The 71,398-nt window shown below is 34.5% G+C and overlaps 7 protein-coding genes and 1 pseudogene across 11 annotated transcripts; 4 read left to right on the forward strand and 4 right to left on the reverse strand.

The window, feature by feature from the left end:
* Positions 1-2,238: 2,238 nt before the first annotated feature.
* On the forward strand, positions 2,239-7,939 carry LOC133299023 (WAT1-related protein At1g68170-like). The gene is made up of 7 exons (XM_061498415.1): positions 2,239-2,432; positions 3,211-3,273; positions 5,101-5,217; positions 5,474-5,726; positions 6,282-6,440; positions 7,083-7,234; positions 7,672-7,939. Exons 1-7 carry the CDS (start codon positions 2,239-2,241, stop codon positions 7,937-7,939), a joined length of 1,206 nt encoding a protein of 401 aa, XP_061354399.1.
* A 6,287-nt stretch (positions 7,940-14,226) lies between these two features.
* On the reverse strand, positions 14,227-19,928 carry LOC133299063 (kinetochore protein NDC80 homolog). 5 transcript variants are annotated; one of them, XR_009749897.1, is made up of 6 exons: positions 18,799-19,928; positions 18,393-18,639; positions 17,502-17,648; positions 16,526-16,786; positions 15,013-15,217; positions 14,227-14,418 (listed from the first exon to the last, which is right to left on the reverse strand). XR_009749897.1 is itself a non-coding variant. In XM_061498475.1 (4 exons), the coding sequence occupies exons 1-4, from the start codon at positions 19,887-19,889 to the stop codon at positions 16,538-16,540; spliced, it is 1,734 nt and encodes a 577-aa protein (XP_061354459.1). In that variant the 5' UTR covers positions 19,890-19,928; the 3' UTR covers positions 14,445-16,537. The 5 variants fall into 5 exon arrangements, 1 of the variants encoding a protein (XP_061354459.1); XR_009749896.1 differs by having other exon boundaries at positions 15,013-16,222; XR_009749898.1 differs by having other exon boundaries at positions 16,152-16,786.
* A 5,362-nt stretch (positions 19,929-25,290) lies between these two features.
* On the reverse strand, positions 25,291-29,091 carry LOC133299096 (fluoride export protein 1-like). Its single transcript, XM_061498524.1, has 6 exons — positions 28,771-29,091; positions 28,567-28,644; positions 27,981-28,079; positions 27,207-27,399; positions 26,607-27,025; positions 25,291-26,147 (listed from the first exon to the last, which is right to left on the reverse strand). The coding sequence occupies exons 1-6, from the start codon at positions 29,089-29,091 to the stop codon at positions 25,920-25,922; spliced, it is 1,338 nt and encodes a 445-aa protein (XP_061354508.1). The 3' UTR covers positions 25,291-25,919.
* A 4,021-nt stretch (positions 29,092-33,112) lies between these two features.
* LOC133299030 (protein ALP1-like) lies at positions 33,113-34,209 on the forward strand. Its single transcript, XM_061498426.1, has 3 exons — positions 33,113-33,328; positions 33,433-33,658; positions 33,761-34,209. Exons 1-3 carry the CDS (start codon positions 33,113-33,115, stop codon positions 34,207-34,209), a joined length of 891 nt encoding a protein of 296 aa, XP_061354410.1.
* Positions 34,210-34,512: 303 nt separating this feature from the next.
* LOC133299038 (uncharacterized) lies at positions 34,513-35,594 on the forward strand. The gene is made up of 2 exons (XM_061498439.1): positions 34,513-34,857; positions 34,983-35,594. Exons 1-2 carry the CDS (start codon positions 34,513-34,515, stop codon positions 35,592-35,594), a joined length of 957 nt encoding a protein of 318 aa, XP_061354423.1.
* A 2,110-nt stretch (positions 35,595-37,704) lies between these two features.
* LOC133299045 (protein FLX-like 4) lies at positions 37,705-38,226 on the reverse strand (annotated as a pseudogene).
* A 6,400-nt stretch (positions 38,227-44,626) lies between these two features.
* On the reverse strand, positions 44,627-49,406 carry LOC133299106 (uncharacterized). Its single transcript, XM_061498536.1, has 8 exons — positions 49,392-49,406; positions 49,115-49,235; positions 47,931-48,269; positions 47,714-47,800; positions 46,921-47,019; positions 45,779-45,971; positions 45,188-45,597; positions 44,627-44,836 (listed from the first exon to the last, which is right to left on the reverse strand). Exons 2-8 carry the CDS (start codon positions 49,133-49,135, stop codon positions 44,627-44,629), a joined length of 1,359 nt encoding a protein of 452 aa, XP_061354520.1. The 5' UTR covers positions 49,136-49,235; positions 49,392-49,406.
* Positions 49,407-65,946: 16,540 nt separating this feature from the next.
* LOC133299086 (glycine-rich protein 2-like) lies at positions 65,947-66,987 on the forward strand. The gene has a single exon (XM_061498513.1). The coding sequence runs from the start codon at positions 66,133-66,135 to the stop codon at positions 66,751-66,753; it is 621 nt and encodes a 206-aa protein (XP_061354497.1). The 5' UTR covers positions 65,947-66,132; the 3' UTR covers positions 66,754-66,987.
* Positions 66,988-71,398: the final 4,411 nt, after the last annotated feature.

A 71,398-nucleotide genomic window follows, 5' to 3' on the forward strand; every position in this document is an offset into this window, starting at 1 on the left:
GGCAACAATCAAATCGAAGGCGAAGATTACAATGAAACTTTCGCTCCGGTTGCTAAGATGGTCATCGTCCGTACCTTTCTTTCTGTTGCTGTTGCCAAAGGATGGCATATTTATCAACTAGATGTTCAAAATGCATTCCTCCATGGAGATCTCGAGGAGGAAGTGTATATGCGTTTTCCACCAGGTTTTTCTCAAGGATCTCCAGGAATGGCATGCAAGCTACAAAGGTCTCTCTACGGTCTCAAACAATCCCCACGCAACTGGTTTGCTAAGCTTCGTGCTTCTCTTCTTAGTTTCGGTTTTCAGCAATCCAAGGCTGATTACACGTTGTTCACTTTTCGTCACAATAATGATTTCGTTGCAGTCTTAATTTATGTTGACGATATAATTTTATCTGGCAATAATAGTTCTGTTTGTGATCAAGTTAAGCTGCATCTCCAAACATGGTTCAAAATTAAAGATCTTGGCAAACTCAAATACTTCCTTGGTATCGAATTTGCTCACAGTTCATCCGGTTTGTTCCTTAGCCAACGTAAATTTGCGATGGATATTCTCAATGAATGTGGTTTACTTGGCTGCAAGCCCGCTGTTTTCCCTATGGATCAAAATCATCAATTGGCTCTGGCAAATGGTCTAGCCTTTGAAGATCCTACACGCTATCGACGTATTGTTGGTCGTCTCGTTTATCTCACTATTACTCGACCAGAACTAAGTTATGCAGTTCATACTCTTTCTCAGTTTCTTCAGCATCCCTTGCAAGAACATTATGATGCAGCTTTGCGTGTGTTGCGATATATAAAGGGGAATCCAGGCCAAGGTCTTCTTCTTCGCTCAAACTGTGATCTTTTTCTTCGAGCTTACTGTGATTCTGATTGGGAAAGTTGTCCCATTACGCGTCGTTCCATCACTGGCTACTTTGTTACACTTGGAGACTCACCTATATCATGGAAATCGAAGAAACAACATACCATCTCTCGTTCATCTGCAGAAGCTGAGTATCGTTCTATGGCTGCAGCTACTGCTGAAATTTTATGGCTCAAAGGTTTTCTAAAAGATATTGGTGTTGATCACTCAATGCCTATGGCGTTATACTGTGATAGTAAGTCTGCACTTCATATTGCCTCCAATCCGGTTTTTCATGAGCGTACGAAACATATTGAACTCGATTGTCATTTTGTTCGCGAACATGTCATGAAGAACACCATTTCAACCGAGCATATTTCAACCTCCTCTCAACCTGCTGATATCATGACAAAAGCTCTTGGAAGAAAACAATTTGAATTTTTATTGTCCAAGTTGGGCATCTCCTCCCTCCATGCTCCAACTTGAGGGGGAGTATTACGATAGGTTTCCCTTGTTAGTTTGTTACTTGGTTTGTTAGTTTGTTAATAGGTTTGTTCTATGTTTGTAATTTAGTTTTAGGTTGTTGATAGGTTTGTTCTATGTTTGTAATTTAGTTGCAACTCTTCCTTTATCTTAGGAATAGATTCCTACGTATGTGTATTACAGTTAGTTGCTGATAGATGTATTTAAATGACCAATACATGAATAGAAAGCTAAGCTGTTCACTCACAACTTCCTTTACATAGGGACTAGATAGTTCATCTTAATCATGTAAGGAAACTAATGCACTGATTGGTTGGCTAATTTCTCTTTTCATCACCAGCACGGTGATTCTCTCAATTTTGTCCATTCAGCCCCTCATGATCACTTTACATATTAATTTTAGCTGATATGACTGTTGTGGGTTTCTTAACAAGCAGTGTTTCTTGATTTGTTTGTTTTCTTTCTTTCCTTTGGTTGGAGCTTTCACCCGTTAACCTCACCAAAAAAAAAATAATAATAATAAATAAAAGAGTAGTGGAAAATTTGACAGGGTTGGTGAAGAGGTGGCGAAGATCGAGAACTCAAAAAGTTCATCACTGAGATTCATGCACACAATAACAGTTGGGGAAGATGCCCGAAATTGACCCACGAAGACGCATATCGCACGTGTCAACAAGGAACTGCAAGCGTGTGAATTTATGACAGTACCAAGGTAGAGGGGGTGACGTGGGAAACAAACAAACAAACACTGCCTCTTTCATCTTTAAGCTCTGAAATGTGCATAAATATCCCCTCTGCTTTCATCTCAAGGGCCAACACCCTCTTTTATTTCTCTATCTCTATTTCACACTGTCTTAATCTTAATTAAGTGACAAGTGTGGACCACTAGTACTAACTAATTATTATATAACAATGAAGGATATGTGCAATGCAGTGCAGGGGTTGAAGCCAACGCTGCTAATGGTGGTGGTGCAGATATCATTTGCTGGGATGAATGTGCTCTACAAGCTTGCCGTTAACGATGGCATGAACTTGAGGATTGTTGTTGCGTACCGCTTTATATTCGCAACTGCTTTCATAGCTCCACTTGCTCTCATTGTTGAAAGGTTCATTCTTTAATTAATAATAGATCAAGAGAGTCAACATGCATGCAAAAAGCTCCTTACTTAAATTTTCTTCAATCATCTTTTACATATAATTTGATCATGTGCTATATTTTTTTCATGATTTTAAGATGTTTTTATTATGATTCTAGGGTCCCAACTTCTGGTGTGGCTGCACCACTTTTTTTAGTACAGCAAACACACACAAAATTAGTCCCACCAATTTTTGAAAAAAATAAAAAATCCACCGACGTGCGTGGTTGCAAAAATTTATTTGCAGTGACAGCAGAAATATAACAGCCATGATTCTATATAGCTAAGAAACATAAATAATATGCCAACCGTAACAATTTCCTCCTGAATATTTCTTTCGTATGTGAGATTAATACATGCCATGCAGAAACTAAATTAAGAATGAATTCTTTCTAAGGTTTTTGAAGATAAAGATAATTGAGATCAGTTCATTGTCAATGGAGAATGATTGCTTTAATTTCTATTTGATGTTCCAAAGCTTTTGAAGTGTTAATGGGTACTGCTATTTGAGCAGTTGGAGTTATTGAACCCACTTGTGAGTGTGCATTTATATAGAGGATTATTTGAGAACTCCTTAATTTGAAGAGCATGTCTTTTCACCCCTAGTTGAAAAAACTGGAGAAACAATAGCAATAGCAATAGTAATAGTAAAACGCCCCAATTTGAGTTAAAAAAATAGTATCTAAACACCAAAAAGAAGAGACAGATCAAACTAATATGCTTTTAATTTGTTGTTGATGATTGGCAGAAAGAAGAGGGCAAAGATGACATGGACGATACTGTTTCAGTCATTTCTGAGCGGATTATTTGGGTATGTAATGTCTTGTTAATTTATTGATATGCTCCGTCAAATTATCGTTTGAATGGTGCTCTTCTTTCGGTTTAGCTTAATTAGAGATCACCGAAACAAATGTCAAGTTTGCAAAAAGAGTTACGAAGTGAATACAGAGATCGAGGCCAATTGTGCTGTCCACATGGATTCCTAATTAATTAATCATGCGTGACTCTTTCTCCACCATCAATTTGTATTTGTAACTATATTTACGTGACCTTTCTAGCTAGACAGCACCATTCTAGTTCTGGAGTTCCAAAATCAAACCATATCTGCCTGTGTCTCATAGCTCAGTTCAACAATCTTACATGGATACTTGATAAAAATTAGAGTAAATACCTTTTAAGTCGTAACAAAAAACACAGTTGCATTTTAGTTCCTTATAAAAAAAATTAGTCTTGAGGTCACTACAAAATTCAAAGTGGACCCATTTAGTTGAAATTTTGGTTTCTCACAAATTTAAAAAATACCCATATTAGTCTTTCAAAATGACTAAAATTGGTCCATTTTGAATTTCATAAGGACCAAACGACTACTTTTTTTTTGTAAAGAACTAAAGTGAGGACGTAATTTTTGTTAGGAAACAAAAAATGTATTTACTCTAAAAATTAAATTTAAACAAAATTATTTTTATTTCTATAGTGATGCAGTTTATTATCTCGAGAGGAGTTAAATTTCTAAGTATATTCTTTAAAAATATATTTAATATTTTTTAATTTTCAATTTATATTTAATTTTTACTTTATTTAATTATGCCTTTATTTTATAATTTCAATATTTTAAAAAAACTTAATGGTTATTTTATATTTACCTAAATTGATAAATGACTATTTTTTGTCTCATGCAACACAAAAAAGTGGGTGGAACCCATTAAAGATAAGAGAGAAAGGAAAAAAGTGAGTCACACCCATTTTTTGTGTGTGTGTGAAACAAAATTATGTCATGTAATGTGAGAGACATATTTGATATTTGCCTAAAATGTATTGTCACTTTTTAGTTTATAGATAAACTAATTTTGTTGCCATATATATATAATTTTATTGGAATAAGTTATTCTATCTATTTCTTTTTAATGCATATCTTACCTACCACTCTCTAACGTTGTTAGATCAAAATCTCGGCTAACATTTACCATTTTTTCTCCTCTTGAGATTCTAATCTAACAGTATTGTTGGAGATTGATAATCTAACAGTGTTAGGGAGAGATAGGCACGAACAAAAGTAGGTAAAATAGTCTATCCCAATTTTATTTTTTATTTTTATTTTGTTAACGTGGAGCGCGTGTTCTATTTTTTTTTATATCGTGTTCTAGTTTTTTTATTTTATTTTTTTTATACATCTCGTGTTCTAGTTTTTAATTAGTGACAATCGCATGCTTTCACGTAATAAACAAAATCAGTGCGGTGAACTGTAGAGAATAATCCAAATCCATTCGTTTATTCTGATTTTCGTGGATTTGTTTTCCTTGTTTTATTTTTTTAAAAGTTGATGAGTTTGCTTCTTCTTTTTTTTCTGTGAGGAATATTTACTACCACCAAAAATAACTAAAATTTTGTCTGGATATAAGGGTATTTATTAGATGGAATAAAGTAAAAAAATAAAAAAAAACTCGTAATTCCAAAAGTCAATAACTGGCAAAATAAATTCAGCTGATCTCTAGCACTTTTATTTTGTTTTTAGTAGTGATATTGAATTAACTTTGTCATAATTAACTTGTCTTTAACGACGAGATAGAGATATGTTCCCTATAATTGACCATCACTTAATTTAAAGTGACGAAGAACTAGGCTTTGATTTAATATGCAGAGGAGTATTATCTCAAAACCTCTACTTAGAGGCCTTGCTTTTAACTTCTGCAACGTTTGCATCCGCCATGTCCAATCTTACACCAGCCATTACCTTTATCATGGCCGTTTCCTTTGGGTAAGTAAGCCTCACTTTTACTGAAATTATTTTTCCAGATTCTATTAATTCTATTTCTCTCTATGTTTCTATCAATTAGAAAATTAAATGGACTGCCTGTATTCCAAGTATTAATTAAATGGCTTCCAGAAAATTTCCCTTTTGTTTTTGGGATCCATTTCAACCTTATTTTTAATAACTAATACCCGATAACAAAAATAAATAAATATTGAATGAAAATAATAATGTGTTTTTTATGATTTAACATTGTATTTAGTTTGGAAAGATTAAATTTGAGAACAAAAGCAGGGAAGGCCAAGATACTGGGCACACTAACAGGAATTGGTGGGGCAATGGTACTGACTTTCGTTAAAGGTGTGGAAATCAAGATGGGGTCCTTCCACGTAAACCATTTGCATCACCAAAACGGTGCGTATCATCACACTAGTGTTGGTACAGGTAAGACCGTCTTGGGTGCTCTATTCGTCCTGGCCAGTGGCATCTCTTATTCTTTGTGGCTCATCATTCAGGTCAGTTAATTTGGTTTTGTAACCAACATGTTCGGTGCTACTGAATCGTATAAGGATATGTCAAGAGTATGCACTCAGATATATCTTAGAAATAGATATCTTGATTGGCTTATAGTCAATACTTCAATCACTGCGCACAAGAAATAAGTTTATAGCCAAGACTTGAGTGTGTGCACAGTATTGACAGTAATAGTAAATAGGTCAAAAGTGTGTACCTGGAGTCTTTAGCCTCTTATTTATAAAGATTACCTTCATAGGTTTGAGCATCTTCCACCCAGTTGATATAAAATCTGACTTGATTGATGGAGATAGAGATCTTATCCCTTGATCCTCTCTAGATTATATGTTTGCGATATCTCTATCCAATCTTGCTAGTGATGGGATTTTTAGGATATGGATCTAGTTCATAACACAATGTTTGTTAATTAATCTTGTATTAATTGCTTTATGTTTTTGCTTCCCTAGCTTCTGATATTATTATAACGTTAATATATATTCAATATTATTCACCTATATATTATTGGTTTGAATTGATTTTGGAATATCGTGGCACAGGCAAAGATGAGTAAAACTTACCCGAGTCATTACTCAAGCACCGCGTTGATGTCTCTATGGGGATCACTGTTATCAACTGTGTTTGCTCTTTGCCTTGAGAGGGATTGGAATCAGTGGAGGTTGGGTTGGAATGTTAGGCTTCTAACTGTAGCTTTTTCGGTATGCTATTCGCTTAATAATAATAACACATGCACGGGCTTTGAGCTATCATTAATTATATGACTAAATAATTCTAAACACTATTATAACTTCACACTTCTTTATTTTGCTTTTCCATATATTTAATAATGATAAGAAGAGGGGAGATATTTTTACTACCAACCCACTACCTCCACAATTACCATTGGATCAAAGAGAGAGAATACTAAAAAGTTTTTGAAAAAAGAAAAAATGTTGATCCAATGGTGATTATGAAGGTAGTGAATTGGTAGTGAATTTTTCTAGTAGTAAGAACATCTCCACTCTGATAAGAAATATATATATATATATATATTATATATATATATATATATATTAACTACTCCCCATTAAACTCGACTAGCGAGTGTGGGGTGAAGGAAATCTTTGTACGCAGCCTTACCCTTGCATAATTGCAAATAGGCTGTTTTCTGGATTCGAACTCATGACCTTTCCGATTCGCCCCCTTAAATATAGGTAATATATATGCATTAATTAAAATGTATGCTTTTCCTTTTGTAAATATAATGTAATAGAGATAATGTGAAAATATCAATTCATCATTGATTATATATTATTCTTATGTAGCCAATAAAGAGAAATCACGTGAATTGACTTGTGTAGGGTATAGTGGTTTCTGGAGTGATGGGGGCAGTGATTTCATGGTGTATACTCATGAGAGGCCCATTGTTTGCCTCTGCTTTTAGCCCTTTAGTGCTTGTGATTGTGGCCTTGGCTGGTTCCATGATGTTGAACGAGCAGCTACATCTCGGATGGTATATCTTCCTTTTTTATTATTTTCATAATAGTAATCATCCTAATCATGTTTATGTAGTGCATTACAGCTTACTTACTAGCCTGCAAAATGCAAATGATAAGTACCTAGTCCTGCAACTTCAATCTTTGTTACGTACGTAGGGTTGAAAATTGATTTACTACTGTGGTCTAAACAAAGTGGCAACTTAATACTACATGGAAAAATCTCTTGTTCAAAATAAAATATGAAATAGCTAACCTTCAAATAATGTATGTAATACCATTAAAATTCTTATATAAGAGTCTCTTCAAGTTGTGTTTTTTAAACTATTTTCCACTCAAGTTTAGGAATAGTGTCATTGTTTCAAATTTTCGAAATTAGTTATGTTAATAATATTTTTAGCCATGTTGATGATGGTTTGCTTAAACTATTTATTTATTTTTTTGTTAATTTCAGCATCATTGGAGCAGTGTTGATTGTGTGTGGCTTATACGTGGTTCTATGGGGTAAAAGCAAAGAGATGCAGAAGAAGAATCAATTAGTGCCATCACATAGCCCCCATGAATCTAATACAGTCGAAATATTTATTAGGTCTTCAGTAGAAAATAAAAGCAACCATAATAACAACAATACCCACGATAATGCTGCAAATGTGGTGAGGGATAATGAAGATTTATCAGCAGATAATGGACAAGAAGAGCATTGTGCACATGTACACAATTAGGGAGAAGAAAAAGAAGAATTTTTCGTAATACCTCCCATGCCCAAATATTCAATAGCTTGCCATCCGTTTCCGATCGCCCCAACATGTATTCTCTTAGTCTTTATGTATGATATATATTGCATCTATGTAAAAGCGTGCATTCAACTTTAACCTAAGAATGGATGTTGTATTTACCAAAAATTAAAATAAAGAAAAGAAATGGATGTGGTAACGTTTTGTTCAAAGCATATTTGGTTTTGTTTATTTGGCCGAGGGGGAGGGGGCGGAATTTATATTTATATTCTATTTCTATCAAATATCATTACACGTCAGATATGTAAAACAATAAAAATATATAACTATAAATTTTTTTTAAGAAAATTATATTTACATATTTTTTGTTTACAAACTACACTAAAGTATAATTTGTAAAAATTTATAAAAAAAATTTATAAACGAATTCTCCTTTTTTTGTGGTAAGAAACGTGGAGTGTGCAACTACATACGCAGTGGCGGACCCACTGCGGTCATAAAAGTTTTCAAATCAGTTTTTTTTTTAGTTGTAGGTCTCTTGGTTCAATATATATTACCAGTAAATATTATTTTAAGTCCCTAAGAAAAAACATGGTCCTCATTTTAGTTCCTTACAAAAAAAAAATTAGTCTCGAGGTCCCAAAAAAATTTAAGGTGGATCAATTTAGTTAAAATCGTGGTCCTCACAAATTCAAAAAAAACTTACATTAGTCCCTCAAAAAAATCAAAATGGATCCACTTTGAATTTCATAGGGATCAGATGGCTAATTTTTTTTATAATGGACTAAAGTGGGGACTGAATTTTTTGTTAGGGACCAAAAAAAATATTTCTTCTTATATTAGTTAGCAACGTAGCAATGCACGGAGATGATTAAAACAACGTAGCAACACAAATTGATTAGAAAGAAAACTTATTCTTCCTCTCCTGTCACATACCCATTCTCATGCTCTCTTCATCCTTTGTTTTCGTTTTCATTTTTATAAAAAGAGAGAATTGATTGTAGGTCTGACATTCTCAAATAAGTTAATATTTAGAGACGAGACCGTGATTTTGCTTGCCTTCTGTACAGGTAGTGTTGACTTTTTTATTCACCACTATAAAATAGAAATAGAATGGTGATGTATGGATACTGAAGTATATTCTCATATTTGTTTTGGAGGATTAGCAAGATTTAGGGGGGAAATAATTGGTCAAACTATTGCCTGCAGCTTGTTATGGAAGCAACTAGATTATGAGTGAGTTCAAGCGTTGATTTAAACTTTTTTTACAAAAAAAAAATTTCAAGGGCGCCGTCCCTGAACTCCCGCCACTAAATGTGCGGACATAAACAAATTTTTCTGGGGTCTGCCACTGTACATACGTGGTATTGTCAGTTTGAATGCGTAGATTATTGTATCTGCTTTTTATATAATTTTAATTAGATAAAATTAATGCTCACATTTCCAATCTTGTTCGCCATACATGCAAGCAAAATACTTTGAACAGAAAAAAAAATACTAGTAATTTATAAATTTACAAAAAAAAAAAATACTAGTGATTAGTGATTTATAATGTTTCAGCGAAACATTCCAGTTGAGCATGAATAAAAGAGGAACAGGGCACCAATCACTTTACCTAGAATCCACCAGTTGTTTCCTAGCCACACCGCACCTTCAAGGACAAGGAGACAAATCAGAGCAGCTGGAATCAAGAAAATATATATTTGTATAAAATTTGGAGCACTCCTGACATAAATCCACCAAATTATGACTTAATTATTTCACATCGCATTTGAAAAGTTAAAATAATGTCCTAGATAAGGGTATAAAAGGTCACGCGGCCATCAGGACAGCTCAACCTATATATTAGGTTAGACCTAAATTAATATATTTTGTAGAATATAGGTCATAGATATATTTTTAAAAGGCATAAATTGGACCTTTTAACTGTTACTTAAAATATATAGGTCAAACTCTTATCAAGCGGGTCCACGAGAATCATTATCAATGAATTAAGATTATACCGTCATGGATCTGATATTATGTCTCAACCAAAAATTTTAAAGCATTAATTAGGTTTATGGATTCTCGTATTTATATGCACTTCTTTTAGTCCATTACCAACTAATATATAAGTCATCGCATTTGAATATCCCAACAATTTCTCTCTCAAATGTGAAACTTAACATTGATATGCTTCCTCCCAACCGTCCAACATTGATATGTCCTCCTTCAACTGAGTATCATAGGGCCAAGTACTCAACTTGCCTCCTAACAAAACACCAGGCTAGCTCGAGTCCACCCTGACTGTGATATTAGAGTCAACCAGGCCCAGGAGGAGCCCATGGCGGAGGACCACCACCAATGGGCTAAGGCTATACCACCATATCTAATGGGTCTTACACCATGTCTCAACCCAAAATCATCTTAAGACATTATGGATCCTCGCACTTAGCTTATTATCATCCAATCCAATGTAGGACTTATCACATTAGAATATCCCAAGAGCTCAAACTCAATTCACTTCATTTACACTCAAATAATTTTAATTATTTCTTATTTTACCTTTTTCTTTTAGGTTGGTTTCCCTTCTCTTCCACGTCTCCCCAAAGCCGTCAACACGAGGCTGGTGGTATGACGCATGCTTGTATTATTGGAGTACAACAGCTGAACTTGCTTGTAGGAATATATACCAAAGGAGGAGAAAAAGGGTGCAGAATTAAGCGTGATGTAACCGAAAGGGGAGAGGGTAGTGTAGCATGTAGCAGCAAAAACTATCGCTTTCATTTCCAACACAAAGGCTTACGTGGCAATTGCCTAAGCTCAGCACATAAGTTATTGCTAATAATGGGACTGGCCAATTTTGCTTCTGTGGCTGCATTTGCTAGTGCATCAGCAGTTGATGGAATAGTTCATTTCAATTGGGCTGCCTTTGGAGTGAGTGGATGCTAACCGAAGGCGGAAAGCTACCAATGAAGGTGTTTGAGGTATTAATATAAAGTTATCAATGAAAGTATTTTGATTGAATTGATCTTTTATATGATACAGTTTTTGATTATATTGTTATGAATTTGAATTTTAGTGCTCCTGTTTTTTAACATAAATTTAAAAATAAAAATTAGACTGTCCATTTATTCACACTTCAAATTTATTGTGTTTTTCAAATTTATTTGGTTAATCGATTACTTAATTAGTCTGGTTCAAGTCAAATGGGACCATATGAGTGACAAAGCTCTTTCTATTAAGTTTTAATATAATTGCATGTAGGGACTCGAACTCGAAACCATTGATTATGTTGAAACAAACCCTTATTAGTTGATCGGTTGAGATAATGTGTTGAAGATATTAATATAAAACTTTAAAACCATTTATGTGATTATTATAAAATTAAATCGTTAACGCAATACCATGCATGCGTTGATACTATCAAATCAAGGCTGCTTCACTTGCATAATTTGTAGAAAGGTTAGACAAAGTATCCTTAAATTAATGTTTATTCCATAAAATATTAATTAGGTGCATGTCCATTAGACAGCCTTTCCCATCTCAGTTCTTTGTCCCTAGCTAGAATTTATAATGTATTTCTTAGTGGAATTTACTATAGAATGCATTCACATGCTTATTTAGTTAAAGAAGTTATCTGGCTCGGTTAATTATGTTACATTGTTTTATGCTAAAGGGTCAAGAAAAATATGTTTCATGCCTAATGTCTTACGGGAAAAAATGTTTGGCATCGAATCATTGCAAAAACTACAGTTCATTTAGAATTTTGATTTCCTTTTTTGAGTTCTGAAATTTCTATATTCAGCCACTTTCTATGATTGTGTAAAACACATAGTAACTAAAGTTGGATGCAGTGGTGGGAAATTGATTGCTTATAATATCTTGAGTTTACATGGACTTGCCACATTCTAATTTTTTTTCATCGAAAATTTTAATTTTAGGGACATCAAGTGTGCCAATATATTATATTGGTTGATGCAAATGGGTTCGTCAAGCTTGCAGATTTTGGGTTGGCAAAGGTTCCTTTGTTCAGCAAAATGAACTTTCTAAAATCAGCATTTTATCATTGCAAATCCCAAATGCTAACTGCTTGAAGTTGAAATTATACTGTTGGTTCTTTTCCCTTTACAGGCAACCAAATTGAATGATGTTAAATCAAGCAAAGGCTCCCCATACTGGATGGCCCCTGAGGTTTGTCTATGCTTGTAGCATATGTTTGATATAATTTCTTTAAATGGATGAACTATATGAGATGGATCATACGGGGCTGTCTGATTCAGTTTAGCACATATGCCAAATATTCCTACTTGCTGTATGAACATAAGTCTCAATTATAAGTAAATTATTCTATAGACTCATACGCTTCACTTGAGTTTCTTATACCAGACAGCATATCACCATCTTTAAATTCTTGTTTTTTGGTTCATTTGTAATTTAAGCAAAATAAAAAAATAAAAATTTAATATTACATTAGCTTTCTTAATGTGGCTATATTAACTTTGAATTGTTGGATCATAGGTTGTTAACCTAAGGAATCGTGGTTATGGACTAGCAGCTTATATGTGGAGCTTAGGATGTACAGTTTTAGAGATGTTGACACGGCAACCTCCTTACTTCATTTGGAAGGAGTATGTCTAACATTTCTCAATATCATCTTTTTTTACCTTTATATATTTTCCTTGATCGATTTATTACATAAACTGAATTTTCCTCTGTTGTTTTTGCTTGTCTACTCCTTTAAACTCAATATCATGTTTTTTCGATGCTATTTATCTAATACATTTCAATTCAGGATTTTAATTTACTCAGCTTCTTACTTCTCAGACATCAATAGTTTTGATTATAATCACAAGAGCCCACCATGCTGGTCCCTGCGGAGGGATTTCTTATGACTGCAGATGTGAAGTGAAGAGTAACAAGACTCTGCATTATCAACAGAGGTTCTTATGCTGTCAAGGAATAATATAAAATAATATAAATTGTCTTCCGCCCATTTAAGTTTTTGAGGAGAATACATTTCTTGACTTACGCAAGTGTACACCCACCAGGAAAGGCCTATGGTCATATAGTTGGCCATTTGGAGCTGAGTTGTTCGTTCTTCTGGTAACATTGCTTTTATTGCAGCCTTTCGATGTTCTTCTTGTCAAGCAATGTGGTTAATGCATTATCTACCTTTATGCTCAGTCACTGGATCCTATAGCAGCTCATGTTTTTGTAATTGTTTTTATGGGGACATTGTGTAGTCTCGGGTGTGGCCGGGCCAGTAGTTGCTAGTACTTATAGGCATGCCTCCTTTGATGTAAATACTAATAGCCATCCAAGAAAGGGAAGTAGGAATTTGACAAAGCAGCAGTTTTTAAGGTATTGATTTTTTGGGACTTTCTCTTCGATTAGTGCAACAGTGAACGTTCACGTTTTGATTAATTGCAGCACTTTCGTTGTAGGAAGCTACGATAGTGGATTTCTCAAGCTCAAATGACGTTTCCACCCGAAAATATGGACCTGTTGGGTCCTGAAAATTGCATACTGGTGTAATCCTACTTTCACTCATGATATTGATGACCTTTAAATCTGTTAGGACCCATTTGCAAGGTATGGGACTTGGAGTCCCACATTGGTTGTATGGGCAACTAATGTGGGGTTTATAAGGCCTTGGGCACTCTCACCCTTTGAGCTAGCTTTTGGGGTGGTGCACCTCAAGGTTCTTATCAAATGGTATCAGAGCCTTCCACTATGTCTCTCAGTTGCAATCGAGCGGCGCGGGTGGTGACGCCGGCATTGCAGTGTTCGCCCGGGGCTAGTAAAAGACTAGCGCAAAGCTAGCCCGCGTGGGCGCCGGGACTGCGGAGCGTGGTGAAATGTTAGGACCCATTTGCAAGGTATGGGACTTGGAGTCCCACATTGGTTGTATGGGCAACTAATGTGGGGTTTATAAGGCCTTGGCACTCTCACCCTTTGAGCTAGCTTTTGGGGTGGTGCACCTCAAGGTTCTTATCAAAATCATTCAAATTGCAGCCACGATTTTTAAGTTTATCTCATAATGTATTATGGATCTCATGTGTAATCCTACTTTCTTCTAGTCAATCTTACATGAATCAAAACCATTTTACTCGGTCTAAAACAAGTATTTAACATACTAAAATGCTATCTACGCAACACCTAACTGTCGTAGCCAAAATTTCGACTCATGGCAAGTGCACGTATTAAGGTATTCAAAACATGCTTTAACCTGCAAGCCTATATTCAACAATAATTATATTAAACAAAACAAAATCCAAACAATTCCCCCCACATTTCGGCAGAATTACGCCTATATTTCTAACATCCCAAAATATCACAAACATTTCTAATATAATATACACAGAAACACTAAATATGTTTCAAACATTAGAAGTTAATACAACCCAAAATGAAGGAGGACTTGCAAACAAAGCTACGGGATGAACGGCAAGTTCTAGCAACCTTCTACTCAGCTGCCCAGTGATCTAGATAGAAAAATAATAGAGATCATAATAACTACAATGAATGAGAGGGGAACAATAGTGTGAGCGATTTACTCTTTTCACAACAGAGCTATGAACATACAAAGACCATGAAAGTAAATAATATAACAAAATAAATAAAATAGGTGTGCGGGCAAGAAATTAAGAAAAATAAAATGGTTTGTCTATTTCTTACATATCAGACTTCTGCTTGTCGAGGCTAAATGGTAAGTAACACTGTATATTGCAGAATTTTATTTTACTTTGGCTGAAGTCAAGGTATATTAATACAACAATTATTGTTGTCGTCTAAACTCATGCTTTAGAAAAAATAGAAAAATCCTTAATCCTTACTACCCAATTTTACTTACACATCACTCGTATTTTTTATAATCGCAGAATTAGAGTATCAAGAAAACGAGATCAGTTGAGCAGTAATCATGCAGTGAAAATTATATAAATGTAAGGAGAGGTGAGGAGATGTGTTTGTGTGTGGCTATCAGTGAAGTATGAAAAAGAAAAAGACGCTATAGAGATAGTACATACACAATGCTGCACTTAATTGTTTTCTCGAATTGGTTGCATTGAATATATTACCAAATTGAGATGGGAGTGAACCCCGGTATGCATCTGAGATAGCAGATGCAGTTTTCGATAGATCCCTCTTCATCTCTGAAATTTTGGACGCCACATGTACTTTGTACTTCAAGATTGAATCGACCACCTTCAGGAGTTCGTGAGCATGCATTTGAATTTCTTCTTCACTTTGTTTAATCGTTTCCTGCAACTTCAATTCCGAGGCCTTGACAAAAACAAAGAAGTTCATTGGATACAAAATGATCCAGTAAATAAGGTTAATTTTAACCAAAAGGGATCATCCCAGTTATTGAAAAAAAGGAAAAACTCATTTATGTCTTCATTCAAAACATATTTACTTTATAATTATGCTGATTAAGCAAAGAAAAGGGTGGTATATGTTCCGTGTTGAATTATTCCCCGTTACTAAGCTTGGCAATAAAAAGGGGGCGAACCGGAGCAGTGGTAAAAATGTTCCTTCATGACTGAAAGGTCATGGGTTCGAATCCAGGAAACAGCCTCTTTGCAATTATGCAAGGGTAAGGCTGCGTACAAAGATTTCCTCCACCCCACACTCGCTAGTCGGGTTTAACGCGCAGTGGTTTACTAAGCTTGGCGATAGTTAGTTTGGCTTATGAAATTGATATAATTAGCCTTTTGTGTGCTTTATTCTTCCCTTTCCCTGTTTGATTACAAGATATGCCAAAGCTTATGCTGAAAAGGAATGGACTCAGCACGGTATGCAAGTTAAGAACATATTGGCCATTTTCCTCACAAGCACTTGCCCAAAGACATGAACACGAACTAGGTAGAGGACAACACCTAAGCAGCGAAAATAAAGGACTATAGCAACTACTTTTGTGCTTAAAATGCTCAAAAACAATTGCTCATCCGTGCACTGCATGCAATATGAACCCCAAAATATAAAAAAACGATTGAAACACGAGAAACTAGCATGTTAGATAAGATTTAACTCAAAAACTTAACTTGCAGAAAATAGGCCAATCAATATGGAGTTTGCAGTGAATATTGCTTGCCTCTCCAAATTGATTCAAACACAACAGAGAGGACAGCAACAGACAGATTCCACATCTTCATGAATTCTTAGCATATCAAATTCAATTGATTATTGAAGAAATGTATAACATCCAAGGAATTACCTTAAGAACCTCAGCTTTCTCTCTTTCCCTAATGCCCAGGTCATATTGTCGAGGCTAAATGTTAAGTAACACTGTATATTGCAGAATTTTATTTTACTTTGGTTGAAGTCAAGGTATATTAATACAACAATTATTGTTGTCGTCTAAACTCATGCTTTAAGAAAAAATAGAAAAATCCTTACTACCCAATTTTACTCACACATCACTCGTATTTTTTATAATCACAGAATTAGAGTATCAAGAAAATGAGATCGGTTGAGCAGTAATCATGCAGTGAAAGTTATATAAATGTAAGGAGAGGTGAGGTGATGTGTTTGTGTGTGGCGATCAGTGAAGTATGAAAAAGAAAAAGATGCTATAGAGATAGTACATACACAATGCTGCACTTAATTTGTTTTCTCCAATTGGCGGGTTGCATTGAATATATTACCAAATTGAGATGGGAGTGAACCCCGGTATGCCTCTGAGATAGCAGATGCAGTTTCCGATAGATCCCTCTTCATCTCTGAAATTTTGGACGCCACATGTACTTTGTACTTCGAGATTGAATCAACCGCCTTCAGGAGTTCGTGAGCGTGCATTTGAATTTCTTCTTCACTTTGTTTAATTGTTTCCTGCAACTTCAATTCCGAGGCCTTGAAAAAAACAAAGAAGTCCATTGGATACAAAATGATCCAGTAAATAAGGTTAGTTTTAACCAAAAGGGATCATCCCAGTTACTGAAAAAAAGGAAAAACTCATTTATGTCTTCATTCAAAACATACTTACTTTATAATTATGCTGATTAAGCAGAGAAAAGGGAGGTATATGTTTCATGTTGAATTAAATTGATATAATTAGCCTTTTGTGTGCTTTATTCTTCCCAGTTTCCCTGTTTGATTACCAGATATGCTAAAGCTTATGCTGAAAAGGAATGAACTCAGCACGGTATGCAAGTTAAGAACATATTGGCCATTTTCCTCACAAGCACTTGCACAAAGACATGAACACAAACTAGGTAGAGGACAACACATAAGCAGCAAAAATAAAGGACTATAGCAACTACTTTTGTGCTTAAAATGGTCAAAAACAATTGCTCATCCGTGCACTGCATGCAATATGAACCCCAAAATATAAAAAATGACTGAAACACGAGAAACTAGCATGTTAGATAAGATTTAACTCAAAAACTTAATGTGCAGAAAATAGGCCGATCAATATGGAGTTTGCAGTGAATATTGCTTGCCTCTCCAAATTGATTCAAACACAACAGAGAGGACAGCAACAGACACAGATTCCACATCTTCAAGAATTCTTAGCATATCAAATTCAATTGATTATTGAAGAAATGTATAACATCCAAGGAATTACCTTAAGAACCTCAGCTTTCTCTCTTTCCCTAATGCCCAGGTCATGATCTGCCTGCTGGACATCCTCCAGCATTTTCTCAGCTTCAGCAAAACATCTGCCTGTGTACTCGTCTGTTTCCTTCTTTATCATGTTCCTTTGAGCTTCAATCTGGTGGATAAATCAGCAAGCAGCAGAAAAGAAAATCAAATAACAGTCTTCACAATGCAATGGTTTCTGTTTCCAATACCCATCTAACTCCAACAAAGAGTGTAACATAAATGCCAGAAAAAAGCAAGAAAGTAGAAATGTGTTTTTTTTTTCTTTTTTTTGTCACATACTATAATATTCTCCACAAGTGTAAAGATGGCAACTAAAAGATGTTTGTCATTTAAACCTATATTTTGGACTTGACCATTGTCCTGTTAAATAGCAGCAGACATGGAGTCATACTCAAGTCAGAATGCAAGTTTGATGAGTGAATTCAATAAAAAAACATAAATAAGAATTAAGTATGCCTAAAAGAAAGTAAAATATATTGGTTTGTACAAGTTACAACTTAGAAAACACAGTCATCAATGCAACAACATTGCCCCTGCACCAGCTTCCACATTCCAATTCTTGCATGCCAGCACCAACTCTGGCCCCACTCATAGGCCTATTTGCAAATATTTTTAACTTTCTAGTAGAAGAACAATTCTCTCTCTCTCTCTCTCTCTCTCGCTCTCCCTCTTTCTGTACATCAAGTTCATTATTATCATGGCCTGGCCATTCATCAATCCAAACTAAAATTTTAATTGCTATTCCACTTATACAACAAAAAGTTGAAATCAAAACTTGCACACTGTACAGTAGGCATTGCTATGGACAAAGTATTAACATCAGTGTATAAAGCACTAAACATGATGCACTTACTTCATCAATGCGTGAATGCACTGCTGCAAGTTGATTTCTTTTCCCCTCAAGCCTAACAGCATTTTCGCTGAACTTTTGCTGATGGGAAATCAACTCTTCCAATTTTTCCGTAGAACTTTTCTTGATGTCATCAGTAAAGGAGTTAAGTGAAGGCTTCAGTGTCAATTTGTGATCAATACCCATTATCTCAGCAGGCGTATTTCCCTTGGGATTCAACTGATGCTCAATACCATTACCAATCTTCAACCTAGAAGCACAGGGAATGAAGGGTGTGTTGGTGAGATATACAGTACAATTAAATACTAATATTAGTAGAGTTGATTCAAGAGACGCCAACATCTTAACAGAAACAACATTAACAACACTGTATAGTTGTTGCATATGACATTGAGAAGAAGAAAAGAACCTCTTAAGGGCCTGGTTGCAATCCATTGCGAATGCCTGAAGGTCCTTGAATTTGTGATCAAGACTAGTGTCAAGTTCCCAACACTTGTCCTCCCAAGCATTCCTAGCAAGCTCAGCTTCCCCAACATCTCTCTCCGCAGTCTGCAACTCCCTCTTCATCCTCTCCACATCCCTTGCATTGAAAGTCTGAAGCACCACCCTCCTCTTCAGCTCCTCATTCTCCTCGCAAATCCTCCCATTCTCCTCCATCTTAACCTCCAACTGCTTCTCCTTCTCCGCCAAAACCTTCTCCCCTTGCTGAATCCTTGACGCTAACTCCTCAATAATCATATGGAACTTGTTCACATCATCTTCTAGCAAACCATTTTCCTTCTCGAGCACCTCCTTCTGAGAAGGAGCAGACCTGAGCCTCTCGAGTTCCGCCTCCAAATTCGAAGCGGTTTCCTTAGCAGCCTTAAGTTTCTCCTCAGCAAGAGCCTTCTCGTGTTGGATCTTCTCCCTGATCTTGCGGTCGAGTTCCTCGACGGCGTCATCGTCGCCTCTGATATAATGCATGTAGCTACTGAGTTGGTACTGATGGAGGACGTTGGAGTGAACGAGAGAGTTGGTGGAAGAAGAAGAAGAAGAAGAGAGGTGGTGATGGAACTTTGCAATCTGGACCATCCAGTGGATAAGGGCAAGGAATGTGGGCCATTGATGAGGAGGGGCTGCGGGGGATTTGAGGATCGATTTGTTGATTTTGAAAGGGTAACCTAAGCGCTTAAGGAGGAGGGGGAGATCGTCTTCGAGCTTTGGCATGTCGATGAGTGAGAGAAGGAATTTCAGGGTTTCGTGGATGTCCTTAGCGGAAGGGAACGTCGACTTGAAGGAGATTGGGAAGTTGTGAGAGGAAAGGAACGAGTTGATGCTTGCCACCGCCGATTGCTGGAACGAACGATCTTTGTAGAGGTCTAAGGTGGGGCGGCCGCCGCCGATTCCGACGGAGGAAGGGCGGCTGCTGGCGTCTGAGTCGCGGGGGCGGTGCTGGAAGTCCAGAGGCGACGGCAAGATGAACGACTCTTTCGGTTGCCGACGGCCGGTGTTGGGTCTCATCTCCACAGGGCCCTCCTCGCCGGTAATCTTAAATTCTCTTGTTTTTTAAACGGGGAGAAGTATTTCTTGACATAAATTTCATTTTAAGAGAGAGATAAATATATAATTTTATTTTTTATTTAAAAATTAAATTAAAAAAAATCACTCACTTACTCTCTCCCATAATTTTCATTCTTATCTATTTCTCTCTTAAAATGATATAACTTATGTCATTTAAAATGACAAACATGAAATCCTTCTTAAATAACTATTTTCAATTTTAATTTCGTCTTGATTATTCTTTTAATTTTTTAATTTTTTTGGTAAAATTATTCTTTTAAATTTTTTTTTTTTTATATTACATGGGAATTGAACACACACCTAACACACACCCCACCACTAGGCTAATCCTAGTGGATTCTTTTAATTTTATCTATTATTATAGTATGTGTTTTTTTTTTGTTAACTTTAGGATTGTTTTTTTTTTTTGGTAGATTGTTAACTTAGAATCAATTTATTAACGATGACCATTAATTCATGTTTTTGAATGAAATTTTTTAATATTTTTATTTTATCTAGGAAAAGAAGATAATATTTTAAATTTTCTGTTTTCTGTCTTTTTTAATTTAAGAAATTTATAAAATATGATAATATTTTGTATTAAAAATATAATTAATTATGTAGATTTAATACACGGTTAAGATTTATTCATTATTAGTAAATTAATCTAAGTTAACAGAAGAGGTTAGTATAGCGGGAGTTAGAATTTAAAAGCTAATTAAAATAAAGTTAGAATTTCACGATTTTCAGTTTCCCGCTCGCGCTGGTTCGGTTTATCAGAATCATAATTATTGTCATTTCTCACTTTTGCCCCTGTTGAAGTCCCTGAAATCTCACTTTTGCAAATCATCACCACCTCACGAAAATGAGTAACTAATTTAACGTTGTGTAAAAATTATAATTAAAAAAAAAAAGACGATTGGGAGATAATTTTGTAGACAGAGATCTAGTGACGTTATTGGTTGTATAGTAAATGAGGGAACAATGAGTCAAATATGATCAATTTGTATTGTAATTGAGAGTATAGTAAGTCAAATAAAATCAACAAATCCAGAATATGGAATATTCAGAAAGGGAGAAATTCTTAAGTAAATATCCCTTACTATATTTAAAAATTGATATGTAAATATGCCCCTTACTACCATAATATAGACAATCTTAAGCGTTTTTAATGTTGAATTCCAAATCAATACCAGTTGGTCCTCCCTAAGAATTTCTATGAAGAATAAGCACTAACATGAGCACAAAAAATGTTCTGTCTGATTTAATTTTTAAAAAAAATTCATTGACAGATTGTAGTGAGCAAGTAATAATTCTAGCTATGAGCTTTTCAAATGATCAAATATTAGCACATAACCTTCATGCATGCAATGAGAGTGTTCACGTTTGGGTGATTGGGATTCTAAGGAGACATATCTCATGTGTTAGAGCATCTAGCCATAGTAATATGATTCATGCATGCAATGAGAGTGTTCACGTTTGGGTGATTGGTGTACAATTACTTTTGAGTTGTTAGTTGTTGTTGCGAATTTCTTGCGAAGAAGGCGTAGCGGAAGACTTGAGTGGAAAAGAAATGGATTAGGCCTAGAAGAAGAGAGCTCTGATACCATATCAGAGGTTGAAAAGAGAGAGAGAGAGAAAAAGAGAAAGTGAGAGAATGTCATTTCTGTTATTATATTTCTGAGATGAGTAAACTGATGCATTGAAGCTTTATTTATAGAGCTGAAGCCTGACTCAAATCTGAGTTAGCAACTAACTCACCCACTAACAACTAACAGACTAGATAGTGACAGAAAAAGATATACTCTTTGTCATAGATATATAAAATTATTAATGTAATCTCACCCATTAGTTTTTTACATGGTATCGAGCCTCGATGTCCTGGGTTCAATTCTCGTTACCTCCCATTTTCTTTGTGAAATTTCTTAGCACAGATAACCCGAGCTTGATGCATCATCCACCTTTCAAGCCCAAACCTAATCAGCTTTCTTGTGAGGGAGCGTATTAGAAATATATAAAATCATTAATCTAACCTCACTCTTATACAACCAAAAGTACAGTAGCGAACAGACAAGCTAAAGTATAAGCTAATCTATCTTCTAATATGAGTACAATGTGTTTTGGAAGAATTAAGTTTGAAAGAATGGGTTTATTATTTGGGAATGTTCACCCAAAAGTAATATCGGGATAAGATCTTCTGCTTAAATTATTGACTATTTATTGTTGTTGCGTCCTTCAAAGCCTGGACATGTGCTTTTATAGTGTACTTGAGCTTGTTGGTACTATTTCTTCGTTCCACCCCTGTTTGGAATTTTATTCCTAGATTGAATTCTTAAGTGGTCTTAGACTCTTAGCGCCAGCGGTCAGCCTTTTACTCTGTATTTTGTTGGGAGGAGTATTACTTTTCGTGGCAATGGCGGTGCTTATGGCTGTAGCAATTGTGCTGGATACCAAAAAAAACAGCATGTAACATCTTCATCTCATGTAGTTAGAATCTAAAGATGCAAGGAAGTTTTTAAAATGATGCTCATGATGCTGTTGGAGTTTTATATCTGGAGGCATGAATTTCTTCTGGATACATGCCACATATTTTATTGTAAAAAAAATCTATGCATAGAATACCATGAGCTTTTCTTATTAGTCCGTATGCATCGGTCAGCTGGGGAGTTTATATTTGCTCTTAAAGCATTAAAAGTTTCATAATAGAAAGTTCTTCTGTCCACAAGTAAGTCTGCAATATGAGTGGAATCTAGTGTTGATTGTTAGACATTGAGAGCTTGATAACAGTTTCTTGTTTGTTTCAAGCAAAACATGGGGTCATTATCATCATTGTTCATCAGATATATTGTTACTATGAAAAGCAGGGTATTGGGTTAATCACAAAGTCTGTCATTGTGCTTTAATAACTAATTCTTTGAAAAGAAGGTAAGAATATATCTGATGGACCACAACTGTAAGTGCATCACAGTTTACATAATTTAGAGAAAGACAAAATGTAAGAGTCATATAATTCTGAATTCAGAATGTCTGTGAACTTCTAGGAATGTTCCTCCTGATGGGTAAACTAAAGAACAACAGAAATTTGATATAACAGATTTTGATATACTGAGGTTATTATTTGTAATGCACTTGCAGTGTCTTGCGGAGTGCAAAGACATCTTGAGCGGCTTAATCCTGACTCTTAGCTTTTTTATCTCTTCCTTTGTTAGTCTTCTTTTATCAATTGAGCTGGTTATGACCTTATTATGCTAATAATACTGCAACAGGTGTCTAAATTACTTGCTGTGATGTATGTGGTTTCTGCCTTGAGTGAGCAATTTTCTCTGACATCTTTTAGCAAAGCTTTGGGTGAAAATTATTGGTCTTCATATTTCCACCAAGCTTCTATTGGAACTCATCTTACCTGCCAGTTTCTTTCACATCTAACTGGGAGATGCAAGGTACAACTACTTGTTGATGTTTAGGCATATCCACTTGTTTATCAATATGTGGAATTTCATCTATGGCTTCTATTATAAACACTGATTGCTGGTTTGGCAATTAGGAAATTTCTCGTGAATTTGTGCACTTATTATTATGCATACTTTTCAGTAAATTAGTACCTTTTTGGTTTTTTGTTATTTCCTCATCTAAGTAGCTTTTGATTTCGATGTTATAGGCTGTTCCTTAGTATAGTTTGCTGGCATGAGTAATGCATTGTAGGGCTTGCACCTACGCTTTGCACATTTCATTAGATGGTTAATTAATGGTCCTGCCCATATATATAGCACAAGAACTCTACTTAGTTTTTTGGAAAGCTAAGCAGTTAGTGAATCTAAAGAGTGATTGCTATTGGTCGACCATGGTTGAACTCTTGTTAAACTGTGGGGTTAAAAATGACATTTCTAATGAATATACGACAAAATATCTAATTATGAAAATTATCAATAGAGCCTACCTTATGTAATTTAGACCCACAGATATCATCATATATCTCTCGTTTTCTCTTGATCCTAAGAAGTGCATAATTATCTAACCCAGCTAGTTAGTGGTACCAGTTAAATGCAGCAGTTCTCAGGGGTTGATTGGACTAGATCTTGGATTCGTTCCAGGTTTCTTTTTTCGGAGTTGTGGGTCATGTCTGGTGTTCAGAACAATGCTTATGCTTTCTATAGGAGCAGTAACTGTCCTTTTGACACCCCTCCGTTTGTCCTTAGCAGAAACTGAAATAGTATATGGAATTAGGATTCTTTTACAACATTGTAATTCAAAATCAATCTAACACGAGCAAATAACATTTTATAGAATGAAGTTTTTGCAAAAGTCTACTGTTGGATAAAAACTTTGCATCTCACATATAGTGCTGATGAAATTTCATATCAATCCAAGATTGTTTTATTTCACTGATATATATTGAATTTCGCATCAACTGGTTACTCTCGTTACAAGTAGGGAGCGGTGAAGATCAAACCCGGTACACCGAAGCTCTGATACCATGTAAAGAACCAATTTAATCAAAAAGGCTTAAGTTGTTTGGTGAGGTAACATTAATAATTTTATATATCTCAACATTATCCATTCGCAAGCAATGATCTGCTTAATTAATTGTGCGCTCTCCTGAAATAAGGACAAAAAACTTAGTTTTTCAAAACAAAAGATCCAATAACATTCTTAAAAGTTCAGAAATTCAAGAACGTATATTTTGTTGGGGAAAACATAATAGTAGGAATGACAACATTTAGAGCATTTCATGATAACAAAGAGAACCTTGAGTTTAAGATTGGTTCTGATGGAAAGGGTGAAGGCTGCTAAAGTTACTTCGAGCACTGTACCACTATTTTCACCAAATCCATCTCTACTCTTTTCAGATATAAAACTGCAGCCAGGACACAGTGAAATTTAGAGATTTATCATCACAAGTAGCACAAGATGAAATTGGCAGAACAGAAGGTCTAATCTTTCAACCTACTGAGATATCTTAATACAAACAATATGGCGAAAAACAAACTTAGAAACTACTCTTCAGTATTAATGTGACAAGTGAAAATTCTACTGTAAAAGAGAACAGATCCACATACTAGACAAGTGACAAGAGGAACAAAAACCCTTTCTTTCATAAAATTGAATAGCTGACATTGAGCAAAATAAAAAGACATATATGCCACAAATGCAGGACTTTACTCAACCTAAATAAATTTGGATATTCACTGGATGTACCTCGGACTAGATAGCATAAGATGACAAAGGCTATGCTGTCATATCTAACCAGATCTCACCAACAAGAAAATATTTTAGGAAACCAGACAAATCCAAAACATTATATAAGTTACATGACATCAATTTACCTTGCATTAAATTAATTTCCAGCTTCATAGACCCTAAAAATCCATGCATATAGAAAACAATAGAACAGGGTTCACTTGACCTATTATGCAGGTAAAGGAACACAAAGAAATCTTGTTCTATTAATTTATTACAAGTACACTTATTGGACATCAAGCAAAGCCTGTAACTCCAACTCAGCATGGTTGGCAAGTTTGTAATCATATATCCATTTGGCAGGTTTCCATAACTTTTTTTGCTTATTTTTTTTAATCTCAAATAATATTATATAGGAATAAAAGATCCTCAAATGAATAGCAGCAGGCGCAGCTTCTAACTTCTGTAATGAGGCTTTGGTGAAAGTAGGCAGAAACTGTAACCTTGGACTCATAAGCCATAACATCCTTTCAATGTCAAATGCATAAGTACAACCAGCACCCTTTTTTCATTTTTTCTACATCAAGACATGGCATCTATATTAACAAAATTGTTGTGATCTCGTCAATATTTATCAGAGACCTGACAGCTTAAAACCTCGCTTCACACCCTATAAAAATCAGTTTCTCTGAACTGAGGAGTACCCTTCTCCTTAAGCAAATTCGTTATCTATAAAATCATGACTGAGGTTGTCATGAAAATTCGATGGTTCGACCACATATAGTGCCAAAACAAGATTGCCTTGCCCGATTGCTACGTGTCAATATCAAACCCCTTTGTCCAAACAGGGATGCAGTATATTAAGATCCCAAAAGAGAATGAGACACATAATGTAATAATAGCATAGGCATACGCTCTCCAAGGATGATTGCTTTCTCTCATTGCATTATACTCAGCAGCGAAAGTAGAGACAGTACTCAGACACCCCATCATACCAAACTGTATTCCTGCTACAACAGTATCACAATTCCTGGTGTTCACCTGCATCAAACAAGTAAATACTGGCCGTTACCTCCAAAATTGTGATGCAAGTTCTCTTGACTTTTATTGGGATATAAGATCAAGATTCTCAAAAACAACATAGGTAAGAGCAAACACATTTAGAGCTAAGTAGTTACAATACAATGCAATTAAATAAAGAAAAAGGTGCTTGCATAGATTTTTATCCTCACAAACTTCCATACAAGCCATTAGATAACACATTGGTTCGGATAAGTACACCTTAGAATCTGTGAGAGGCTTGTGAGATAAAATCGATGCAAATATCGTTAAGAGAAATAAGGGCAACAATCTAGATGGTATCTCTAAAGTAGAAGTTGAAAGATAAGAGGTAAATCCTACTCAAATATAAAGACAGATTCTATCACTACTTGCTTAGAGATTAACCAATGAAGTCAGACATGGGAGGATTGGAACATGAACGATGACAAAGAAACTTACTGCATTCTTCACACTAGCAAGTGCAGCCATAACACAAGCAGCTGATACGTTGGCAATTAGAGTCCCAAATGGAATCCATTTAAGCAATCCTGCAGTTCCTATCCCATGTCCATTGAGCCGCGCTAAGAACCATCTAATCCACACACCGATAGGTCCAACCATGCATGCAAACCATAACTGAGCAGCACTGCCACCATGTTTGAACTCATCCTTTACTAATGCTCCACTGACACCCCATAGTATGCCCAATATAAACAAGAACATCACCATAACTATCAACTGACGGCGGAAGCTGTCTACTTTGAAGTTGATCTTAGAGCAACCATTTCCTGAACTCATGTTCAGCCTGTTCAGGAGCCACCTGAAACCCTTGGCAGTTTCAATCCCAAATATGATGGAAAAGGCAACAAGAAATAAGCCTGAAAATTTCCAATGGTAAAACAAAATTCATCTTATCAATTGAGCCATGCAGAGGGGACAAAAAATCAAATTACCTACTTGGGGTAAATATGAAAATGGAAAAAGAAAAATAAAAAACTTTGAATGAAACAGTTATAAACCTGTAACTATCAAACACCCTTATTAAATGCACTTATTTACCTAAAAGAAAGCCAAGTGCAGAGAAGAGCCAGTGGCCGAAAACACTGAGTTCAAGCATTTTTTGATTCCAACCACTGAAGGTTGTGAGGCTCCCTAAGTAACCAGTTGTAATTGCTATGGCTAGATGCTCTGACACATGAGATATGTCTCCTTTGAACACAACTCCAAACCATCCCATTAAAAATGAACCAATCTGGAACGAAATGTAAAAAATTAGCATTAGCATGTTATCTGAACCAGCCTCTATTTGAATGAACTTCAAAACAGACTTAAATTTCACTTTCACCTAGAAGCAGTTTGAAACTTCTGTCAGATTGACCGTGTTAAAGCAAGATTCAAAACTGATTTGCAATTGTGTTTCTATAGATAAAGGACTTAAGTTTCACTTGACAGCAAATTTAAAATGTCAGTCAGATTGACTGTATTATATCAGATTCAAAACAAATTTTCAATTGAGCACCCTGTAGATTAAGGATTTAAGAAGTGCAGAGCACACAAGCAGAAAAGGAATATCTACTTCAAGCTCAAAAGTCAGAACATTCCTATTTGGCCTCACCTCCAGCTTAAAAGGTGCCACAAATTTTCTCTGTTGATAGAAAAGCAGTAGATAAGCAGAATTAAATATACATTGTGCTTTCCAACATTTTATTATCATAATTTCTGGAAGTTATGTTCCCGGCCAAACAATTCTGGAGTGTTAGTCTTTGTGAACACACACATAATCTGTATGTACCAAAACACAGAAAAATAATGAAGTTGGAAAAGGGAACACACCATATTAGAAGGAAGGTCAAGGTAAAGAATAGTTTGGTCGCTTGTCACGCCGGCAACCCCAGGGCCAAATAACTTTTGAAGTAAATATCTTGTTAAGACCTGCATAGTTATTATGACAATTTGTGTATTAGACTTTTGCGGATAACTGCTTGTCCTAACATGAAATTCGACAATAAAAAATATATCATAGTGCCAATAACAGCTGAAAAATTGCCATAAGCTCTAAATTACAACCAAAAGAAATACGAATTAAGACTATGAAAAATATAATTAATCCATTCTGCACCAACAGGAAAACATGATACACCTAACATTATTTATCAGCTTCCCAGTGGATGAGAAGCACGTGCTAATGGTACACCGAAGTACTTAAATAAATTTATCGTAGACTAGCACATAGATGGAACTTGGATTATTATTATTACTGTTTTGTCTTGAACTAACTACATATTTCAATAATTAAAGTACCGTGCCTTCTTCATCATTCATTATTGTATGGAAATATTGAAACTGCACCAGAACTGATGCGGTAATGCAATCATAAGTATATCTAACAAGTCAAGGTAAAAGTTTAGCATATTATTACCCCAAGAATTCCAAAAACAGCTAAATGAAGCATACATGAAATATAGTCCAGCAACTCTGGCAAGCCTTTACGAGGTTCCTGAAAGTAGATAACAATGTGTAAGCTACAATACATGACAATATTTGAAATTATCTACAAATATGATTAATTAACAAACAAAAGACAGAAACCAAAAAGACATGAAAGGTGTTGAAGAGAGCTAACTTGCTTTGAATCTTCAGAACCCACAATTGTATCGGTAGGAAGAGGCCTAACAGAGGAGTTAGGATTGGAGAAGGAAGGGTATGGTTGCAACCTGTGCTCCTCTGGAATGGAAACAACAGCTCCATTTTCTGAAGTGTTATCAAAAGACAAGCGTAAACTGCTACTCTCACTGAACCTTCTACTTGGAAGAGCTCGATCCCCAATGTCTCCAGCCTCTGAAACACTTTCACACTCAGCATCATTATCTATCTGATGGCTTGATATGCTCAATGAACGCCTTCTCATTGAAGAACAAGAACCTGCACTGCTCATTCTCTTCATGTCAAAGCTAAAGACAAGCACAGGACTTGTTTCTACTTTGCTACCTCCTAAAACTGCGTTGAACATTCAACTAAATACCAGTTTGACTCATGCAACTGCCACCATTTCTGACCTTGTGTTTTTGCTATTTATTTTTCATGTGGTATCAATTAGATGACTGAATTCTAGGCACTTTGACAAGTTTGAGTAACAATTTGCTTCTTACCCATTTTATTATATTTATATCTTAATAATTTTCCCTTGATTTAATAAACAAAAAATAAACAGTTTCTACCCCAAGATAAAGAAAATTAAACAAATACGTTGTAATCAATTTGAGACGGGATGCATATAAATCCACAAAAGATGACTTATGGATTACAAGGATAAACATTTGGAAAATACCCCCAAAAAAAGGCAATAACGTAAGTTACAAGCAATAATCGATGATGTCACCAAATCTGTACCTGTCCTGTAGAACGAATTCAATGGTTAAAATTTGAAGTAATCGAATCTAGCTCAGAAAATATTTTTGGTTCGGTTTTTACAATATTATTTTTAGAAGGGATTTAAATATTTTTATTTTTAATGTATCTCATATTTTGAATTAATTACATAACCAACAAAGTCAAAGTTTGTAAAAATACCAAAAAAATTAATTTACTTTAAAAAGATAATTAGAGTTGTTGGCTTAATTAAAAAAATAAAATTGAAGTCATCGTTTTTTATTTTTTGGATTTGAATTTGAGGTCATCTATGACGATACGCAACAGGAAATTCAGTCAAGACGTTTAATGCTGTTCTAAAAGAACAAAAAAAAAGGTATAAAATATCAGCGAGATCCCGTTTGACGTGAAAATAAATGTGAAGCGGTGAGAAATGAGGATCGAGGATAACAGCTGTGGTCGATAATAAGAGCCACCACCTGAAATAGAATTCTTCCAACCATGCACCTGATCTTACAAATAAATAAATAAAAGCAATTTTGCAATTTTTTTGAATTAATGTCCTCACAATTTCTTATACACATAAAAATATATAAACAAGAGAAAAAAAAATTATGAACCTCATATTTTTATGAGAAAAGTGTTTGTTCTTTTAAAGGACATAACTTATATCTTTCACTCTCACAATGAAGTGAGATCTACATCTTTATATTTTTTTGTCCACTCTCTCCTCCTTTATCTATTTTTTTTCTCACTTAAAATAACACAACTTTACATCCTTTAGAATGATACACAATTTTCTCTATTTTTATAAATGTAAAAATATAATATAGATTTACCAAAAAAGAAATATATAATATAGATTACAAAAAAAAAGAAAGAAGTATAATATAAGAAATGTTATTTTTTATTAAATTTATTTTTACCTAGGGCATGCAATATACATGAAAACACTTGGTACGCGGTATTCTTCAATATTTTCCGGAAATTTTAAATTTTAAATTTTTAGATATTATTGTAAACTAAAGGTGAAAATTATATTTCTGAAAATCGAAATTCTCGGATAAAAAAAAATTCTCATCTACTTAACACCTTCTTATATGATTTATAAATTTATCATTTCTCTTTGAAATAAGACTAAAATTGAAGTTTCACAAGGCATCAAGAAAGTAAAACAACTTTATTTTTTTGGATTCTGTGGTTTGTATTTGACTTGTCTTAAACCACGGGAAGCAATAAATTTTTTTAAAAAAAAAAAGAAAAAGGTTGGACTTAAAGCCTCGAAAGGGCCAACGCATTTGGCATCACTTCAGTGGTTCACATGCACCGCCCCTGGGCATGTATGATTCTGGCTCTATTTCTATGCCATTTCCCTTTCTCTTAGGGGTGTTTGGTAGGTGATTTTTAAGGGGATAGATGGGTAAGTGATGGAGGGGATTTGTGATGGACGTGTTTGGTAGAGGAGTTTGACAAATAAAGCAAGGCAATGGCTTTTCCCATGAATCTATGAAATCAGTGTAAAAGTGGCTCTGGCTCCAAATCACTGTTTGAGAACACCTCCTTCGACCTGGTATAAGAAGAAAACTAGGGAAATGATCTTTTAGGCGCCAAAATGTTTACGCAATTGCCCCTCTCTATTTATCTCTCTCCTATAATACCCATGCTCTATTCATGGTAGGTGGAACCAAACAGATGGAAGGAGAAAGATCCATGGGTGATGCATGTGGTCGTAGACAAAGCTACCACTGATTTTCTGTATTTCTTTGTCTTTGTGATTACTTCGTTGTAGCATCCTTTGAGTGGAAGATACATGTCGTGGGTGACTACTCAGTGAGGAAACGAAGGATAATGTAGCTGAAGGAAAGACGAGTCACCTGCCAACTATTTTGGTTCGCAAGTTGTGTTCATCCTTTCTGTAAGTTGTGTTCATTTATGCGTGTTGTTCCCCTGTGTTTTTGAAATGGATTTGGTGTTGAGTGTTCCGGTAGCATTGGTTTTGTTATGTGTTCATGGTCAACTCCACTTTAGTTGGTTTATGTTTAGGCTTGAGGTTGTTGTTTTGGTAAATTGAAAAAAACTTTAAAAAGGGGCATAGCAGAAAGGGTGCCTTTTATTTTGCTACCACTTTATTTCATGATGCTTTTGTTCATCTTCATTCATACATATTGATGTTCGATCTTTGTTATTCTTTCCTTTTCATACAGTATTTTGATTATTTTTTTGGGTTCAGCCTATCCATTTCACATACCCCTTTAAATTAAAGGTACAATTTCTTCTAATAAAGTGGTAATATGTAGACTCCATAGATTGTACCGTTGTTAGCTCACATATCTGTTTACACAAGTTTCTTTATCGGTTTACACATTTTGATTAAAAAATGCCTCTCTGCACAATCGGTTGATGTGTTTATGTGCTCCTACATGCTTTTGTTTGTCCAAACTGAATATCATGAAATGCATGAATTTTTTGTAAATCCATACAATTTGCATTTTGTTTTTCATTTCTGTGAATTTTTTTAATAAATCATTGATTGACTCAACCAAACAAGACACTCTAGCCAGTACTAGAACTGAGCTTTATGCCTCACAATCAACTTTTGCAACCACAACCACCACCTTGTGCATTAACCTTGATAAAGCTGCAATCTTTCAATGAGCATGCATCTCCATTTCTATTTTGTTTTCCTTTTGTTCTAAACACTCAGCAATTATTTGTCTTCAAACTTGCCATTTTCTAGTCTTACTTTTGGGCTATGAATGTTCTGTTTTGTGCCATTGTTACTATACTTTTTAGACATGTAATGCAAGCATAATTATGTTCACTACTTTCTTCTGCAGTTTTAAAATTTCCTTCTTAGAGGAATTATGCTTTTGGTAGTATGATAATATACATGTAGAGCCTGATTGCTTCCTTGCTGTGTAAAGGAATGGATATATGGGATAGTTGGTGGGCTAAGTTGCAATTCATGTAGTTTCTGGGTTTGGTTAGTTTTTGGATTTCGTTTGAAAAGTTTAGGACTTTATTCTCAAGAGCTTTCGGTTTTGGTCACTTGTATTATTAAGGGTAGGATAGAAGAGGTTTCTCTTGTGTACCGAATGCCACCCCAACAATGCTAGTCCTTTTCATTTATTTATTTTTTGCTTCCATCGAAAATTTTTTGATGAATTTTCCATGTACTTCCTATTTATGGTCATATCAGAATGTCTCCACATTTGTATAAGTCCTTTTATGTTGTTTATTTTGTTTAAGCTGAATTTTGTTGTCGTTCTTTGTGTTAGATTGTGGCAATGAACAACGGAATGGAGATTAGTGCCATTGTTGTACTCATCACTCATTTGCAACTTATGAATCAAATGACAATGTTGTTAATGAGTTTGTGTGCTTTGTTGTTACGCGATATTATAAAAAATAGAAATCAAAGGAGGACAGTAACATGGGAGTTTTGTAGCAGGGGTAGGGTAAGGGAAGTAAATTTCCATAGAATCATACATTTAAGTGACACTGCTTGTATAGAGAATACAAGGATGGACAGAAGGTGTTTTTTTAAATTGTGTGAGTTAGTCAAAACTGTTGGGGGACTTGAACCGACGAAGCATATGGGTGTGGAAGAGATGCTTGCAATATTTCTTCACATTTTGGCGCATGATGTGAAGAATAGGATAATTAAAAGACAATTCATGAGGTCCGGTGAAACAATTAGCAGGCAGTTCACGAATGTGTTGTTGTCTGTCATTCGCTGTCATACAGTTTTACTGAAACGACCTGAGCCAGTCCCTCAAAACTCCACTGATGAAAAGTGGAAGTGGTTCAAGGTAATGTTGTCTCTAATTTGTACTATTACAATATGTAGTTCTCGATGTTCAGTTGTATTCAATGCAAAACTGGTACTAATATATCTTTTTGTCTTAATTGTTAGGGTTGTTTGGGAGCTCTGGATGGTACACATATCAAGGTAAATCCTTTACAAGCCGATAAGGCTAGATACCGCACTCGGAAGGGAGAAATAGCAACCAATGTGCTTGGGGTTTGTTCACAAGATGCTCAGTTTATATATGTATTGCCTGGATGGGAAGGGTCAGCTGCAGATTCGAGGGTCTTAAGAGATGCCATATCTCGTAATCATGGTTTAAGGGTTCCAAAAGGTACCTCAAATATGTAACTTTAACTTTCCCTTTTTCATAATTTGTTCACTTGCTGAATTGTTAATAATTTATGTCTAATGTTTCTCTAATTTGTTGTGCCAGGTTTCTATTATTTGTGTGATGCTGGTTACATGAATGCGGAAGGCTTCCTTACACCTTATAGAGGTCAGAGATATCATCTCAGTGAGTGGAGACACGGGGCACAACCTACAACGGCCCAGGAGTTTTTTAACATGAAGCATTCTTCTGCAAGAAATGTCATTGAACGCTGTTTTGGGCTGTTGAAGGGTCGTTGGGCAATTGTTAGGTCGAAGTCATACTATCCGGTTAAAACACAAATCAGGATTATAACTGCATGTTGCTTGCTACATAACCATATCAGAAGAGAAATGGCCTATGACCCATTAGAGGAGCGTGAAGTGGATCTTCAACCGGTTCAAGACGATATGGGAGCGGAAATGATCACTCACGTGGAGTCTTCCAATGCGTGGTCACAATTGAGGGACGATATGGCCAGACAAATGTTTAACAACTGGAGGACACATGTTTGATGTGGACTATGTAACAAGTCATAGTCCTAATTTTGTGTTTGTTAATGTTATGCATTACATTTGACTACAAACTTCGATCAGTCTACTATTTTGTTGTACTAATGTACGATGTTAGGTTATGAATCATCATCTTCGTAGTTGATTTACGTTAAAATATTCATGTGTGTTCCTCTCAATCATGGCATGGTATATAGATGTTAGATTTATTTAACTGCAAGCTGATATATCTTTTTGGATCACAATTATTTGCATGTTTTTACATGTTTTCATATGACACAGCTTTTTAGTTGGAAATTTAACATCATGGCCGAAGACAGCCAGCAGTCAAGCAAACGAGCTAATCATACATGGACTGCCGAAGAAGATAAAGTGCTTGTGGAATGTCTCATTGACATAGGGTCGAGTTACAAAGGAGAGAATGGTTTTAAACCTGGTTTTTCTGGAGCTACAGAGAAGCTCATGCATCAAAGGATACTTGGTTGTACCCTCAGAGGTATCCCTCATATCACATCCCGGGTTAAGTTGTTAAAAAAACAGTACAATGCGATCGCTGAAATGATCGGGCCTAACAGTGGGAGTGGATTTGGATGGAATGATACAAAAAAAATGATAGAGGTGGAGAGGCAGATATTCGATGACTGGGTGAAGGTAATGTTGTTACTCTTATTTACTTATACTTGTATCATAAATAGTAAATTTCCTGGTCTATGGGCTTTAAATAATAATTTTGATTGCATCAAAAAAGTAACCTGGTTTGTTTATCATTGTTGCAGAGTCACCCCAATGGTAAGGGTCTGTTTAATAAACCATTTCCTCACTACGACCAATTAGGAGCTGTCTTCGGAAAAGATGTTGCATCTGGTCAAGGAGCAGAGGGGCCAACAGATACAATTCACGAAATGCAGCGAGATGGTGCTATGAATGCAGGGAGTGGGATTGCTTTTGACGATTACCTTGACATGACTGGAGACTATATCCCCACACCTTGTGGTGATACTACAATGCCCGATATCCCACAAGAGGAGGTGATGCCACCATCTCCTGTATCAACTGCAACTACAACGAGGGGTAAGAAACGTCAAAGAAGCGAAGACCCATTACTTGTGGAAGTTGTTGACGTCATGAAAGATCTTAGTCATAACTACAAGAAGTCAAATGATAGTATTGATAAGTTGACATCTTGCTTTCAACATCAAGCCGAGGGTAGCCATAGGCGTATGTCAATTGTTACTGAACTGGAGAAATTTGAAGAATTGACAATGGGACAACAGGTTCATCTTGCTGTGCAATTGGGCAAGGATAGCAATCTCACAGATGTGTTCATGCAATGCAGTCACGAAAAACGAGTTGTTTTGGTGGCTGGATTGTTGGCTAATTATCAGTGACTGATACAGTTTCACTCTTTTTGGTTGTGCTATGGATAGATAGCCATATTTTGCTTATATCATAGTTTTATGCATCTACTGGTGGTTACTTTTTTGTGAAATATCTCCACTATGCTGTTCATATTAGAAGTCAGGTTCAACTCCACAATGTATATCCTATATGTACATGGTTCAGAAGTGTAGCTTATCGTCTTTTTGTGGTCACCAATATATGTTGCTACTGAATACGAATGTTTATCATTGTATGATGGTAAGCTGTCATTTCATAGGTCTATCACTTGCTTGGTGCATCTGTAAAGTTCATTTATTTCATGTCTAACTCAGGTTACTATACTTGCAGGATGAAGAAAGTTGCCAATGTCCAAGATTTAATCATATAACTGCTATGTATGACACCATGCCCACAGGACCTGTATCCGTATTCGATGTTGTTCTAATTTGTTTTGCTGGTTGTTTTTATATCTAACATGAACTATGCAAGACAGAAATATGACATTGTATATATATATATGCAGGTTAGCCCAAGGAGGTGAAATTTGCATTTTCACCGAAATCATTGATGTGGACACACATATTTCTGATATAGGACGGCCTCCTCTTGACAGATAAAGCACAAGACCATGCGCCATGGATAATCTACCATTGGGTTTTTTTTTTAGGACTACCAAGCTAGATGGAGAGAAACCTAAGTTGAGCTTAACAATACAGATACAAGTTGTAACCTAGTATAGACTTCGTCATTCATCAAGCTTTTGTGTAACAGTATATAGTGGAGAATATGTTGTCTGATACAGCTGTTATGGAATGATTTGTGCCTTAATTGCATTTATGGGTCCTTAAGTTTGTGAACAATGTAAAGTTGTTGCTATTTAATGAATAGAGCAGTCCACGGAATAGATCTTCATATACAGAATAATTTTACTCTGCTTACTGTGTCATTATCGAGTTGCATCACAAATGTAAATAGAGTGAAGGAATTGCATAACTCTGATTTTATTCAATGATAAGTATGCCTTTGTAGGGCTCTGCAAAATTTTGTAATTACAAACATCATCACATCTAGTACATGACTCTCCAATTTACAAACTGCATGTCTATGACACTTTTATACAATTTACACCTTCAAGGTCGTCCAATCCCATCATGAAGCAAGACAACTACAATATAGCATGGTCACATTTTTGGACGATAAGTTGTCTATAGACAAGTCCTGGGTCGTTGTACACAAGTTCTTCACTTGGAATGCCAATTGCTTCATTTATTAATTTCCCTTCATACATAACATCTCCATGTGAATGCTTCGACCATAGTAAGCCATTTAAGGGTCCTGGCATAGGTGCTGCCTATCCTAGGTCCGTTTTTCGTTCCCTGTGTTAATAAAAAATGAAACATGTGTGTGGTTAATCATTAATCATTAGTAAAGGACTGAGGTAAGCTAAAGAACACATACAGATTTTGTTTTTGTTTGTTGTCAAAGGGTCTAGAAAACCAGCACCCTAAAAGCATAAACAATATTTGTCTCATCATTAGTAAGAAGCTCGAGAGAAGGTAATATAACACCTGCAGTTATAGATGGGTTTATGCAACTCGTTAAGTGCAAAAACAGTAGAACACAATTAATTTTATTTACTCCTTTATAAATTAAATAAAACAAAAATGTTAATGGAAGCTAATAAATGTTAATTGATACCATACAAAGACCTGGGTGCGTAATATCTCACCTTTAATATATCATAACAATGACAATAGGATACCCAAACTATTATGCCATTCATAATACCCACTTCAAAGATAACATGCAATATCTAGAAAGCATTCAGATCCTATCAAGCTTAGATACTAGATAGTTCGATGAAAGGAATCGTCCTTGTCAGTAGCATGCAGGTCCTAAACTTTCTGTTAGTGTACTAAGTCGAGAAAAAACCAACATGAACAAATTTCTTTGATTGTTTATTTATACTTTTCATATCTTCATTTTTTGTTAGGTAGGGATGGGAAATATGCAGATTTTGCTTATAGAAAGTGGTGAACTTGTATGTTTAGTGTCAGTTCAAAGCATCAGTTCTGATCTACATGCAGGTGCAAACAGCCATGCAACAGACTTCAATACTCACGGTATCCTCTGGTGCTCTTGCACTAAACTGTCCAGCTCAGCCTGCAAATCTAGCATACTCTTAACATCACCATGGGCCTTCCTCAGTTCCTTAGTGGCTCGTTGAATTTGGGCACTCAATTCCTGCCTAGAAGCTGCCAAGCTCTGTGCCTCAATATGAACCTGTTGCAGGTTCTTCTTTACAGTATCACCAGCTCTAACATCTACCTCCATTTTTGCAATCTTATCTAGTAAAACTCTGATCTGAATATCACTTTCAGTGTGTATGCTTCTAATGTACGACTTCAGCTTTTGCAAATCCTGAGTGGCGGACACAAGGGCATCTCTTAAGGCCACATGTGTACTTGCCAGTCTATGATTGTCCCCAGCAAGTTGCTTTATTTATGCTGTCTGAGCAGCAATTTTATGCTCCAACAGGTGAGGAGGAGGCAGGGACTCCAGAGGAAGATGTGCAGCAGCATAACTCAAACCAGGAAATGGACCATGCCGCATCATCCCAGAACCTTGAACAGAGCGCCCCTCAAACACTGGTAGAAATTTTCCCCTGCAGCCATTCATCAGATTATGAACTTGTGGTTATGCAAACATCAACACCAAACTCTACCAAGGTACCTGCAAGAAAAATAACCACTACTCCAATTAAAGAGGATACACAAAGCCATATCCAACGTCAATAACCAAATTTTCAAAACTCAAAATGAATTCCTACAACTCTCCAAAGATGGTTTCATTAGTACATGGACTCAAGGTCAGACCAAGCATAAAGTTCATATTTTTCTTTCACCAAAAAAAAAGTTAATATTTTTCATTCCCTTTAAAAAGGGGCATGGGGGCCTGAGGTAGAATGTAAAGCTAATTTCAGAATGCCATTGATTTTTATAGCATCTCTTTTCTTTCTGTTTTGCTAAACTGACAACTTATTCAAATGTTTTGCATCATACAGAAACATATATCACAGATGAATAGTATGGAGCTATATTATACATAAATAAAAGATACCAATCGAATTGGCAAAGGAATACCCACCTTCAATAAATCGTATATGTACGTTCCCAGCAAAGAAGAGACTAACAATTCATTTCAAAAATTGAAAGGGGGGGATACAGAATGAAAAACCAATAATGCAAATAGAAAATTAAGCAACATTTAATTAAAAAAAAATTGGGGATGGGTCAAATAGGACTTCAAGCGAATCAAACGAAAAAGAGAAAGAGAGAGAGAAAGGAGGAGGAGGAGGCGTATAATATCTCTAACCTAATTAATTAGCAAATTACATGTAGTTAAATAATTAAGCATGTTTTAGTGAGTAAAATTAAGTATAAGGCTTAATGAAATGAATCTGAGTCACTTTGGAGTTAAAAATATTCAGTGAAAATTAAGGGGTATAAATGGGTACTGGCGAAAGTGCCCAAAATATAAAAATAAAATTATAAATATTCCTAGAATAATATTCCAGACTTTTGGGTAAAGTCTGGTAATTATTGGAGTTAAATAGATAGACGAACCAATACCCACTTGATTCCACTTAACTAATGTTAAGTGGCCAAAGCAAATAGAAACCCATTTCCCACCCCATTTTCCCGTCGCCAGCATCAGAGAAAAGAAGAAAGGAAGAAGAAGGAGAAGGAGGGAAAGGGAGGAAGAGAGAGAGAGAGAGAGAGAGAGCTAATCTCAACCATTTTGAGTGATTCCAAAGCCTAAACCACTCCAAATCTTCCCCTCTTTCATAATCCTAGCTTGGTTTTGAGTGGGGAGCATTGTGGAGAGGGATATTGCTCCTCAAAAATTCGGCCCTTTGGAGAAATTTGGGGTTTTGAGTGCTTCAACCTCCATTGAAGCTTGAGGAGCCATCAATCCTTGGTTGTGTGACCATTGGTGGTAAGATTCTAACCCTTGAACCTCATGATTCCTTGAAATTTGCATGAGTTGGGGTTTATGAATAGTGTTTTAGGGTTTTGATGAAATGTTGTTAAAGTAGCTATGTTCTAGGAAGAATGGAGCTTAGTGCATGTTATAAGAAATGCTAGGAATGGCATTTAATCGGTGAAAATGAGCTTAGATAGTTATATGACTATACTTTGGAAAATTGCAAGAATATGACACTTGGTTATGAGTTTTCTTGCATTGTTGAACCATTGTTGGGTTGGTCCTTGATTGTATCCTTGTGTTGTCTAGGATTGAGGCAATTGGATCAACCTTAATTGACCAACCTTTGGAGCAAGCAATGGAGATGGATTAGTCCTTGAAATAGGTAAGTTCATCCTTGTGTTGTGGTATGAATAGGATAGCTTGGATTGATGGTGATGAGTTATCCTTGAATGCAATATGTTAATTGCATTACCCTTGTATAGGTGTATATTTGTAAAAGTGGATTGCTGAAACTGTTGGTGAAGAACAAAGGTCGACTGAAGCATTGAGGTAAGCCTTCGGACCTTGGGTGTAATTCCCTTGACTGTTCCACCAAGCCCTGAAAGGGTAGAGGTTGTGATTGTGTATATAAATGCAATAAAATAGTGTAATGCTTTGTTATACGTATGTGTATGCATTTGGTGTGGCATAGGATGGTGTTTTCCTATGTTGGTATGTTGCATGACGATGCGTAAATCATACTTGGTAGTTAGCTGGCCAGTAGGACTATTTGCATCTGAGTTTCCTTAGGACAGCTTGAGAGCTCGAGGGATTTCTCCTGGAGATGTATTGCACTTTGCATAGATATGTATTTACTGCATTATTATAGTTATTGCTATTACACTGATATGGAACTGTGGGGTGGAGAGATACTCCAAGGACCCCTGGTTTACTGGATATATTTGTATATCTCACCCCGTGTTGTGGGGACCCCCTTTCAGGTAAGGATGCTGCAGGAGCCTCTGGTGGCAAGTGGCCATATCTGGATTATGCATGAAATGTGGCATTTCTTTTGAGATTGTACATGTTGTTTTGTAGCTCACATGTATAGGATTGTAATTCATAGACCATTGATAGATGTATGAATTGTATATTGGAATGGACTTAGCCTATGCTCATGCCTTTGGTCATCTCTTTTGTTGATGAGAGCCAAGGGAATGATCATAGTGTTTTGTTAGCTAAGTTCCATGAATTGTAATGAACATGATGTGTAATTGATGAGTACTTTGAGTTTAATATATGTATGTTCATTAAGTATTGGATTGTTGAATTGGAAACTAAATTAGGTACCTAGTGCTAAATTGGGAAATGTTGAGAAAACAAATACATCCTGTCCGTTTGACCAATTTTCATACCCAATGTGATGGAATTGGACTTTGATGTCTCTAGGGAAGTGGTAGACGTTCCTCTTAGCTTTTCATAGAGACCAAAATGGTGTAATTTGAGTGAGTATAGCTCAAATTATGAGTGGAAAACCATAGGTAGGCTAAATGACCTTGTTTTGGGTCACCCAGCCCTGTGGATGGCGCCTGGGGCGCCAAATTCACGCTTGGGGCGCCAACTTTCTGTTTTCCCACGCTCTGAGCGTGGATCTCACGCTGCGGGCGCGGGGGTTCTGGAGGTTTCGCACCCTTTTCTTAAAAAGTGCATAACTTTGGCTACGGTGCTCCGATTTGAGCGCGGTTTGAACCCACGCGTAGCTAATGAAAAATACTATAACATAGTAGAAGATGGGAATCATAAAAGGAGTTTAGAATTAATTTGATAAGTAAAGTGATGAAGACATTTCACGACGTATTGTCAAGTATAATGGGAATATAATCTTAAGTTTTGTCCCACTATTCCGCGAAGTATATATAGTTATGATCACGCACTTGGTTATTTGAATCCGGCTTGTATAAAGAGGAAAAATTTATCCGGTTTTCTAATTGAACCAATGTGATTGTAACTGCGCTTAATGCCGTACGCAATGATAACAATCCGGTTCTAGAACGGGGTGTTACAAGGCGGCTTACGGTGAATGAAGAAGGAGGTGCTTATTTGGTGTGCATGGCACCGTCGATGAAGACAATGGTCACATTTGGCTCACCAGTCTCCACGATCCCTGTGACACAGCGAATGAATAAGAACAATATGAGGTTTTCGACAAAACGACCAACACACATTTGGCACGTAAATGAAGAACGGGAGAAGAACGTTGGAAAATTGCGTGTCCAACGTATCTTTGCCACCGTGTCTATTTCAATATTGAGGGGTATTTTGGAATTTTTGCCATATTTCCCCATCAATCTTTTACTTTCAACCAAACATAGTCACAGTAAATTCTATACAATTTTCCTGGTAATATTTCGGTCTACCAAACAACATTTTTAAAATTTCCCCACTTATCTAAATTTACAGCTATTTCCCCACTAATTATATTTACCTGGTTAAAAAAATGTCTCATCTACCAAACGTCCCCAACGGAAGATGCCATAACTTATTAATTACCTCTGAGCAATGCATCCAAAACCCAGTTGTACCTAGAAATATTATTTTAATATATTTTAAATCAACGGTTACAACTATCGTACGAGTGTCATACAATTTCTCATAATGAAATAATTCAAACAATAAACTAGAAATCAAGATGCTGATTGATTAATGGACCCCAATAGAGCTTAATCGGTCCTAAGATACAAACACTAGCGCACGAAAAAGGATGTTAAACTAGAGGAACCAGATTACATGAATCAAGAGAGAATGTAAATCTATGGGTTTATTCAATGATTATATTCTTTAATATGCAGGTTAAACGATATTTTGAGAAATCATGTTTTTCAAATTTAGTAAACAGGACAGTAATCTTTGTCCATGGTGATGATAACAAATCTTCAATTGAGAACCCTTTCTCTTAAATGACTTTTGATAGCAAACTTTAGACTGAGAACTCTTGATGCGGAATGATTTTTCTCAATCTCTTCACCCTCTTATTCTAAGTCCCTTTTTTATTCTTGATGGCAAAAACTCATAACCTTCTTAATGGGTAGAGATAAAGGATTTTACCCTAATCTTTACATAACTGCTTCCATCAAGCAAATTATTATATTGTCCCTTAACAACCTTCCACTAATTAGGTCATTAATAAACATAATTATCTTTTAGCCCTTCTTATATTCAAATCACGTGAGCCACTAATCACGGATATATCTAACAATCCAAACTTGACTTGCTCTATCAGATAAAATATTGCATGCTCTGAATCGTCACATAATGATAAATACCAAATGGAATACTATGAAACACCGACACTTCAAAATTTCTGACATGTCGTGTTCGACACTTCCCAACATTTCTCGACACTCCAATATTCATTGCAAATACTCAAAAAATATTTAAAGGTTACGTTGCGTTGCATTTTGAGTTTCAACTATTAGATTCGTTGGATTATGACTACTATTTTATTGAGTTTAATATAAATATTTGGGATATCTTATGTTTCTTTACAAAATTAATGGGTATTATAAATTTAGCTTTATTTTTTTGATAAATTATTGAATATTAAATATAATATACACTACATAAATTAAAAATATTATATAATATCAAAACGTGTCCTAACGTGTCAAAATTTAATATTTTTTAGAATTAATGTGTCTGAGTGTCATGTCATGTCGTATCTCGTGTCTCGTGTCGGTGTATGTGCAACATAGATGAAATATACCAATTAAAAGACAACCATAACACTGTTTAATATTGCAAAGCACATTAGATAATAAATAAAACATCTAAACACACAATATATATAAAAGTCAAGAGGAAAGTGTATACTTGCAAGTTGCAATTCCCATATAAGATTGAAAGATACTAACTTACAAGATACATAAAATTTAAAATTAGGATAAGTCACCTCACGTCTATCTTAGACGTGGGTCTCGTATGTTGGCTTTTATATTTAGTATTCGTCTTTCATTTGTCGTAAAAAATATTTTAGTTAAATTAATTTCTTTTTAAAGAACTCGGTTCGCCATCCGTGTTTACTAGTGAATCAAAACAATTGTTACCGTCAAGTCAAGTCAATTTTATTTTATCAATCCTTATTTTATTTATATTTTGACATTTCAATTTTAATTAATGATGAACACTACTCACTTATATCCTTATCATCTCAACCTTACTTCAAAAAAATAAAATAAAATGATAATATATATAATTGTTTGGCTACCCCATAGTTAATCAATACCGAAATATTAAAATGTGAATGAAATAAACTCGATCTCAGGTGACACCTCACCAAAATACAATAATTTGTGCTCCATAACTACATGATACCGCAGAAAATTTGGCCGGCCCAATTTTTCTAAATCTTATTTTTGCTTTGGCAAGCTTTCAATAAATGGGGCAAGTGGTGTATTACCATGCGTGGATACTTCAAAATTAGTTGTGTATTTATATCGCATCCGTAATTGATAACATTTTGATACGGCTGAATTTATAATTTTTGGCGTTTCAAATTTTTTTTTAATACCCCACACGCCTTCAAAGTACTGATATTAAAACAATATATAAAATTCAATTTCTCACCGATTAGACTTTTATGTTTCATCCTCACCAAACCAGCTATCGTGAAGTTGGTAGGCAAACTGAAGAAGCATTTTGAGTATGAGCGAGAGAGACCACACAAGAGTAGTTAATTTATTTTTTCTTTTTGACATTTACACATATAAATATTTTAATTCATATATATTTCCGTATTCATATCTCAATTTATAAAACAAAAAAAAAAACTAAATATGATATTTACGTAGGTTCCTTGTAACCCGCATGATGCAAAATTAGCACCTCCAGGTTTGCCAGTTTCTCTTCCCACTTAACCTAACCCATTGACCCAACAGCTTAAACATTGGATCATTGGAAAATATAAAATACTTCATCAATCAAAGACACATGAAGTTGTTATCAAAAAAAAAAAAAAAAAAAAGACACATGAAGTAACTAAACGCTCAAACAGGTAGGTACTTTATATGCCCACTTACATTCTCCAAACAGGAATGCAGTATATTAAGATCCCCAAACAGAATGAAAGGCATATTGTAATCATAGCATAGGCATATGCTCTCCAAGGATGCATGCTTTCTCTCATTGCATTAAACTCAGCAACAAATGTAGAGACAGTACTCAGACAGCCCAAAAGACCAAATTGAATTCCTGTTACAACTGTATCACAATTTGTGGTATTCACCTGCATCAAACACCAGGTATACACTGATCACAACCTCCAAAATTATGATACACATTCTCATAATTTTGTTGGGACATAAGATCCAAAAAAAAAAAATTAAAAAAAAAATTAATAGAAAACTTGGAGAAAAATTGATAGGAAAAGTTAAGAAATCTAATAAGGGTAAGAATAAAATACGAGTACAAAATTTTCAAAAAAAAAATATTAGTAGGAGGGCAAGAAAACAAATATAAGTTAAATAGCATATGGCAAGAATATGTAGAAGAATCAAGTTGGAAAGAAAAATCTTTCTCCTAAAGCAATTCTGATCCACATAAGGAGTTTGTATAATAAGATACTGAAAAAACTTACTGATTTCTTCATGGTAGCTAATGCAGCCATGACACAAGCAGCAGAAACATTGGCAATTAGAGTCCCAAATGGAAGCCATTTGAACAACCCTGCTCCTATTCCACGCCCATTGAGTCGAGCTAAGAACCACCTAATCCACACACCTAGAGGTCCAACCATGCAAGCAAACCATAACTGAGCTGCATTACCACCATGTTTGAACTCATCCTTTTCCAATGCACCAATGACACCCCACAACAAACCTAAAATCACCAATAACACTATGGTAACTACCAATTGACGTTGAAAGCTGTCCACCTTAGAGATACAAGTGCCACTTCTAGGTTTCATGTTTAGCCTGCTGAGAAGCCATTTGAAACCCTTGGCCGTCTCTACCCCAAAGATGATCGAAAAAGCGACAAGAGACAAGCCTACAATATTCCAGTTGTTTACAAACTCTTCTTAATAACTAGAAGGTGCTGAGTTAAAATTGACATTCAGATCACTTAGGATAAAAGTCCAAAACAGGGAAATAAAAATAGGTAAAGGATCCGAATGAGACAGCTACTATACAACTAAATCGCCCTTAACGAAATGTGCCATATTACCTACCAATTAGAAAGCCAAGGACAGAAAAGAGCCAGTGTCCATCAACACTGAGCTCAAGCATTTTCTGATTCCAACCACTGAAAGTTGTTAGGCTCCCTAAGTAGCCAGTTGTTAGTGCAATGGCTAGATGCTCAGATACACGGGATATATCTCCTTTAAATACAACACCAAACCATCCCATCAAAAAGGAACCAACCTGGAAAATGTGTACAAAATTTGAATGAGCACAAGATCAGAACCAGCTTCCTAATCAATGAACTTCAACAATTGCATTTAACGGGAATGCTAATGCTTTTATATTGATTGTGTCAAAGCAAAAATAGCAACTGTAACTCATTTAATTGTACTTATTTAAGTCACATTAAAAAATATGAAGGGTTGTAACTTTGCATTATTAGCAAATCTCAAATGATGTTGAGTAAATCCTTAAAGTCAAATTGAGTATAACATGCAGATCAAGGAATTAAGGAGATTGAAATAGAGACGAAGCATGCCTAAAACTAACTACTGTTATGCTGTGAAAGAATAAATACGCACTTGCTTTTGAAACACATTTATAATCCGGATACACTCTTATAAGGTACGGGTATACACTTCTTTTAGGTGATGCATATCCTGATCAATTAAGGAATCCAAACGCATGTGCCAGCAAAATAATTAACGTTAAACAATTAAATAAAGGTCAAAGAAATCATTAAAGATATATAAAATCATTAATGTAGCCTCACCCATCAGCTTAAGTTTTTGAGTTAAATTAGTTCTTTACATGGTATTAGAGCCTCGGTGCCACTAGTTTGGGATAAAGGTGTTATCGATGTATTAACACAACAATGCCAATAAAAGCTAAAATTGCTTTTCAACCAGCCAAATGATTCTACAGTCCATTTTTTGTTACTTAATCGTTCAATGATTCATAAGGATATAGTCATCATGAAAATCATATTCTGAAATTACTAGCACATGATCCACCTAATCCTCCTTAACCTTATTACTTATTTTTCTTCTTTTCTTCTCCTTTGGCAAAACCTGATCAAATTTTGTCTTTTGAATTTTCTTTTCCTTGGTAAAAAAGTAATCATTTATTGCACTCAAGAGTCAAGACTTGCGCCTGATAATCTGTGCATGCGAAGGGAGAAGGGGCAAACCATATTAGAAGGCAAGTCAGGGTAAAGAATGGTCTGATCACTAGTCACACCAGCAACCCCCGGTCCAAATAACTTTCCCAGTAAGTATCTTGTTAAGACCTGCATATTTATTATGGCAATTGGTGCATTAGTATCATGATAATAACTGCATATTTCACAACGAATTGACAAGAAAGATAATGTTAATGATTCAGCGGATTGGCAGGTAGATTTTATTTTGAGTACTCTACTTAAACGTCTTAGATTACTGTCCCTTGAGAACACAACTTATTGCAAGATTAAATTTGTTCTGCTTCAAATTATGGCACTCTTGGATCAACGAGATAAAAGAGAGAAACAAGTATTTATGTGCAGACAGAATTGGGTTTATAATTATAAGAATATAGAGCAGCTATAATTGGGTTCTTAAGGGTATATGCTAAAATGCTTGGCAGAGAGTTGGTTTGAAGTAAACAAATAAGTCATAGTATATCTTATCTCAAGAATGAGCATGAATATGCAATTTCTTAAACTCTTCATTATTTATCAAACTGATTTTCCAGCATACAACACCAACAACCAAGTGTTATCTCATTAGATGAGATCGGTCGTACTGCTGTAGCCTTTATGAATCAATCAATGCAAATGGATTCTATCAAAAACCAAAATTACCAGTAAAACTGTTCAGAGGAAAGTCCTCTGGTAAAGGTTCCTCCAAATTTATCAAACCTATTTTCTAGCATCTAACACTTTTTTTAACCATTAAGCAACCGATAAAATTAGAATAATCCAGAGTCAGAAGTTAGCATATTACCCCAAGAATTCCAAAAACAGCTAAATGAGTTAGACATGAAACATATTCCAGTAGCTTAGGTAACTTCTTGTTGTCAAGTTCCTGCAACTAGAGTCAAAATAACTTCATTATTTAATCATGAGGAAATAAAAATAATTCGAATTAATTAAGCTTAAACGTATCATTAACAAACATAGAAACAATAAATCAAGAAAAAGAAATTGTTAAATGAACCCACTTGTTTTTTGTCTTCAGAAAGAACTTTTCCATTAGTAGAAACAGGGGTCTGGATCGGTTCTAATGACTTTACAGAGGAGACATAATTCAATGCTGCTGGATATTGATGCAATTCATGATCCCCAGGAATGTAAACACCTCCATTTTCGGAAGAGCTGTCACTGTGCCTTGGGCCATGAAGAACTCGATCCCCAATATCTCCTGCTTCTGAAACACACTCACTCTCAGCATCATCATCTACCTTTTGACTTATTGAAAGCCTACTAACTGCAGAACTGCAACTGCTTGTTCTCTCCATGAACCCCTCGAAAGCAATAAAACTTTTTTCCCTCTGAAATAACTACAAAGTCGTTAAAAAACAAAGTCAAGATCAGTGTTATACTAAATGAGTGATCCAGCTATTGCTGGAAATCTTGATTTTTTTTGTTTTCTTGCTTTTCTTTCTCATTTTAACAGGGAATGATGAATCCAAAATACAAAACATCTACTTATCAACTTACATAATGGATTGTGAACTACTTCGCCTTAAGAGAGCTAGCAACATGTGTGTAAATTTAAATAACCGCTGCTACCAATTTTGTAGTTTTTAAACAAAGAAAAGAAGCCAACATTGAAACTTCCAACTAAAAAAGAAATAATTTATCTGCAAGTCAATATGAGAGAGATGAAGAAGCAGCTATCAAGCCTAGAATTAAAAATTCAAGTGCATAGTTGACTTATTGTTTATACATTTTTTTTAACATAAAGTAATTAACAAATATGTCAGCTAATAAAAACTTCAAATATATGCAGAATTCATAAAATGTCACTGAGTCTTGCACGGTGCTCAGTGCATTGCCAACAAAAAATTGTTAAAATTTGTATGTGTTCTGGGTCTTCTCTTCTATAAATAAAGCATTAAGCTTTTTTGGTGCACGTCCTCTGATCCCTACTTCTTTAGCAATTACTGCATAGACACTATGCCTTCATGAGTCTCTCTATCTATGTCACCTATTGCACATTTTTTTTTTATAAACGATGAGTTTTTAATAAACTTTATATTATATATATGTAACACACCCTCTTATACAAAAGTCATTTAGACTTCAAGCTTGGATGTTACAGATACATATTTCTTAGTTCTATTTTTTATTAATTTAATTTCACCGTAAAATAGTGAAGATCCAACTCGTGACCGGTGGTCACCTTGCATCTAACATTTTTCATAGACAATCACGAGCAGCATGCAGATCCCATATTGTTCACTGCGGATCGGTCAGACATTCACGATCACATGTGGGGGATACCAAGATTTATCAAAAGTGGTCTACACAAATTAGAAATGTTAACACTATTCAAATAAAGGAAATTCAAAAGCAAGCTATCTTTTCACATCGAAGGAAAAAAGTTAAGGTGTTACTATTATACCCAAATAATTAGTGCCAGCTCTGAAATGAAAGAAGCTTAAAGATTCACAAGTCACCATGAATAGTATTTGCTTTTCTCTTTTCCTTGTTTTATATAATTTCTACTTTAAACCACATAACGCAATAATAAAGGTCAATGGGACCATGGCGAATTGCGACACATGCGCCACAGCTTCAGCCTCGAGCAATGAGAGGTTTCAGTGATATTCCGAGAAGAAAAATACTGTTCGATCCTCGGGATAGAAATGTCCAGTCAATAACTGGTAGTTAATATTGGATCTACACGTCCTCTGTAGGGGAGATATTTGCGAATCATGGTGGAGGTGTGTGTGCAGAGAGGATAGGGTTTTGAATTAGCTGCCATGAGTGGATTTCTGGTCCTCTCGAAAGTATTGAAAATTCAGTTCATGATTTATAGCTATCACATTAGATTAGTATATGGGAAAAATATTTCTATAATTACGGGAGAGAACTTATCTACGTTTATTTTCAAAACGATATCGTTTTGGTATTGAATCTTAAAAAATTATAAATATAAAGACTATTATAACCCTGAAATAAATTTAAATTACATAAACACCATGATTTTCGTCCCAAAATGACGTCGTATTGAGCGTACTACAGATAACTTATCTGCAGTAACTGCAGAAAAAACAAACCCTCATTATATTTAACGAATTTTTCTTTAATTTCTCTCTTAATCATTACCTTTCTTGAGCCTTCTAGAATATGGCTTTACGTGTCAGGTTCATAAGTTGTAAAAATATCTTTTTTAAATCTTAAAACAACATCATTTTGACTTATTGGAGATAAGTTATCTCCATTGATCGGATACATTAAACCCAAAAAAAAATTAACTCTTGAAATATTTCAGCTGTAAACATATGTATCCAATACTAATGCAATTCTTGTGTTGATGTAAATTGATTATATTAAAAAAAAACTTATAAAATGTATTTAAATACTATATTTTTTATAAATAAATGAAATTATTATTATTTACATAATTAATGTAAAAAAAAAATTTTGAAAGCACCAAATAAAATGTTACACATAGTTTAAACAAAAACTTCAAGATTTTTCTAAAAAAAAAAAAAAAAAACTTCAAGATTTAGAAAGGTCGTGACTAGAGGTGGCAAAGTGGCTGCCTGTCCCGCTCTGCCATCAACCAGCCAAAAAGTGAATCAGCTTGTCCCGCCTAGCTTTTGAAAGTGGGCTGAAAAACTCAGCCCGCTTCGCCCCGTTTGGCGGGTTAGCCCGCTAGCCTGAGCCTATTTTACACTAACCCACCTCGGTTTGCCTATGCCCGTCATCAACCTGCCAAAAAATGAGTCCGCCCCACTTTTGAGATGAATTTTAGTCCGCCGCATCCCATTTGACGAGTTGGACGGATTGACCCATCGAGCTGAACCCGTTTTGCCGACTCAAACCATGACATCTATCTACCCAAACAAAAAAGGCCATGACATCTCCTAATTCCTTTCTCACGTCCACGCATAGAAAAAATTATACCGTGACACAGAAGGAGGGACTCTGAGTTGGCATGGCTCCCAAATCCCAAGACAACGTTTCAAGAATTTTCTTTCAACATATATTTAAAAATTCTACATGCAATGTAATATCTGACCTCCTAAAAAATGAAATTAATTCGTGGCATCCCCCCAAGAATATTCTGCTTCTGCCATACATTTTTCGGGAAAAAAAAAGTTTAACAACTGTATTCATTTGTTATCTCTCTTTTATTAATTGTTCGTATAACATATACTTTGATTTGATACAATGCAACGAGTAGATAATTGACAATTCACTTTATTATCTTCTTAATTGGCAGAGTAGACAGGCTTATACACAAGAACTGGAAATTAAAGTTTCACATTTAGAAGAGCAGAACGAAAGGCTGACAAAACAACAAAACAGTGTATGTCTCTATACCTTATTTTAACGACGGCGGCGGTGGATTAGAGTGGGCAGCGCAATGGCGGAGGTGGAGTGGGTGGCACGACGGCAGCTATGGGCAGCGCGGCAGCTGTAGAGAGTATGATCATAGAGAAGAAAAGAGAGAGAAGGGGGGAGAAGGAAAGATAAAGGATTTATATCGGATCAAAAAATCAATCTAACGGGTGAGATTGATATTGATTGATAATAACATAGTAGTAACCATATTTGGTTGTTACAATATCTTTTCCCTACTTTAATACCCATATACTTTAAGAAAGTTGTAACTATTTATTGATTTTCCTTTTCCGTAAGAAATATATACAACTTTTCCTCTCCAATTCGATCATATTAATTTTTCCAATTCCAAACCCGGTCACGTCCGTATTCAAATCAACCAATAAAATAAAATTCAGCTATGTATCTTTCAGTGAAACATCTTGAAAATAAAGTAAAGTAATGCTTTTTTGCGGACAGATGAATCTTAAATCAAGCTTTATCATCGCTTTTTATGCCTATCATGCAGGTGGATGTCTCAGGCAATTTCATGATTAGCATAATTTTATAATTTTATAACGTCAACAAGTTCAAAGGTGTAACACATGAATGGAAAACTTGTCTTTCTAAGTCCTATTTAATTAAAATATATGGTGTTAGAAACAGAAATAAGTTATAGTTGAAAGTAGATTTGTAAATAGTTGAAAGTAGATTTGTAAATAGATGAAGCAGCAGGAGCCTACACAAAATAAAATTATTATGTGAATAGTATTTTTAGAAAATATTTGAATGATTTTAAATAATAAAAATAAATCAATTTATACCAATATGAAAATAAGAACTCTTACCTTCGTTATTGTTCTATTTATATTTAATGATCATACAAATTATATTACTTATCAATTTTAGTGATCTTTTTACTGTTTTTATTATATTCTCTTATTTATTTTTTTAATAATCTAACACACTATTTGGATTTGAGAGTTTAATCAAATATAATTTTTTTAAAAATTATATTATCGTGTTGTTTGGGGCATGTTATTGTGGCATTATTTTTCTTTTTATTTTATATTAAACTATATTTTCTCCTCAGTTATAGAAATAAATAATCTATAAAAATCAGTCTCCCTATTATCAAAATAATTAAGAATAGTTCACTCTAGCTATTTATCTATTTTAGGTAGACACTCTAATCTTTTAAATGTACTAAGGGTGTTCATTTTTATATATTTATTTATCTATTTCTTTCTTTCTTTCTCCTTCCTTCAAAATAAACGAGGTAGAGATAAGAACCAAGTCTTCTAAATATTTTCTGACCCTTATTTGTTCTCTTTTCCTCTGTTACACGAACCCTCTCGTCATCACTCCCTCGATGAATTTTTCTTTCTCGTCTCATTCTCATCATCAGCCTAGCGTCTCACCTACGTGTGTGTTAACCGATCCAAACCGATTCAAATTGCGGTGACCAAATCGAAAAATCGATAACTGAATAAATCAAAAATAAAAAAACCAAAAACAAAAAAAAAACTGCAATTTTTAATTGAATTGGATCGATTTTCATCAACTCATCCGAACGATCCAGTCCAAACGGATCCAATATATTAATTCCCCTCTACCTACTTAGGTCTTTCCCCAATCATAGCCTAAAAATTTCTTAACCCAAGACCCATTAACCCATCAACTAAATCCATGAAAAAATCTAGTCACATCTCATCAACAAAATTTCATCTGTGTAGAGCTTCATATCTCATTGCCCAAAAAAAGAACTATATTATCTTTTATTGATGCTTTTGTATTTCAAAAAAAAAAGTTACAAAGTCAATATATACAAAAGATGTTATTTGCACAATAATCATGAAACAAATTTTAGGATTTTCAAAAAATTGAAAACCGATCCAATCCAAACCGAAAAAAATTGGATTGGATCGGATCGAACTTGAAAAAAATCCAAACCGAATGGATGATTACATAATCAAACCAAAGGAATTGGATCGGATGATTTTTGCTACCAAAACCGATCCAATCCAGACCACGAACACCCCTAGTGTGCATAGTTCGGTTCGATTTGGTTTACTTTGTCAAACCAAATTGACTTGGAAAAAAAAATTAGTGAATTAATTTATTAGTTGAGTTATGAATCCAAATAAACATTATAAAAAGATTGAAGGAAAAAAAATTAAAAAAATATATAAATGATACTAAAAATAAAAAATACATAAGAGAAAAAATTAAAATAAAAGACTAAATAAGTAAACAACTAAAAATAAATAAAAAAGAAGACATTAAATAAATAAATAAATAAGAGAAGAGAGAAAGAAAAATAAATAAAAAAAGAGAAAAAATTGGTTCAGTTCAGAAACTGCTTTTCAATTCAACTAGTTTTTTAAAATAGTTCAATTTAAGAACTGATTTTTTAAAATTAGTTTTCTTAAGTATAGTATTTTTTGTGGTTCTTTTGCATACCCCTAAAATTGATTTTTGTACCAATTTTGAACCCAAATGAAAAGTATACAAATATTAAAAAAAATACAAATAATATCACATTTGAAAAAAAAAAGCAAAAATAAATTAAAGTAAAAATATGAGAAAAAAGACATAAGAGAAAAAAGAAAAGAAAAGAAAAATAAATATAAAAAACTAAAGAAATAAAGTAGGGCTTGGTGTCATTTAAAATGACAAACACTTTTCCCAATAAAGTAATAAAAATAAAGATAAAAGAAGGGAAAAATAGAGAGAAAAAAGATAAATAAAAAATAAGAGAAAAAATATATATTCAATTCATGATTTTTTAAACCAATTCGGTTCTTAAACTGGTTTTGAAAACCAATTCATAAAATAAAACAATATAATTCATGAATTGGTTTTTCAAAAAACAATTCAGTACCAACGGGGGTTGGCTCAAGTGGTAAAGTACTTGGGTTCGCTTAAGCAATAAGCAAGGACTCGAGTTCGAGACCTTGTGTATGCAGAAAATCCTCGCTGGGAGACTCACCTGCTAATGTTAGGTATAATGACCCTCACAGTTATTATGGATTTAATATTGAAGGATAATTATAAAGAAAAAGAAATAAAGTCACCTTTGGTGAAAAAATGAGTTAAAATGACAGTTAAGGGGTAAAAATGCAGATAAGCAAAGTTACTTGAAAAGTGAAAGTAAAGTTAGAAATATGACTGGAAAAATATTCTAGTCCATTGGGTAAAGTTTGGTAAAGAATAGAGGTGATTAGATAGATAAGCTCCTACCCAGTTAAATTTCACTTAACCTATGTAAGTGAAATTTGACTAAAAGGCTCGTATTCTTCTTCTCCACGCGACGATGCAGAGAGTAAAGAGGGAAGGGGAGAAAAAAAAAAAGCTTGTGGGAGCTTCAATCCTTGATAACTTGAGTTAGGATTGATGAAATCAATCCATTCCAAAGCCTAAAGTGTGTCAAATTCCATCCTCTACAAAACCCATAAGATTGTTCACCATGGGAAGCTCTTGGGAAGGAGATTTCAGCCCTCTAAATCGCAGGTACTGTTCATGCGAAATTAAAGAGAATGTATTTTAACGTTTTCAAGCTTTGAGATGGAAGCTTAGATGCCTAGGAGATCATTTAAGGCATGAAACTTGAATTTGGTTGATTAAAATTCAATATGGTATTTAGGTTTTTCTTGATGTTTTATGGTTTCATGGAGGTTTTGTAAATGATGTATGAATGTGTATGTTGTTGTAGAAGTTGTTCATTGAGCCTTGTTGTTGGTAATAGTTGAAAAATCATTGAGAAAATGGATGGCCTATCTCTAATGTATAATTCAGCCTATGTACAATAAAATAGGTAGACCAAGTGTTTAATGAAATGCCAAAGTGAAAATAATACCTTGTATGTAATCATTGATAAGTGGTGTGAAATAGGATTGGTAAAAGTGGTGAAAGTTAAAGAAAAAGACATGGTTCCTATATATATGTATTCTAGTCAAGAGGAAAAATAATGAGGAATATCATGCTTTAATATGTTTGAATGTGTGTTTATGTGTCTTGAGGTTGGTTAATAATTATCTACTTAATTGGAGTTGTGTAGTGAGAAATAAAGGAAAGAAAAGCATGAAAAGATAATAAATACTTATGAGTGCAAATCTGCCCTCATCATGAAATAAGTACAAATGAGGTATTTAGTGATATTTAAATAAGAGATGATGATGGATATTCGATGTAGTGATGAAGGGAATGGTTGCTAACAAAAGATAGCTTGAGAAGAAGTCATGAACACACCTATATGTCATTTTCAACCCTTAAAGAAGTAAATGGGTTGGAGTTGTATTGGACTTGGAATTATGACTTGTAAGTTATGTTGAAGACATGATAAGTATATGTAAAGTGAGAAATGTCCACTAAGAGTTAGTGGTTTTATGCTAACTAGCTTTGGGGTCCTATATTAAGTTTGAAAAGAATTGGTTATGACTAGTGTATTGGCATAGGATTGGCAAAAACGTAAAGAAACGAAAATAAACGATAAAATGTACGCCTTATGTAAAATCTAGGCATGATAGCATTTTATTGATTTGTATTTTTGTATTCTTTCTCTAGGTGTACCTAGGGACTGAAAAAGATCGGAACCTTCTTGAAGATATATAACTAACTTGTGCCACAAGTAAGCGGATTGAAAAAGCTTCAAGAGGTAAGCTCTATGTTTATGGGGTTCGCTCCTACTTTATGTTCCGCCATAGTGTACGGACTGTGGTCAGGTTGTATGATATGTATGAGATATATGATATAGATGCATTCATATAGAGCTATATGATAATATGATATGTTTTGTTTTGATGTACTTACTTTGATATATGTTAATATGATATATTTTGTTATGATATGACTTATGTAATATGATTTCTGTAACAATATCTGGCCATTGATTGTATAGTACCCGGATGTTAGCTTTGGGGTCCTCCCTCGGGACTGATGGTGTACGCCTCTGATATGTTCTGGTTCCGCTTTGGGGTCCTCCCTCGGGAACACGTGCGTTGATTTCCGCTTGGGGTCCTCCCTTGGGAATGACTGCGTACGCCTCTGATATGTTCTGGTTCCGCTTTGGGGTCCTCCCTCGGGAACACGTGCGTTGATTTCCGCTTGGGGTCCTCCCTTGGGAATGACTGCGTACGCCTCTGATATGTTCTGGTTCCGCTTTGGGGTCCTCCCTCGGGAACACGTGCGTTGTTTTCCGCTTGGGAATAACTGCGTACGTTTCTGATAAGATATGTGTATATGTTTTGTTTAGTTATGATATTTGATTATATGACATGTTTTATGGGATATGTATGATGATTTTGTAAATGATATTTGTTACGTACGATGATTTCCGCTTGGGGTCATCCCTTGGGAACGATTGCGTACGTCTCTGATATAACACGTTTTGTTCTGATGTGAGTATTGTGATGATTTTTGTAAAAGATATTTGTTACGCGCGTTGATTTTCGCTTGAGGTCATCCCTTGGGAATGACTGCGTTTGTCTTTGATAAGATATGTATATATGCTTTGTTCAGTTATGATAATTGCTTATATGATGTTTTGTATATTATGTATCTGACTGTCATGCAGGAAGTGAGCCCAGGGTATGGAGGGTTTTCCATAAACCTGGAGTTTACTAGAGATTCGTCTCTAACCCCGTTTGGGGATATGATTTCAGGAACACAGTTAATTGAAGAGCCTCATGGGACCAGGACACTAACCGTGGCTAGAGGCATTAGTATGAGGATGTGGAGTTCTGGGTGGTCGGATGCTACTATTTGTTTTAGACGTATTTTTGGAAAAGATGTATTGTTGCATAGTGTTCATATTCGATACATGTACATTTATGTATTCAGGCATGATGATATGACTATGTAGTATTCAGTTATGTTATGTATTGGATTGCATGCTATTAGATTTGTGGCACGGAGCCAAGTTCAGCATGCGCCCATAGATGTGTATCTGAGTATATTTGCATGACTGGTACTTCTGGAAATATATATTGTTTAAACTGTCTATCAGGAACTCTTGAGAGTGGGATTGGAAAATCCCCAGTTGTCCGATTTACAGAGGTTACTCTGTCCGATTTTTGTCTCCGTAAAATAAGAATTAAATTAGAAGAAGTATGCAATGTGATATGTTATGTGAAAACGGATTAAAGAAAAAGAAAAAGTTAGTTCGTATTTTCGTAAGTTAAGTCTTCCGCTGTTTCTGTTTGTATCATATGTATGTTAATTGAACCGGCTCGAGACGGGAATGTTACATTAGGTAACCTAACCAGGTCGGACCCGACATAATCGGGATGAAGCCCCGAAAACCAGTGGAGCAATAAAAAAAAAAAAAAACAATTCAGTTCAAGAGCTGGTTTTCAAAATCAATTTAGTTCAAGAACCAGTTTTCAAGAACTAGTTTTTTAATTGCAGTTTAATTAAGTTCACATTTCAATTCAGATTTTTGATTCTTTTGCACACTTCTAGTCTCACACTCTCACCCCTTCAAAACCCTTAGTTCCCGTAAATTGCATGACCAGTACTTTCAATGACAATAACATTGGTTCGATAAAACAAAGTAAGCTCTAGAACCCCCTTCATCTTTACCTATCGATTTACATGTCAGGGAGGCTGCATAGGTTGAGCTTATAGGGCTGTAGTGTAATTGTTAAAGAATTGCATTGTTAACGGAAATATTTGAGTTGTTATGTTTGGGTGGAATGTGTATTTGGGGAAAATAAAATTGTCTGGCATGCTAATTGTGGTATAGTGGATGTGATGCTAAAATGGTCCAAATAAAATATGGATTCTGTTTGAATGCAGTTGTTGTGTGATGTTGTTAAACTCTTAGGAGGGCTGAACACCCTTTTTACGTGCGAACGTGAATTTCTTAAATGTTTGCAAGTCAGAAAAGAAAACTTTAAGGGAGTAGATGTTCATGAATATGAATGCAACAAATTAGAAGGCAATAAATTTCTCAGATCAGATTAGCTGTATTTATTCTATAATTGTCATGTTGGATGCTAAGAAGAATCAAATAGTTCAGATATATGTGTAAAGGTTAAGTATAAGCTAAAAGGAATGAGTTCAGGTGACAAATTCCTTGTTATGTACAATGGTAACATGTCACGAGGTTATATATGCCATGCTTTTAATTGGATGTATGTTTGCTTAGTTATACCTACACGGCTACACCTTCCGTAGAATATTGTAGTTGATTAAGAATATTATGCTTATCTATGAAAGCAGCAGGTATTTCATTTGGTTACGCTTTTCCACTAATAAGCATGTAGGTATTTCATTGGTGTTACAGTATTAATTAGAAAAGAAAAATACAATAAACGTAGAAAAGACCAAAAAAGAAAAAGATATTAAAAGATATTGGCATATAAACAATAGAATGAAATAATAATAACAATAAATGAATACAATAGACGTGAAGATTGGAAGAGAGAAGATTCAGGTACCGTAAAGAGGCTGAGAAATTATCCGAATAGAAACCGACCCACTGGATGGTAATGGAGTTGAGCTGCTAAAGGCAGGGTTGTGAGGAAGCGAATGCGTTTTGATGATTGATGAATTTAATGAATGTCAAAGAGATCTGAGACTATAAGAACCACATCGATGGATATGGCGGTTGCAACTGGGGAGGGTGCAACTGCTGACGCGGGTTGCACGAGTCCCCTCGTTTGAGATGAAAAAAACATCATTTTATATTCTCCTTTTGTTTTTCCGTTCCCTCGATTCCACTTTGAAAACAATAAATAGAATTTTAAGTTTTCAATATAAGAAAATCATAATAATAAACGATTTTGTCGTGTAACATATAACCGTGGAGCGAAAGCTAAGGAGATAAAAAAAGAAATTGTTGCTTTCTGGGCAATTTTCCTTGGCCAATACGTTTCATACAAAACGACAAGCGACGTGACAAAAACGGAAAACCAAATGAGAGTGACACAACGCAACACTCGAATAGAGGATAGAACACAAAATTAATGCACTCATATTCGTGACTGAGGTCTGCGTTCGAGGAATCAAATTCCTTTTTTCTTTTTCTTTTTTAGAAATCAACGAGGAATCAAATTGTGCATCTCTCAAAGCTACGATTCTTGACTGATGGCTTTTCTGCTACACCTACACCATTCCTTTGCTTATGTGGTTCCTATCGCCAACAACATTTTCAAACCACCCTATCGCCAACACCTACACCCAATCTTTATTTCAAAAAAAAAAAGAAAAAGAAAAGAAAAGAAGAAAAGGACATCAGATGATCAAGCTACGGCGAAGTACACGCTCCATACATCAAAGAAGGAATCTAATTAAAGTCAGCATCTTTCTTTGCATTTTTATTAGACGTCTATGGTTGTGTAATTTCACAAATCACAACCTATAAAATAATGAAAGAAAATATTTGAGTAATAAAAGTCTAAAACTTTTATAAATTCGTAATTTTTATTATTCAGTTTGCAACTTTTATAAATCTATGATATTTATTATTCAGTCTATAACATTTAACAAAAAGTGAGTAATTTTTAAAAAAATACGGTACTTTTTTAGAAAAAACACCAAAGTAAAACCAAGAAAGGCTACACAGAGATTGAGACATTAGTCAATAAATCTGGAGTGTAAGTACAATATTTAAGGAGAGAGCAAAACTATATAATAAAAGGGAAAATGTTGAAGCCCAACCCAATACTCCGAATGGACATGGAGCAATAGAGGAGTACATAGCTAGAGCGAAGATTTCTCTTGATGCACAACACCTGATGTTAGCAGAAATCTGTTTATTATATATATTGTCACTTTTTTTGCCGTAATACCAGAGATAAAAATATTGAAGGCTTGAAGCAAATATTTGCAAATTGATCCTAGAGAATAATGCCACGCTTTTTTTTTCCAACCCCAAATAACGTTAATAGTTGGAATAAACCACAATTTTCATCTATGAAAGATTTTGCAAAATATCAATGAGCTGAGCTCAAGTTAAAGGAGTTGAGGAACTTATATAATGTAAAAGAGTTTCAATCTTTGAGAAAGAATTTGTAAAGAGGAGTAACTTTGTCATTTTGAACGAAATTAATTCAGCAACGAAAAAATGGGAGGAAACTTCTATCTTGATAAAATAAGTTAGGTATGAGGTTTATGTGTCAACAGAGTTAGAGTTATTACTGATTACTAATTTGTATGAGGTAAATCGGAACACGAGGTTGTGTATTGTCATCAACTGAGTGCTAAGAGAGTGAGGGAGGGTGCAACGAATAGAAACGTGTGACACCGAAGGGGTTTGTTTTGTGTGCCGGGGGCATTGTATCTTTAGTAATGGAAGGTGATTATTTATCTTAGCAAAAGATATTTTGTAATAGGAAAATTTTGTCACCTAACAAGTGAGTGAACAATGATTTATATAAATGACCCAATTATTCAATCCAAAACAATTTCTATCTAATTTTTTAAATAAAGGAAAATTGCCAATTATGAACAAATCAACCGATAAACTATTGAAACGATTGGTATCTAGTTCTCACGACCCATAAAATCAGTAACTTGTGGATTCGGAAAAATTTATTTATGTTTGCACACTTATTTTTGGAAAAAAATTTAAATACATTAAAAAATATAAAAATATAAAATAAAACTATTCACATAATCAAGCTTTGTCATTTTAAGCTATTTCACGCATATCTCATTTTTTGTAAATGCTATTTCAAGCGAGAGTAAAATACATTTTGGGTCATAAATAAATATTATAGGGCTCAATTTAATCCCAATTTAAACTAACATAAGTCCTTTTGAAGGACTAACGTGACTCTTCTTTGAATTTCAGAGGGACCATGATTTCGACTAACTGTATCTATTTTGAATTTCAGAGGGACCACAACTCGATTTTTTTTATAAGGGACTAAAATGGGTCTTGTGATTTTTGTTGAGTATCCAAAAGGTACTTTTCTCTTCAAGTTATTACAAAAATTTTAAATGTTAGAGTAAATATCATTTTTGGTCCTCAACAAATTTCACGATGCCCGCTTTATTTCCTAGCAAATAAAAAGGCTATTCGTGGTCTTTAAGAAATTCAAAGTGGACCTATTTAGTTAAAATTGTGTTCGCTCACAAATTTAAAAAAGACCAACATTAGTCCCTCAAAAGGACTAAAATGAGTTCACTTCGAATTTATTAGGGACCACGAATAGCCTTTTTATTTGCTATGGACTAAAGCGGACATCGTGAAATTTCTTTAGGACCGAAAATGATATTTACTCTAAATGTTATTTCAAGCTATTCACATAGCAAATCCTGCGGTAGTATAGATGGTTCACCAACTATTCACATATATCAAACTTTACTATTTCAAATGATTTTTTTTTTTTTTTTGTGTACCTGCACTTGCACACATTGGTAACGATATAGGTCCGGAAGTGAAAATAGTTGCAAAAGTTGGTAAAATTTGTTATAACTAATGAAAAACTAGTCAAACCGATTTTGGAGCTTTTTTCTAATTTGGAAATGCTTAATTGGTGTTTTACTTTGTTATATATGACATTAGTATTTATCCTTTTAAACGATACGAAATTGTGTTATTTTATTCAAAATTAAAAACAAAAATCATGGTGAGAGAAAGTGAAAGTTTTTTTTAAATTAAATATTAAAATTTAATTAAAATGACTATATTTTGAATGGACAAATATTTATATATATATATATATATAGGGACAATATCCTTTGACACCAATGTTAAATTTTGAAATTTCACACCAATCCTATCAGTTGATTTTCGTCAATTAATGATTATGATTTATTGAGAAATAATATTAATTAATAAGTTTGATTCCAATAAATGATAACCATTGATTAACATAAATCAAAGGTTAAAGATTTGATGTCAAATTTCAAAATTTGACACTAGTGTCAAATGATCATATCCCATATATATAAGGGTGAAAGTGAGTCAGGTTGGGCTACAGGGCCTACGGCCTAGCCTATATCAGGTCAGACTCGGCCTATTACATACAGTCAAATAGAACATGCTCATACTTTTAAACAAGCCTATTTAGAAAGCAGGTCATAGGCTTTTTTTTTACATGTCGGGCCTATAAGCTTACGGCTAGTCTATATTATATTATTTATTTTAAATAACATAAAATATTATTATTCATAGTAGCACCAAATGATGATAGCTTAGTTGGTGCATGTGAGCTGGGTAGGTGGTGGAAGGACCTAGGTTTAATCCCCTCCAATACCACCTTTGAGAGGAGCATAAGATCTGTACCAATCTCTACAATAACATCAGAATCAACATTTAGTGTTGGAGGAAGAGTTATTGATACTTATCATTCTAATGTGGCTGAAGATACCATCCAAACTTTAATATGTGGAGGAGATTGACTACGTAATAAGTATGGCTTGAAGAAAAAATAAAAGGCATAAATTTAATCAATTGAAATTATTTTATAATTTTATTATATTTTATTAAATTTTAATAGAAATTTGATATTATTTCTTATGTAGGAGGGACCAACATCTCAGCATGTAAGATTGTCTATATGATTGTATTAAAAGGTTTTTTGTTTCTTAATCTTTTTTTTATTCATTAATCTTGTTTTTGTTTCCTACCTTTACAAATTGTTTACCAACTTATGTAACCTTGGAATTGTATTTGCAGGGAAGAGAAGATGATGAGAAGTTTTTGACTACTACAAGCATCATGATTTGTTTATTGGATTCATATAGTTATTGGAAAAAATATTTCTGCAATTAATGCAGATAAGTTATCTGCATTTGTTTCCAAAATGACGTCGTTTTGGTATTGAAATCTTAAAAACTTATAAATATAAAGACTATTATAACCCTGAAATAAATTAAAATTTCAAAAACACCATAATTTTCGCCCAAAACGACGTCGTATTGGGCTTACTGCAGATAACTTATCTGCAGTAACTGCAGAAAAAGCGAACCCATAGTTATTTTAATTTACACAGTATGCATTAGTTTGTTGGATATGATGAAATATATATCATTTAGTTTAAGCAATTTGCTTCTAAAAGTGACATAAATGCATATTGTGATGAGTTGTTATTGTGATTCATGTCCTTTTAAGTGAAAGAAAGAGATACACAAGTAACACAATGAAAATCATGGGGGAGAAAGTAAGTGGTTTTTTTTCTTAATTTAAATTTCAAATAAAAAACAATAGTATTAATTAAAATGGCCATCCTTAACTCTCAAGGGTAGCTCAGTTGACAACTTAGCTTCCAAGGATTTGCTTAGGTCAGGGGTTCAAACTCTGTCTCAAACAAATTCTTGAAAAATCTTTGAGGGACAGAAGACGTGCCTCTCTCCTCGTAGGGGGATTAGTCTCATCCTTCTTCCGGTAGCGAAGCTCAATGCACATGTTGTTCCAATGAGGGGATAGCCTTTGGGCCGCACTCCGAGGACAAGGTTACCGGAGGAGGTTGAATGCGGACACCCTCCAGGACAAGATTATTATTTTTTCAAATCAAAATCATTAATTAATTATTAATTCGCAATAAATGATAACTGTTGATTGACAAAAATTAACTATTAAGATATGCTTATAAGAAGTTGTAAGCAAAAATAGGTTGTATGTATAATCTTCTTCGTTCTTCATATCATAAGTTAAAAAATGAAAAAATGAAAATTGAATTAATGATAGTTAATTTGAATTAAATTTAAAAAATAAGATAGATATTTAAAAACAATCTAAAATAATTTAATTAATTCGAATCCCGCAAACACTTTTACTGAAAACCTTACTCGGAGAATATAAAAAGGGCTTTATTAGTGTTATGTAACATAATGTAAGTGTTGTTTCCAACTCTCACATCAAAAGGGAGAGAGAAAGTGAAATGATGAAAGAGAAAGAAAAATATGTGAACTCCACCTCTTTAATGTGTGTGTAGAAAAATGAAGTTATATTATGTTAAATGATAAACATAAAACCCATATAAAAAACTTTAAAAACCGTTTGCTTCTGTCTTTGCATTTCTAAAACAAGTACTTTCGTGTATAATTTTTTTTTTCAAATGTTAGGCATTGAATTCTGAATTTCAATCGAACTTTTCTTTAACTTTTGTCTCTCATTTCATTTTCACATTTAGGTCATAGATTTCTTTTATTAAAATCATAAAGCATGCTTAGAAAGAATGTTCATAAGATTCGTTACATATTATTATGAGATTAACATTTATCGTATAACAAGAGAAAAAATTATCTCATACAATCTCAAAATAACATCATTTTGAGATTTGAAAAAAAATTGCAAAGTATTTTAATAAAGACTTTAATGTTTCTACAGTGAATGTAGATAAGTTATCTATATTCGTTTTCAAAATGACGTCATTTTAGGTTGAAAAATAAAAAAATATAATAAAAAGACTTTTATAACTCTGAAAAAAATTATAATTACAAAAATACCTTAATTTTCGGCTCAAAACAGCGTCATTTTGGACTTAATGTAGATAAGTTATCTACATTGACTGTAGAAAAAGCGAACCTTTTAATAAAATACATGATTTAAAAGAAAAGTAAAATTACTAAAATACTTTGTATCTTTTTTCTAAACCTCAAAACGACGTTGTTCAGGGTTACCGGAGATAATTTTATTTTATCTCTTATTGCAGGAAAAATATTTTTCCCAATAATTATTAACAAAACTACCGAGGTGCATAATATAGAGTATGTTTCAATGCAAATTTAGATACTAACTTTAAAATTAATTATAAGGAAGAAATTAACTTTTTGCTATTTACTTAAAGGGTTTGGTGTTAAATGACATAAGTTATGTCATTTTAGGAGAGAGATAGACACGGAAAAACGAAAATCATGGGAAAGAGAAAGTGGGTGATTTTTTTAATTTAAAATTCAAATTTTCTGTGTCTGTATCTCTCTTAAAATGACATAACTTTCTGTCATTTAAAATGACAAACACTTTTCCCTTACTTAAAAGTCTTCATCCTTCAAACTTCATCAAAATATATTTATTATATATATTCTACAAAATTATATATGTAAAAGTATATTTTTATTATCATATTATGTTTATAATTTATTTTATATTTAAAATATGTTAATTCATATATATATATGAGGTAGGATCCTTTGACACCAGTGTCAAATTTAAAATTTGACACCTCATCTGAGAGCCGTTAGATCAAAAAAAATCAATGGTGTCACATGCTTACAAATCAGAGTCGTTGATCTTTTTGATCTAGTGACTCTCAGATAAGGTGTCAAATGATCCTATCTATATATATATATATATATATATATATATTAAATAATCTCATTTTTTATGAAGAAAAAAATTAAACCAATACATAAGCTATAACCCAACCCATTAAATGATAGGGTTTTGAGGGTTATGAATATAAAAGACCGGAGACCCTATAAAAAAAAAAAAAAAAAAAGAGCCCAATGATTTAGAAAAAAATATTAAGTCCTTGCAAGCTCGAGTCCATTTTGATAACTCTAATTGGTGATGTGGCAATAATATGTTTGGATAAAGTGGGGAAAGTAGATGGCGACCCTCGTTTCTAAAGCTAAAGGGATAGATAACCCACACAGCGATTAGGGATTAGGGTTGGTCCCACCAAACGAAAACAAAGTAACGAACTACCTATAGCACCAATAATAATAATAATATTTAATATTTTATTCTCTCACCACTGACACAAAACCCATACACATCAGCAAGCTCAACTGTATTCCTTTCTTTCAAGAGAATGGACGAATCACAATTACCGCTCTCTGCTCCACACTCCAATTCAACATAAGCTTTCATCAACCAAAAAAAAAGAAACTTCTAGGTTCTTCCAGAACCTTCCACTTCTTCCTTTCTTTTTCTGTTTTCTTCTTTTTCTTGGGAAGCAATCAGCCATGGCCGCGAGTGGGAGATCTACTGGCACAGTGAAATGGTTCAACGCCCAGAAGGGTTTCGGATTCATAGCTCCCGACGATGGCGGCGAGGATCTCTTCGTGCATCAAACTTCCATTCGATCCGATGGCTACAGGACCCTATCGGAGGGCCAGCCGGTGGAGTTCCTCGTCGATTACGGCGACGCAGGGAAAACCAAGGCCGTCGACGTGACATCCATGGTTAGATCTCGTCGTTTTGGTGGTTTTCGCGGTGGAGGTGGGAGGGCTAGAGGAGGAGGTGGATACGCCGGGCGCTACGGCGGCGGAGAAGGCTACGGTGATGGTTACGGGTATGGTAGAGGCGGAGGGATCGGGCGGAGAGGAGGAGGAGGAGGTTACGGTGGTGGAGGTGGCAGATTTGGTGGTGGTGGTGGTGGTGGGGGAGGCCCTGAGTGTTATAATTGTGGAAGAATAGGTCATTTGGCGAGAGATTGTTATCAGGGACAGGGTGCTTTTGAAGGAGGGTATCGGAGAGGCCGTGGCGGCGGCAGTGGCGGCGGTGGAGGAGGACGAGGAGGAGGGTGTTATAACTGTGGTGAGGAAGGGCATTTTGCGAGGGAATGTCCGAATGCTGGAAAATGAGTAAGAATGTGGGGATTCTGATTTACTATATTGAATTGTGAGTCTGTTACTGTTAGTTGGGGTTGGGTACATATATTCTGCGGATTGGACGATGCTAGGCGCAGAAGAACGTGAACAAGAACATGAACAATTTTTTTTTGTTTTCTTTGGTTTCTAGCTATTGGCGTTTGGTTCAAAACTTGTTTTGCTGGATTTGCTAATTGTTGATTATTTTATTAAATGCGGTTCTTTTCAGGTGATCATGGTTGTTCCACGTGTTGAAAGGCATAATGAATGATTAATTAATTAATTCATTAATTAATTTAATTGTTTAAAATCTTGCATTTGCTTCTCTGCTCTGTCTTCAAAATCCATTTTCTCCCATCGTTTTTTCTGTTATCTTTCGTATACGGGTGTCAGCCTGTCAGGGTTGTGTGTCTCACCTGTATTTGCATGGCATTCCCGCCATTGCGACGTGAGATGCAAATCTTGCTTCTCAGTTCTCTAGTTTCCTATGTGGATAGGATATATTGTTTGTGGTCTTTATCTATAAACCTTATTATATTGTGGACTTTTATTTTATTTTATTTTTATAAAAAAAAAGGTTCCAATAATGTCATGAGAGTTAACTATGTATTTTAAACTTCAAAGAGACTCTGTTTTAATGGTCAGATGTTGGATATGCGTGACTGATGCGTCTTTTTCAAGTTTTATATCTACTAATGAATATTCTAGAGTCGCTGTTTGAAACGGAGTTGATTTTTCCTCCTAATTCTGTATATCTTGTGAGGCAAGATCTCGTATACGGTTTACCTTATCCATTTTGGTAACCTGCGGGGCATTTTCTCAAGGGTCCTACCATTGGAAGATATGCGAAGCAAATTTAGTCTATTCAGTCCTCTAGTTTTGTGTGTGGATAAAATATATTGTCATTTCTGTTCTTTATCCTTGATCATAATAAATGTTGTGGATGTTCTTTTTCTTATTTGTTCCTTTATAGCCTTATATTTATTGTTTTTTAATCATTCCTTCAAGATCTTATTAGAAGTGTTATAGTATAACACATATCTATAATAAGTACGCCCTATTTAATGTTCACATCAGGATATGCCTTATCCATGTTATGCGATTATAAAATTAGAGTTTAGGATCTTTGTTTGAGAAGAATTTGATATCTTGTCCCAATGCATACGTTCTGTCTAGCTGGCTTTCAGAAGAAGGTCACATGAGAGCAGTGGGTGTTTGCTTCCTCCCCCTGGTTCTTGATAATTGTCGGAAAAATCTTAGCATTTCAGCATTTTGTTGCTTCCATTTTCCATCTCGAACTTATCTGAGATTGTTTCTATCTTGATTGCTGTGATTTCAGAATGGAACTTAGTAGTTATTTATGAATAATTGATTAATTGTTAGGCGATAGCATTTTTTTAATTTGATAATTTTATCTCAGTGCCAAGAGACACGAGTGACTTGTGACTACCCATTAATGTGTTTCCGTTTTTGTGAATAGAGAATGAGTAGTAGGTTAGTGATGATATTGTCCATTCTGTGAAGAGACAATGAGTAGTATGTTGGTGATAATATTGTAATGGTGCCAGCTTGGGATGGTTTAGGAGCGGGTAATGATTTTCCTCTAATCATTCCAAATCTCACAAATGTGATATGTATGGTGCTTAAGATATACTCAGAGTCAGACTAATTCTTTGTTTATCAAGGGGTTTGATACTATTCATTGTATATTACTTGAAGACTTTTTAGACCTTGTGGTAACCTATTATATAAAAATAGGTATGTATTTGAATGAGAAACCTACATCATACAAGAAGGATAAGTAATGACCAAAAAGGATAGGGGGTCCCGATAGTAGGATATCTTGATTTTTCTTTTTCTTCTATCCATCAGTTTTAATTTGGATTTATGGTTGATATTTTCTCCCTTCTCATTCTTTAATCATCTCACAAACGCCCACTAATGTTTGTTCTATTTCAATGGGTATACTTTTTGTTTTGTTTTTTCCTTTTTTTTTTATATTTTAAATCTCTCTTTATTAATATTGAAGCAAGATTCTACCAATGGGGTGATTTGTTGTTCTAATCACAATGAGTTATTCTTTTAGTGCGCTTCAATTTCTAGTTCTCTATACCTAATCAAACAAAAGCTATCTATTTGTGGTTGATAAGAGTATTTCTCATAATTCTTACCCAGCTTTTATAATTTTCGAATTATAAAAGCATGTCTAATCATTTGTCTTTGAAGAACGATGTTTTAGTTTTTGTAGTCCTGGTTGCTTCCTGCAATAGGGGTATTGGAACTAGAATTTGCACACCCAGACATTAATGAAGTGCATGCAAATTGAGTTTAATTCATGAATAACATATTTGGTAAAATCATTTGGGGTTGCGTTTGGACGTAATTTTGGATCTTAAACCATGATATCAGTGAAAGTGAAGCTTGGTTTACAAATTATAATTCGAAAATGTTAGTATATCTCCAACTGTGAATCTATGAAGTCGCGGACAGTCTATTTATTTGTATTTTTCTGGGGAGGGTTTGTCCGGATGTCACTGACACATTTTATTCTAGTTCTTGGATTGTCACTGACGTTGGAGTGCTGTGTTGTTCGGCCTCCGGTGTAATTGGGTCTTCAGCAAAGAGAATAAATGGACCCCAACCCATTATCTGTTCCCTACCGTATTTTTTAGCCCAATGCATAATCGAATCAGCTGGAGGAAACTATAGAAATATAGTGCGGTGTCCTGTAATACAAATTAGAGGTAACCAACTTATAAATAAGTATTTAAACACCTGTATAAATTTCGAATAACAAGTATAGTTTTTAGAATATACAATCTTTATATTATAATATTCTAACGGTGAAAGGAATAAAATGTTGGGATCTATTAATCTCATGCAACAGAGACAAGATAGTGGAGTCCACCATTTGTAAACAAAAAATAATAATAATAATAATAATAATAATAATAATGTGGACCCCACTACTTTGTTTCTGTTGCATGAGATATGTAACATCAAATAATTATTTCGGTAAAATGTTTCTATAACATTCATAAATTGTATTCGTCTATAGTAAAAACAAAGAGAAATGTTAAATCTTCTTAAAAATCAACCTAATAATTTTTCTAAGGAGAGGGAAAATATTGAAAAGCAAAGTTAAACCATCAAGCATTAAATGTACATGCTTTTATAGTTCTTTTCTTTTCCCCCTTATGGATGATTGTTGAGCGGATACTTTATAAATCACGTGATGCAGCTAGGGCTGTGCATGGGTCAGGTCGGGTCAGGTTTTTGTCCGACTCGACCCAACTTGGATTGGATTTTGTTGAACTAGTTCAGAACCAGTTTGGATATGACCTGACTTAGTTTCTGAAGTGGGTCTGACTTGGTTTCTGAACTGGGTCAAATCTGACTTGACCCGTTTTTGACTTGGTTTTCTCAGTAAATTTTGTCGAAATTTTTACGTTGCAAAAGACGAAAATTTCGTCATAAAATTATTTTTTTCGTCGAAATTTTTACAAAAAAAAATTTTCTATTGAAATTTAGTTTCTGTCAACAGTTTTGACGAAAATGATTTCTTCCATCAAATGTTTTAAACGAAAAAAGAATTTTGTCAAATAATTTGACGGAATGTTTTTCGTTCAAAATTTCGATGGGAATGTGTTCTGACAAAAATTTTGACGGAAATTATTTCGAGGGAAATGTTTCATTTGAAACTTTCGACGAAATTTAAATTCTCTAAAGAATTTTGACAGAATATTTTTTTCGTAAAATGTTTTTTTTTGTCAAAAAAATTTACAGAATTTTTTTTATAAAATGTGTTTCGTTGAATGGAAATTTTTTATCAAAAAACTTGACGAAAATATTTAGTTGAAAATTTTCGATGGAAATAAGTTTCGCTAAAAGTTTTGACGAAAATTATTTTTTGTCAAAAAATTTAACGAAAATTTTTTCGTCGAAAATTTTCGCCGATATTTGAAATCTGTAAAAAATTTTGATGAATTTTTTTGCCGTCGAAATTTTTAGCCGTCAAACTTTTTTGATGACGAAAAATGTTTCCGTCGAAAACTTTCGCAAAAATTTGAAATCTGTAAAGAATTTTGATGAAATTTTTTGCCGTCAAAATTTTTTGATGACGAAAATATTTCCGTCGAAAACTTTCGCCGAAATTTGTAATCTATAAAGAATTTTGATGAAATTTTTTGCCGTCGATATTTTTTGCCGTCAAAATTTTTTGAGGACGAAAATGTTTCCGTCGAAAACTTTCGCCAAAATTTGAAATGTGTAAAGAATTTTGATGAAATTTTTTGCCGTCAAAATTTTTTGATAACGAAAATATTTCCGTCGAAAACTTTCGCCGAAATTTGAAATCTGTAAAGAATTTTAATGAAATTTTTTGCCGTCGAAATTTTTTGATGGAAATGTGTTTCGTCGAAATTTTCTTGGAAATTGTTTGGAGGAAAATGTTTCATTTGAAACTTTTGACGAAATTTAGATTCTCTAAAGAATTTAGACAAAATATTTTTTTTGTCAAAATTTCTTATCGAAATATTTTTGTCAAAAAATTTTACGAATTTTTTTTACAGAAATGTGTTCCGTTGAAAACTTTGATGGATATATTCTTTATCAAAAAACTTGACGAAAATATTTAGTC

This window comes from Gastrolobium bilobum, unplaced genomic scaffold, assembly GCF_033153095.1.
Source record: "Gastrolobium bilobum isolate Gb01-03AN ecotype WA unplaced genomic scaffold, APGP_CSIRO_Gbil_v1 utg3919, whole genome shotgun sequence".
Taxonomy (NCBI): domain Eukaryota; kingdom Viridiplantae; phylum Streptophyta; class Magnoliopsida; order Fabales; family Fabaceae; genus Gastrolobium; species Gastrolobium bilobum.

Bases quoted from the DNA above. Each gene is read 5' to 3' on its own strand.
- LOC133299023 (XM_061498415.1), top strand. From the start codon at position 2,239: ATGAAGGATATGTGCAATGCAGTGCAGGGGTTGAAGCCAACGCTGCTA. The intron at 5,218-5,473 runs GTAAGTAAGCCT...CATTGTATTTAG, and splicing joins ATCATGGCCGTTTCCTTTGG to TTTGGAAAGATTAAATTTGA. The intron at 5,727-6,281 runs GTCAGTTAATTT...ATCGTGGCACAG, and splicing joins CTTTGTGGCTCATCATTCAG to GCAAAGATGAGTAAAACTTA.
- LOC133299063 (XM_061498475.1), bottom strand. From the start codon at position 19,889: ATGAGACCCAACACCGGCCGTCGGCAACCGAAAGAGTCGTTCATCTTG. The intron at 17,649-18,392 runs GTAAGTGCATCA...TTTATCCACCAG, and splicing joins TGCATTCACGCATTGATGAA to ATTGAAGCTCAAAGGAACAT. The intron at 16,787-17,501 runs GTAATTCCTTGG...GTTTTTTTCAAG, and splicing joins AGAAAGCTGAGGTTCTTAAG to GCCTCGGAATTGAAGTTGCA.
- LOC133299096 (XM_061498524.1), bottom strand. From the start codon at position 29,091: ATGAAGAGAATGAGCAGTGCAGGTTCTTGTTCTTCAATGAGAAGGCGT. The intron at 28,080-28,566 runs GTAATAATATGC...ATAACTATGCAG, and splicing joins CTGTTTTTGGAATTCTTGGG to GTCTTAACAAGATATTTACT. The intron at 26,148-26,606 runs GTAAGTTTCTTT...TGTTTGATGCAG, and splicing joins TTGCTAGTGTGAAGAATGCA to GTGAACACCAGGAATTGTGA.
- LOC133299030 (XM_061498426.1), top strand. From the start codon at position 33,113: ATGGGTGTGGAAGAGATGCTTGCAATATTTCTTCACATTTTGGCGCAT. The intron at 33,329-33,432 runs GTAATGTTGTCT...CTTAATTGTTAG, and splicing joins AAAAGTGGAAGTGGTTCAAG to GGTTGTTTGGGAGCTCTGGA. The intron at 33,659-33,760 runs GTACCTCAAATA...TTGTTGTGCCAG, and splicing joins TGGTTTAAGGGTTCCAAAAG to GTTTCTATTATTTGTGTGAT.
- LOC133299038 (XM_061498439.1), top strand. From the start codon at position 34,513: ATGGCCGAAGACAGCCAGCAGTCAAGCAAACGAGCTAATCATACATGG. The intron at 34,858-34,982 runs GTAATGTTGTTA...TCATTGTTGCAG, and splicing joins TATTCGATGACTGGGTGAAG to AGTCACCCCAATGGTAAGGG.
- LOC133299106 (XM_061498536.1), bottom strand. From the start codon at position 49,135: ATGAAAAATGTTAGATGCAAG. The intron at 48,270-49,114 runs GTGACCACCGGT...ACGACTTTGTAG, and splicing joins TGAAAAATGTTAGATGCAAG to TTATTTCAGAGGGAAAAAAG. The intron at 47,020-47,713 runs GTAATATGCTAA...ATAAATATGCAG, and splicing joins CTGTTTTTGGAATTCTTGGG to GTCTTAACAAGATACTTACT.
- LOC133299086 (XM_061498513.1), top strand. From the start codon at position 66,133: ATGGCCGCGAGTGGGAGATCTACTGGCACAGTGAAATGGTTCAACGCC.